Source organism: Papaver somniferum, chromosome 5 (assembly GCF_003573695.1).
Source record: "Papaver somniferum cultivar HN1 chromosome 5, ASM357369v1, whole genome shotgun sequence".
Classification (NCBI taxonomy): domain Eukaryota; kingdom Viridiplantae; phylum Streptophyta; class Magnoliopsida; order Ranunculales; family Papaveraceae; genus Papaver; species Papaver somniferum.
Window position 1 is genome coordinate 216,068,221 of NC_039362.1, and position 72,089 is coordinate 216,140,309.

The 72,089-nt window shown below is 38.9% G+C and overlaps 4 protein-coding genes across 4 annotated transcripts; all 4 read right to left on the minus strand.

Moving 5' to 3' along the window:
• Positions 1-1,531: 1,531 nt before the first annotated feature.
• LOC113280815 (putative disease resistance protein RGA3) lies at positions 1,532-3,990 on the minus strand. Its single transcript, XM_026529393.1, has 2 exons — positions 2,786-3,990; positions 1,532-2,540 (listed from the first exon to the last, which is right to left on the minus strand). Exons 1-2 carry the CDS (start codon positions 3,988-3,990, stop codon positions 1,532-1,534), a joined length of 2,214 nt encoding a protein of 737 aa, XP_026385178.1.
• An 11,200-nt stretch (positions 3,991-15,190) lies between these two features.
• On the minus strand, positions 15,191-16,711 carry LOC113280816 (putative disease resistance RPP13-like protein 1). The gene has a single exon (XM_026529394.1). It carries the CDS (start codon positions 16,709-16,711, stop codon positions 15,191-15,193), a length of 1,521 nt encoding a protein of 506 aa, XP_026385179.1.
• Positions 16,708-18,252, minus strand: LOC113280817 (putative disease resistance protein RGA3). Its single transcript, XM_026529396.1, has one exon. It carries the CDS (start codon positions 18,250-18,252, stop codon positions 16,708-16,710), a length of 1,545 nt encoding a protein of 514 aa, XP_026385181.1.
• A 10,570-nt stretch (positions 18,253-28,822) lies between these two features.
• On the minus strand, positions 28,823-31,878 carry LOC113280818 (putative disease resistance protein RGA3). The gene is made up of 3 exons (XM_026529397.1): positions 31,593-31,878; positions 29,657-31,489; positions 28,823-29,487 (listed from the first exon to the last, which is right to left on the minus strand). The coding sequence occupies exons 1-3, from the start codon at positions 31,876-31,878 to the stop codon at positions 28,823-28,825; spliced, it is 2,784 nt and encodes a 927-aa protein (XP_026385182.1).
• Between the last annotated feature and the right edge of the window lie 40,211 nt (positions 31,879-72,089).

The following is a 72,089-nucleotide window of genomic DNA, read 5'->3' on the forward strand; positions in this document are numbered from 1 at the left end:
ACCCGTAACTGGAATCAGTAGGGCCTCGAGGAAACATCTTCAGCGGGTCGGGCATGTGATCCCCTTTATTCTTCTTTGGACCACCATATTACCATCTTTATTACCTTTTTCATGAACATGCACTCCATGGAATTGTTCTTGAACTACTCCTCCTTCTTCATCAACTTCCTTCTCAATTTATTCTTCATCAACTTCCTTTTCACTTGCTTCTTCACCAACTTCCTCGCCACCACTTTCTTCTTCATCAACTTCCTCGCCACCACTTTCTTCTTCATGAACTTCTCTATCACCACTTTGTTTTTCATTACCTTCTTCTTCAGTAGGTGTAGCAGAATCGTATTCTTTATGTGCTGGTTTCTCTGCTTGAGGTGGTGGGTCATTGAAGCGCATCTCTTTGGGTTTACTCCTCGATCCCCTTCGCTAAGAAGCAGTCAATTTTTTACCGTTCTTTCGACGAGGTCCCAAACTCTGAGGAGAAGAAAGGTCATTTTTGTTCTTATATTTATTTTCAGTTTGCTTTTGTTGCTCGCCCTTGTTGTCCCTGGAGAATACGGAGATAAGAGACAAACAACAATGAAATTCAATGTATATTTTTGAATTTGAGGTGTACAATTAGTTTACATGATACACGTATAAAAACCGATTCCATCCATTGATAATCAACAATCTGTTTATATAAGTGCTCATGTAATCTAATTCTAACAAAATAAATATACAAAAATATTGAGCATTTTTTCTTACAAGAATCGATTTACACGATACACATACAAAGAACGATTCCTAACATATTGCATAACAAAAATCGGTTTTTATAAGTGCTCATATAATCCGATTATGGGCTAAGTAGTTATGAAATCATAGGATACACAAGCGGTTTTTGTCGACAGAAATGTAATCCGATTCTAACAATAAAAACTGACAGAAAAACGGTTATCGCTACAGTAACTGAATCGGGCTATGTGAGCATGAACATGGAACGATTCTGGTTCAAATTTCTCGAACCAGAAAATACAATCAGAATAATCGGTCTTTGTGGGCATGAACAAAAACTGTTTTTATATGCAATTGGTTCACAAGTACATTGACGTAAACCGATTCTGGCAAACCTAGAAAAAAATGATTTCAAAATTTTCAATTTTTGACTGATTGCATGTTATTCAAACCTAATGTAGAGGATTGGATTGATAGAAAAGTACCTGATTCGAGCCATTTCCTCCTTTTGTATTGTGATCAAAGACGGTTTGTCTTCCTCAACCGTTTTCTTCTTCGGTTTATTTCTAATTGCTTGAATAATTCCGGGATTACTCTCACTAGGATAATTCCTGTTAGTAGCATGCTTCACTCGTTTCGACATTTTATAGAAGAAAAGAAATGATTAATCGTTTCTTGATCGTCAATAATCGACGATGTTTTCGTTTCAAAAAAAAAAGGAGGTAAGAGAAGAAGAATCAGTTGAAGTGGAGATGGAAGTGAACTAAACTTAAGTTTTTTTGTTTTTATTATTAGATATGATGGGGGTAAATTGGTAGTATTAATATTTAATAGAGGGTAAATTGGTAGTTTCAGCAAATTTAGACACCCCTTGCCCTTTTTTACTGGGTATATGAAGTAATCTATAGGCCCAAATAAACCTAGAAGTGGAAATCTTAAGTACATGCCTTTGCTCCTTGTCATCCTCCTCCTCAAGCTCTTGGTCCGGAATAAAGCCTTGAAACATTTCGCAATTAGACACCTCAAGACTTTGAAGCATATTATTTCCTCTAAGCAATCCGCGAGGAAGAAACACAAGCTCCTTACAGAACGCAATGTCCACGGACATCAGGGATGTTAAATTGCTTTCTACCAATGAGCTTACTGGTTCGCCATTGCAATGTTCAAGCTTCAGTACTTTGAGAGATGCAAACCGGTTTGGCATGACCGTTAATTTATGGCACGCCTTGATCTCCAGCCGCTCTAGGCGAGGAAAACATGAAGGAAATGAAGAAGTAGAAGATGGTGATGACGAAATGTGATCTGACCATTCTAGCAAATTTGGCATACCAATTAGAGAGAGTTTTTCCAGAGATGGGAAAGAAGACGCCTTGCCCTTGTTGTTACCGTAGAACTCACTGCCAATAGTTTGCACACCAACAAGTCCTACTATTTTGAGAACCTTAAGAAAAGGAAGTGACCCGAGCGAAGGAAGATATTCGCACTTACTGCAATTTAGAAGAACAACGAAAACCAAATTAGGAAGCACATTATCTGGCCTCATCATCCATGTGGGGAATTTTGAACCAACATAGTAGTGGATTCCCAATATTCTAAGGTTTGGATGAGGTTGGAGGCCTTCTATCACGTCAAAATCATCTCGAACGGCATCATTACATGTTTCGTTTTCGATCCAATATAGGTCCAGCCTAACAATATGTTGTTTGTCTTTTAAACAGGCACCGTGGGCATCATTTCCATCTCTTACATTCTCCAAATTATGAATTTGTAATTTACCAGCAAGAGATTTAGGTCTCTCAATTCTTCGATACGAAATCCACTGTCTTTCCCTACAACAAATACCGGCAAATATCGGAGGCAACTTAAATTTCTTACCTCCCTTGGCATTGGAGGTATCCATGCATTAGCTTGACTTTTACAGATAATAAGATGTCTCAAGTTGATAAGCTTTTTCATGCCCCGAGGAAGATCTTTCAGCTCAAAACAATTCTTCAGAATCAAACTTTGCAGATGGTAGAGAGTAGTAATAGAGTTAGGTAATTTAGATAACCGAGAGTTTGAGAGATTGAGGTACCGTAAGTGTTTTAACTTTGCAATTGATGGAGGTAACTCGGTGATCGCGTTGCAGCTCATGTCCAGAACACGTATGTGACTAAAGTTCATGAAAATCTGCATGGCATAAGTATGATCAATGAATTCCGGTGTAGTAGAAATGAACGTCCGCAATTTCTTCACCTTGGACAACTCCATAGCCACAAATGAGAACTCATCTTCAAAGAACAAACTTACACGCCGAAGACTGTTAATTTCCACTTCTGGTATCTTGTTAAGATTTATCATCGAGCATTCAGTTCTAGAAACGGATTGTGCAAGGTCATGCACAAGATCATGCATCTTACACGACTTGACACCTCCCAACTCATTTTTCTGCTCATCTTGGAAGAATGAATATCTCAGCAAAGTGTTAAAATATTCATTACCGATCTTCTCCATTTCTGCGCTTTCTTTACTGGGACTAAGGAGGAACCCTTCGGCCATCCACAGCTGAATTACTTTCTTTCTTTTGAAAATGTGATCTTTCGGGAATAGAGAACAGTGTGCAAAACATTGTTTTAAATGTGGCTCCAGGTGATCATACCTTAGCTTCAGTATCTTTATAATCTTTTCTTCGCCTTCGGGATGATTCCATATGTTGTTATTTTCAACTGACAGCCACTCATTCTCACCCCTTTTGGAGTACATCATACCCCCAAGAAGCTTTGTTGCTAATGGCAATCCTCCACACTTTTTCGCAATGTTCTTTCCGATCTTGATTAATTTTTCCGTCTTCTCTACTCCTCCAGACCCAAAAGCAATTTTCTCGAAGAGCCTCCAACATTCTTGGTCGGACAACCGGTTAAAACTATATCTGTATACAGACCTTGTCACTAAAGCAACTTCATTACTTCGTGTTGTCACGATTACCTTGCTTCCATGAGCCCCAATGGGCAACAAAGTTTTCAGCATATCGTCCCACTCATTGTGCTTGTTGTTCCACATCTCCTCAAGAACTATCAGATATCTCTTATTTTGAAGGTTTTCTTTGAGGCTATTCACCATGACATCCAAGTTTGAAATATCTTTCTTCGTTCCGGTAATGGATTCTAATAACTGTCCAAAAATCTGCTTCAGATTAGAATTTTGAGATATGCATACCCACAGTCTTTTCTCGAAATGACGTATGACAACGTTATCACCATAGACACTTTGAACAAGTTTGGTCTTGCCAATTCCCCCCATGCCAACGATGAGAAGTATACGGTAAATCTGTTCACTGTTAGAGATATTGGTTAATACATCTATTATCTTTGACTTATCGTTTTCCCTTCCGATAAGATTTGAGTCACCTACAAGGGATGAAGTTCCTCCGATTCTGATAACATTATCATTACTTGTAGTATTTCTCCGAGTGCTGACATCGAAACAGAACATGTCTTTTTCTTTGCCACTTTATCCAACATTTGGTTAAGATCTTTAACTTTACGAGCCATTTTGACACGAAATGCAAGTGTATTCGAGGGAGAGAAGAAGTTCTTTACCCTGTTCCGTTTGCTACCTTGAATAAGCATTCTACGCCTCACAGTTTCATAAGCGAATCCATCCAATATGTCTTCAGCTTCATAGATTATGTCTTTAAGTTCTCGAAGCCAAATCTTCACTGCATCTTTCTCTACTTGTTTTTTCTCTGCATCACTTAATACACCTTGAATACCGAGTAAAGTTCCTTGGAGTTTTAGCATTTCATCTTTGACACTCCCAACAAGATATATCCCATCGGAGGTAATAGAAACCAACCTGTTCATTAAGGACTCACTCGCAGCAATAATAAGAACTTCAGCCATATTTGTTATCCTTCGTAACAAATAGAATAATTTTTCTGACGGAAATGAAGAAATAATTTCTTGGGGATTGTTGAAGAAGAGTTAACAACAGTAGAAGAAACTTAATTAAAGACGTAAAGAAGATCAACTCTTCGCCTTTTTCTTATTTTGTATGTACCCGCTGCTTTGTTTTCAGTATCGTCTAATATGATCAAGTTGAAGCTTGGTTCCAACTCCCTCCATAGTCCATATCAACAAGTTGTTGGTTAAACTTCAACATAGAAGTCACTAACAAGCTGGTTAGGACAAGATTAGGAAATTGATGTAATCCTAAGGAATTAGAAGTCATCTAGTTCTAAGAAAAGGAAAGACATGTAATAAGGTAATAGGACTAGGAAAAGGAATTCATAGTTCTATATATATATGATCACCAAAGTTGTGGTTGATCATATGAGCAAGATTAGAGCTTGTGTTTAGTTTTGAGAGATTTTCTAAACATCAATAAAGAGAGTTGTCTTTATATAAGCTAAGTTTCATCTTGCAGTTGCCATTAATTGGTATCAGAGCTTGTTTCTGAGCCATGGAAAACGAAACCACCATTGTGGGTGCAAAACAGTTCACGCCACCATCAATACAAGTTCCAATCCTCAACGCCACAAACTACACAGTATGGGCCATGAGAATGAAGGTACTGATGAAAATCTACAAAGTTTGGGAAACAATTGATCCTGGTACATTGGACCCAGACAAAAACAATGTTGCCATTGGATTACTCTTTCAAGCAATACCAGAATGTCTTGTTCTACAAGTTGGTGAACAGGAAACTTCAAAGAAAATTTGGGATGCAATAAAGGCACGTAATCTCGGAGCTGATCGAGTTAAAGAAGCCCGTCTGCAAACCTTAATGTCTGAATTTGAAAGAGTGAAGATGAAAGACACTGATACTATTGATAGCTTTGCAGGAAAGCTATCAGAGATAGCCTCAAAAGCTGCGTCACTTGGACAATCCATTGATGAAGATAAACTGGTAAAGAAGTTTCTCAATAGTTTACCAAGATCCAAGTATATTCATATCATAGCTTCTCTCGAACAAGTCTTAGATTTAAAGAAGACTAGCTATGAAGATATAATTGGAAGATTGAAAGCATATGAAGAGAGAATCCTTGATGAAGAAAACAATGGAGAAACTCAAGGAAAACTCTTGTACACAAACTCTTACCAACAAAACTCTGCGACAAGAGGAAGAGGTCGTGGAAGAGGTGGTAGAGAGAAACAGAGGCCGAGGAAGGGGAGGAAGGTTTAACTCACAAGATAGAACAACAAGTCAGAATGATCAAAACCAAGGGAAAGAAAAGAAGGATAGATCAAACATTATTTGTTACAGATGTGATAAACCAGGACACTTCTCCTCTTGTATGCCCTGAAAGAATACAAAAGATGGAAGAAGCAAACAAGAATGAAACAAGGGAAGCAGATACAACTCTTTTCATGCACGAAGTTGTATTCTTAAACGAAGGGAAACTAATACCAAAGAACTACGAATCAAAGGATGGAGAAGAAGGAATCTGGTATTTAGATAATGGAGCCAGCAATCACATGACTGGTAAGAGACACTACTTGTCTGAGCTCAATGAGAAAATCAAAGGACAAGTGAAGTTTGGGGATGGATGTTATGTAGAAATTGAAGGGAAAGGATCAATTTTATTTCACAGCAACCGGAGAACAGAAGCTTGTCACAAACATCTACTTCATCCCAAACTTACAAAGCAACATTCTAAGTTTAGGACAAGCTACAGAAGTTGGATGTGATGTTAGAATGCGACAAGATTATCTAACAGTTCATGACCCAAGTGGAAGACTTTTAGTTAGAGTCTCACGCTCACAGAATAGACTCTATAAGATAAATCTCATGATTGGAAGGCCATTGTGTCTGAATATGAGACTGGAAGATCAGACATGGAAGTGGCATGCAAGATTAGGACACATAAGCTTTAGAACTTTAAAGGAAATGTCTCAGAACAAGATGGTTCGAGGGCTACCACAGATAAACGATGAATCAAGGATCTGTAAATAATGTTTAGTTGGGAAACAAACGCGTCGAGGTTTTCCAAAAGCAACAACATTCAGAGCCTCAAAGCCATTAAAGCTTCTTCATGATGATTTATGTGGTCCTATTACACCACAAACCCTTGCAAATAACAAATACATATTCTTTATTATAGATGATTTCTCAAGATATATGTGGTCTATTCTTATGAAAGAAAAGAGTGAAGCATTTGACAGATTCAAAGCTTTCAGAAATCTGATAGAAAAAGAGTTAAAAGAGGAGGTCAAAATGCTTAGAACTGATAGAGGAGGAGAGTTCACTTCCTTAGAGTTCAACAAGTTCTGTGAGTCAAATGGAATCAAAAGGCAACTCACAACACCATATACACCACAACAAAACGGAGTGGTGGAGAGGAGAAACATGACTCTAATGGAGATGACAAGAAGTTCTTTAAAGGCTATGCAGGTACCTAATTATCTATGGGGAGAAGATGTACGACACTCCACATACCTAATAAACAGGATACCTACGAAAGCTCTGAAAGACATGACTCCATATGAAAGTTTGCGAAAGAGAAAACCAAACATAGATCATTTAAGAGTGTTTGGTTGCAAAGAATACACAAAAGTTGATTCGGCAACTCTTAAGAAACTGGATGATCGATCTCAGACTCTTGTGCATCTAGGAATTGAGCCTGGATCTAAAGCTTACAGATTATTCAATCCAACAACGAAAAGAGTAATAGTGAGTCGAGATGTGGTATTCGATGAAAAAGCAAACTGGAACTGGAAAGAAACTAATGATGGACCAAGTAGGGATCCAGGAATGTTTCACATGAGATGGGGTCAAGTAATTGATGAAGGCGAAGGACCCATAATCATCAATACCAATGGAAACAATGATGTTAATCAAGAAGAAGAAGAGAATAATGAAGAAGTAGAAGAAGAAGAAAAAGAAGAAGAAGAGGAGATCGATGAAATAACTCAACCCATTCCACTGCGAAAATCAACAAGACAAATATAAAAGCCACATCTGGAGGATTATGTTCTTCAAGCTGCAGAAAAATGTGAGATTATGCTACTTTCTGTTAATGATGAACCAAGGAATTTTCAGGAAGCAAAGGTCTCAACTAAATGGACACAAGCATGTAGAGAAGAAATTATTTCAATCAACAGAAACAAGACTTGGTTTCTAGTTGATAAGCCAGGTGGGGTAAAAGTGATTGGTCTCAAGTGGATCTTCAAGGTTAAAAGAAATGCTGATGGAACTATTAACAAATATAAGGAAAGACTTGTAGCTAAGGGATACGTTCAAGAATCAGGCATAGACTTTGATGAAGTTTTCGCACCAGTTGCTAGACTAGAGACAATTCGTCTCTTAATAGCAGAAGCTGCATCAAACTCATGGGAAATTCACCACTTAGACGTTAAGACAGCATTCTTACATGGTGAATTGCGAGAAGATGTGTATGTTGAACAACCAGAAGGTTTTGAAGTAAAAAGACAAGAGCATAAGGTTTATAAGTTATCAAAAGCTTTATATGGTCTAAGACAAGCTCCTCGAGCCTGGAATACAAAGTTAGATCAAATCTTAAGAGAAATCAGATGTTGTTAAGTGCTCTAAAGAAACATCAGTATACAGAAGAGAAGAAAAGGGAACGCTTCTTGTGATTGCAGTCTATGTAGATGATCTATTTTTGACTGGAAACTCCCTTAAAGTGATCAATGAGTTCAAGAGAGAAATGTCATCAAAGTTTGAGATGTCATACCTCGGAAAACTCACTTATTACCTTGGCATAGAAGTCCATCAAGGAGTAGATGAGATTCAGATTAAACAAGAAGCTTATGCAAGGAGAATTCTGAAAGAAGCAGGACTTGAAACTTGTAATCCAACTAAGATACCAATGGAGTTTGGACTTAAAGTTTCAAAGGCAAAAGAAGAAGCAGAGATTGATTCAACGTGTTATAGAAGAAATGTTGGGTGTCTTAGGTACTTGTTACACACAATACCATATTTGGCTTTCTCTGTGGGAGTAGCAATCCGTTATATGCAGAGTCCACGCATGTCTCATGGTGATGTAATAAAGCAGATATTGAGATATCTAAGAGGAACAATCAGCTGTGGATTGAAGTATGGTCGAGGAGGATCAAAAGGAATTGTTGGGTATAGTGACAGCAGTCATAATATTGACCAAGATGATGGAAAAGGTACAACTGGTCATATATTTTATCTAGGTGAAGCACCTATTACATGGTGTTCACAGAAGCAAGACATTGTAGCCCTCTCATCCTGTGAAACTGAGTTTATGGCTGCAACAAAAGCAGCTAAACAATCAATATGGCTTCAAGAACTGTTGGGTGAAATCAAAGGAAGAGAACCCGAAAAAGTTCTCATCAAGATTGATAATAAGTCTGCAATTGTACTCATTAAAAATCCAGTGTTTCATGGGAAGACGAAACACATTCACAAAAGGTATCATTTCATACGAGAATGTATCGAGAAGGAGATCATCAACGTTGAATACATACCAGGAACTGAGAAGAAAGCAGATATATTGACAAAGGCATTAGCTCCGATCAAGTTTGAAGAAATGAGACAATTGATTGGAGTACAAGATATGTCACGGGTAAGGTTGAAGCTTAACGGGGAGAATGTTGGTTAAACTTCAACATAGTAGTCACTAACAAGCTGGTTAGGACAAGATTAGGAAATTGATGTAATCCAAAGGGAATTAGAAGTCATTTAGTTCTAAGAAAAGGAAAGACATGTTGTGGACACAAGAACTACGCGGGAGTCCGAATGCCCACAATCAATCGTTAACGTCTAAAGAGATTACGATGATGATACCCTGACGTGGATTCATTGGCTCAAAACCTTCGGGTTTATCATAGCCTCCTCCTACTTCCCCGTGCGTGGCGATCATGCATGGGATACAAGTATTAAAGGAAAACAAAACATATAAGCAAATACGTGCGGAGCTAAATGAATGTAAAGTGCTGAAATGTAAATAAGACCAAGGTTTACGTGGTTCAGCACTAAGGCCTACATCCACGGGGTTTGTTGTTCTACTATATTATTCCCGGTTACATGAATAGTTGAATGACTTTGGGTTTACATATTTCTCTCCACTATGGGATTAACTTACCCTTACTATCCTCTCTCTCTCTCTCTCTCCTTCTCTCCTGATGTTTTTTCCTCCTCCTTCTTCTTTGTGGAGATTGGGTATTTATAAGGTTGGAACGTGGGACCCATCTCTGAAGACCGTTGGAACCTTATCTTCTCGTGTCCTTGCGTCCATCACGCGGAGGTCTGCGTTTCCCCCTCGATCCCGCGGAGGCATCTTCGCTCGTTCCACAGGTTGGTCGACATATCAAATTTCAGCCATCATATCAAATTTTGTGATTTTTGTGATCCGTGTGATTTTTGTGAGCGCTGAACCATTCAGCGTTGGGAGCACTTTTTGAGCGCTGAATCATTCAGTGTTTCAATAGTTGAACTGCGAGCACTTGCTAGGAGAGAGAAGTAGACAGAAATAGTGTTAACTTTTCTCCAACACTTTTTTCTTGATTTGCAACACTTTTTGGTCGATCTAGCAGCTCAATCTTGCCCATAAGGGTTAGCCTTATCCAATTATTTTATTTAATGAATAAATTATCTTTGATTAATTAGTGCTGATTTGGAAGATTAAGTTATATTTAATCAAATTAACTCTTAAATCAACTACCGCTAATTCATCATCAAGACTTGAAATTTTTTTGATTTTCTTTTTTGAAACTTGAGCAGAATCAGTTGATGTTAATGCAGTTGTAAACCGATTCTGGGTTGAGTTTTGTCAATTAACGAAGTAAATCCGTAATCAGTTTTTGTTAATATTCACATAAACCGATTGTAAGAATCGGGTTTTAAGAGCGTCCACATAACCCGATTATGCCATACTTTCAGAAACAAAATATTCATTACATAGTTTAGGAAATTAGCATATTACATATATAAGACAATTCATTATGTGAATTCTTGAATGTGGCACATCAATACATCGTCAATGAATCTCAGAGCACGACGGTGCAACACCGCATATTCCATGTGATGAATAAAATTATTTTCCCCATTGCGAATTCTCCATAGGCCGTTGAATCGTTCCAGATGCAACTAAATCAATTATTCCATATTGCATGCAGTGATGAGATACGTATTAAAATATCATCAAATTACTCAAATTTTCAAGACGAGGATCTTGTGGATGATGGTCGTTCACCATTTTGTTAACTTTAACATCCTCTAGCATTGAGCTTTTTATGTATTGGAATCGAAAAGCTAAGTCTCTCTTTACGGTTTTTTGGATTAGTGGTATGCTCATAACAGAGCTCTTTGACTATCTTCCAAAACATTGAATATAGTTCGTTGGGACGTTCGTGGAAGACGGGGACGAACGATTTCATGGGTTGCATATCTTCTTCTAGAAACCATTCCATTTTCCAGGCTTAGTGTGTGATGTGGGAGTGGCTCAAACAAGTTGTCCTTATATATATAGATAAAGACTCAACAACTCTTTTTCTTTTCGAAATCGATTCACACAATCGGTTTTTAGGAATGTCCACATAGACCGATTTTTTCCTTAAAAAATCATATAAAATTTGCCTAGCCACAATCTGTTTTTAATATTACACAGGTAATCCGATTCTTGGCAAAAAAAAGATACAGAAAAATTGCAATTTTTCCTTACTAGAATCGAATTACACGGAATGCCCATATTGACCAATTCTGAAGGTTGTCAATTTTTGTTTTTTTGTTTTTCCTTTTCCGGAATCGGTCATTAAAAGTTTCCATATAAACCGATTCTAAACACCTACAAAACAAGTGATTGAAAATCTCAGAATCGGACTATGTGGTGCACTCCTAAAATACGATTCTGAAATTGCGCCCCTGGAGAAATAATAGAATCGGATTTTATGTTGGTAAACACAAACCGATTCTGACTGAGAAAAATGGACAGAATCCTGCATCTTTTGCACACACATTGTAGTTGGTACTTGTCGCGTCTTAGGAAAACACAAATTTTCAAAACAAACCAGATTCAGTCATTCATAAACTAGAGAGCGTAACCAAACATAATTCAACAATAAGTTTAAGACATAAGTTTTAACTCCATAATTAAATACATAAGTTCCGAAAAAAAAAACCATTCATTCATCAACATCCCCTACACGACCACGTCCACGTCCAGTACCACGACCACCTCATCCTCGTTTAGTAGGCCTTTTTTACCGGCATCATGTTGGGCGTTGATCGATTCACCTTGAGAGTACATTTTCGCAGTGTTTTTCCTCCTATTTTTCTTTGTGTTCTCCATCACCGCTTCCCCAAAGTTTTCACCCACATCTACATCTTCGAGACTGTTCAATTTGTCAATTAATTTTTCATTGGCCTCAACATCTTTTGCTTCCCTAATACATAGCATTGCTTCGGTTATCAAATGCCCGATTCGTGTTCTCTACTTCTATTTTAAACAACAAACATTCATCAAATCATGCTAAAAACATTAACAAAGTTGTAACTGAGAAACATACCACCAGGTATTAGAGAGCTATATCTTTGTCCTTGATTTGGGGCCTCTCATCTACTCGTATCACTTGAGTATGCGAAACGTTGAGGTATACCATGGCATGTAACCCGAAATTTCCTCAGCATCCGTTTTCGAACAACCGTCCATATCATGTTTGTTGTATCTTCTTTTTTCCAAGTATTCAGATGCTGGTAAAGGTTTGTGAACAACCTAGATATAATTATCAACAGACTCGATTTCTATCTCATTGATTTTAAACTTCTTGTGTTAATCCTCTAGGATTTTTTGTACATATCTTCATTATTTTGGGACTCTCGTCGGGTTGTACAGATTACATATACTTTTGGGTGAAACAAAGACCCAAAAACGTTCTATCTCTACGCACCCAACCATCTTTCCTTTAGCCAAAACTTCCTTGTAAGTGTGAAAGAAAACATCTTTTGTCGTCAAGTTGTCCAACTGGCGTCACAACTCCAGATGTTCCTCATTACTTACCGTTGAATCTGTACTTGTCTCCATAGTATTTATTGTCCCATCGCTTGTTCTCAAAATCCCTTTCAGAAAATATTGGGAAGTTCAAATATATCCATGCCTGCTAAAGAGCCATATCCCTCCAATTTGGTTCCTTCGATCCATAAAATACTTTCTCTTGAACGAGTGTGCAAGGATGGAAAATCCCCGAGAGTATTCGTGAATCTTGTCAAATGGTTACAACAGCTGAATAAAGTTGGCGCTCACACGGGCAACGTAAACATAGGGGAAGATAACGCTCCCAGGATGTAGAGGACATACTAGCCTATAGCCGAAATACATTCCTTGATCACCTCTTTTCCCTGTGCACGAAGCTTCTTTGTTCACATGAAGTGGTACCTCAAGCCCGCAAGATGGAATGTCCTCTGCTTTTCTTTACCTACTAGCATCTCTAACTTGGTCGTCTCCTCATCCTATCGGAATACATTCTTGCTGAACTCGTAAATCTTGTCCTAGTCAAGCTCTTGCGCGTAGTTTTTTTGTTTCACAGCTTTACCTTCTACGCTTAGCCAGTAATCAACTTCGTATCATTTGGAGTTATCGTCATTTAGCCAATCGGAAGATGGAAAGTATCTATTTCCCCAAAAAATCTGTCGACAATGGCGGAAACAAGAGATTTGTCGTAACCAACAACCAAATTGTCGATTGCAGACAACAACCCTGTAGATTTGTCTAGATCGATTACTTCCTCAACTTCTCCTACGGTTGATTCTATTGCTTCCAGTGGATAATCCTTCATCATACTCACTGACGTTCCTGCTTCATACGACGAACGTACGACATCCTTGTGATCCTATAAAACAAAAAAAAAAAGATAGACAATGATCAAAACACTAAACGGATAATAATTTTTTTTTCTCTTACATAACATAAGGTTTAGGTAGTTGCTATGATATGGCAGATGGCAGCGGCCCAACTCTCTTTGTTCCCCCGTAACAACTTTCCTTCATCACCGAGTAACCCGTAACTGGAATCAGTAGGGCCTCGAGGAAACATCTTCAGCGGGTCGGGCATGTGATCCCCTTTATTATTCTTTGGACCACCATATTACCATCTTTATTACCTTTTTCATGAACATGCACTCCATGGAATTGTTCTTGAACTACTCCTCCTTCTTCATCAACTTCCTTCTCAATTTATTCTTCATCAACTTCCTTTTCACTTGCTTCTTCACCAACTTCCTCGCCACCACTTTCTTCTTCATCAACTTCCTCGCCACCACTTTCTTCTTCATGAACTTCTCTATCACCACTTTGTTTTCATTACCTTCTTCTTCAGTAGGTGTAGCAGAATCGTATTCTTTATGTGCTGGTTTCTCTGCTTGAGGTGGTGGGTCATTGAAGCGCATCTCTTTGGGTTTACTCCTCGATCCCCTTCGCTAAGAAGCAGTCAATTTTTTACCGTTCTTTCGACGAGGTCCCAAACTCTGAGGAGAAGAAAGGTCATTTTTGTTCTTATATTTATTTTCAGTTTGCTTTTGTTGCTCGCCCTTGTTGTCCCTGGAGAATACGGAGATAAGAGACAAACAACAATGAAATTCAATGTATATTTTTGAATTTGAGGTGTACAATTAGTTTACATGATACACGTATAAAAACCGATTCCATCCATTGATAATCAACAATCTGTTTATATAAGTGCTCATGTAATCTAATTCTAACAAAAAATATACAAAAATATTGAGCATTTTTTCTTACAAGAATCGATTTACACGATACACATACAAAGAACGATTCCTAACATATTGCATAACAAAAATCGGTTTTTATAAGTGCTCATATAATCCGATTATGGGCTAAGTAGTTATGAAATCATAGGATACACAAGCGGTTTTCGACAGAAATAATCCGATTCTAACAATAAAACTGACAGAAAAACGGTTATCGCTACAGTAACTGAATCGGGCTATGTGAGCATGAACATGGAACGATTCTGGTTCAAATTTCTCGAACCAGAAAATACAATCAGAATAATCGGTCTTTGTGGGCATGAACAAAAACTGTTTTTATATGCAATTGGTTCACAAGTACATTGACGTAAACCGATTCTGGCAAACCTAGAAAAAAATGATTTCAAAATTTTCAATTTTGACTGATTGCATGTTATTCAAACCTAATGTAGAGGATTGGATTGATAGAAAAGTACCTGATTCGAGCCATTTCCTCCTTTTGTATTGTGATCAAAGACGGTTTGTCTTCCTCAACCGTTTTCTTCTTCGGTTTATTTCTAATTGCTTGAATAATTCCGGGATTACTCTCACTAGGATAATTCCTGTTAGTAGCATGCTTCACTCGTTTCGACATTTTATAGAAGAAAAGAAATGATTAATCGTTTCTTGATCGTCAATAATCGACGATGTTTTCGTTTCAAAAAAAAAGGAGGTAAGAGAAGAAGAATCAGTTGAAGTGGAGATGGAAGTGAACTAAACTTAAGTTTTTTTGTTTTTATTATAGATATGATGGGGGTAAATTGGTAGTATTAATATTTAATAGAGGGTAAATTGGTAGTTTCAGCAAATTTAGACACCCCTTGCCCTTTTTTACTGGGTATATGAAGTAATCTATAGGCCCAAATAAACCTAGAAGTGGAAATCTTAAGTACATGCCTTTGCTCCTTGTCATCCTCCTCCTCAAGCTCTTGGTCCGGAATAAAGCCTTGAAACATTTCGCAATTAGACACCTCAAGACTTTGAAGCATATTATTTCCTCTAAGCAATCCGCGAGGAAGAAACACAAGCTCCTTACAGAACGCAATGTCCACGGACATCAGGGATGTTAAATTGCTTTCTACCAATGAGCTTACTGGTTCGCCATTGCAATGTTCAAGCTTCAGTACTTTGAGAGATGCAAACCGGTTTGGCATGACCGTTAATTTATGGCACGCCTTGATCTCCAGCCGCTCTAGGCGAGGAAAACATGAAGGAAATGAAGAAGTAGAAGATGGTGATGACGAAATGTGATCTGACCATTCTAGCAAATTTGGCATACCAATTAGAGAGAGTTTTTCCAGAGATGGGAAAGAAGACGCCTTGCCCTTGTTGTTACCGTAGAACTCACTGCCAATAGTTTGCACACCAACAAGTCCTACTATTTTGAGAACCTTAAGAAAAGGAAGTGACCCGAGCGAAGGAAGATATTCGCACTTACTGCAATTTAGAAGAACAACGAAAACCAAATTAGGAAGCACATTATCTGGCCTCATCATCCATGTGGGGAATTTTGAACCAACATAGTAGTGGATTCCCAATATTCTAAGGTTTGGATGAGGTTGGAGGCCTTCTATCACGTCAAAATCATCTCGAACGGCATCATTACATGTTTCGTTTTCGATCCAATATAGGTCCAGCCTAACAATATGTTGTTTGTCTTTTAAACAGGCACCGTGGGCATCATTTCCATCTCTTACATTCTCCAAATTATGAATTTGTAATTTACCAGCAAGAAGATTTAGGTCTCTCAATTCTTCGATACGAAATCCACTGTCTTTCCCTACAACAAATACCGGCAAATATCGGAGGCAACTTAAATTTCTTACCTCCCTTGGCATTGGAGGTATCCATGCATTAGCTTGACTTTTACAGATAATAAGATGTCTCAAGTTGATAAGCTTTTTCATGCCCCGAGGAAGATCTTTCAGCTCAAAACAATTCTTCAGAATCAAACTTTGCAGATGGTAGAGAGTAGTAATAGAGTTAGGTAATTTAGATAACCGAGAGTTTGAGAGATTGAGGTACCGTAAGTGTTTTAACTTTGCAATTGATGGAGGTAACTCGGTGATCGCGTTGCAGCTCATGTCCAGAACACGTATGTGACTAAAGTTCATGAAAATCTGCATGGCATAAGTATGATCAATGAATTCCGGTGTAGTAGAAATGAACGTCCGCAATTTCTTCACCTTGGACAACTCCATAGCCACAAATGAGAACTCATCTTCAAAGAACAAACTTACACGCCGAAGACTGTTAATTTCCACTTCTGGTATCTTGTTAAGATTTATCATCGAGCATTCAGTTCTAGAACGGATTGTGCAAGGTCATGCACAAGATCATGCATCTTACACGACTTGACACCTCCCAACTCATTTTTCTGCTCATCTTGGAAGAATGAATATCTCAGCAAAGTGTTAAAATATTCATTACCGATCTTCTCCATTTCTGCGCTTTCTTTACTGGGACTAAGGAGGAACCCTTCGGCCATCCACAGCTGAATTACTTTCTTTCTTTTGAAAATGTGATCTTTCGGGAATAGAGAACAGTGTGCAAAACATTGTTTTAAATGTGGCTCCAGGTGATCATACCTTAGCTTCAGTATCTTTATAATCTTTTCTTCGCCTTCGGGATGATTCCATATGTTGTTATTTTCAACTGACAGCCACTCATTCTCACCCCTTTTGGAGTACATCATACCCCCAAGAAGCTTTGTTGCTAATGGCAATCCTCCACACTTTTTCGCAATGTTCTTTCCGATCTTGATTAATTTTTCCGTCTTCTCTACTCCTCCAGACCCAAAAGCAATTTTCTCGAAGAGCCTCCAACATTCTTGGTCGGACAACCGGTTAAAACTATATCTGTATACAGACCTTGTCACTAAAGCAACTTCATTACTTCGTGTTGTCACGATTACCTTGCTTCCATGAGCCCCAATGGGCAACAAAGTTTTCAGCATATCGTCCCACTCATTGTGCTTGTTGTTCCACATCTCCTCAAGAACTATCAGATATCTCTTATTTTGAAGGTTTTCTTTGAGGCTATTCACCATGACATCCAAGTTTGAAATATCTTTCTTCGTTCCGGTAATGGATTCTAATAACTGTCCAAAAATCTGCTTCAGATTAGAATTTTGAGATATGCATACCCACAGTCTTTTCTCGAAATGACGTATGACAACGTTATCACCATAGACACTTTGAACAAGTTTGGTCTTGCCAATTCCCCCCATGCCAACGATGAGAAGTATACGGTAAATCTGTTCACTGTTAGAGATATTGGTTAATACATCTATTATCTTTGACTTATCGTTTTCCCTTCCGATAAGATTTGAGTCACCTACAAGGGATGAAGTTCCTCCGATTCTGATAACATTATCATTACTTGTAGTATTTCTCCGAGTGCTGACATCGAAACAGAACATGTCTTTTTCTTTTGCCACTTTATCCAACATTTGGTTAAGATCTTTAACTTTACGAGCCATTTTGACACGAAATGCAAGTGTATTCGAGGGAGAGAAGAAGTTCTTTACCCTGTTCCGTTTGCTACCTTGAATAAGCATTCTACGCCTCACAGTTTCATAAGCGAATCCATCCAATATGTCTTCAGCTTCATAGATTATGTCTTTAAGTTCTCGAAGCCAAATCTTCACTGCATCTTTCTCTACTTGTTTTTTCTCTGCATCACTTAATACACCTTGAATACCGAGTAAAGTTCCTTGGAGTTTTAGCATTTCATCTTTGACACTCCCAACAAGATATATCCCATCGGAGGTAATAGAAACCAACCTGTTCATTAAGGACTCACTCGCAGCAATAATAAGAACTTCAGCCATATTTGTTATCCTTCGTAACAAATAGAATAATTTTTCTGACGGAAATGAAGAAATAATTTCTTGGGGATTGTTGAAGAAGAGTTAACAACAGTAGAAGAAACTTAATTAAAGACGTAAAGAAGATCAACTCTTCGCCTTTTTCTTATTTTGTATGTACCCGCTGCTTTGTTTTCAGTATCGTCTAATATGATCAAGTTGAAGCTTGGTTCCAACTCCCTCCATAGTCCATATCAACAAGTTGTTGGTTAAACTTCAACATAGAAGTCACTAACAAGCTAGTTACAACAAGATTAGAAAATTGATGTAATCCTAAGAGAATTAGAAGTCATCTAGTTCTAAGAAAAGGAAAGACATGTAATAAGGTAATAGGATTAGGAAAAGGAATTCATAGTTCTATATATATATGATCACCAAAGTTGTGGTTGATCATATGAGCAAGATTAGAGCTTGTGTTTAGTTTTGAGAGATTTTCTAAACATCAATAAAGAGAGTTGTCTTTATATAAGCTAAGTTTCATCTTGCAGTTGCCATTAATTGGTATCAGAGCTTGTTTCTGAGCCATGGAAAACGAAACCACCATTGTGGGTGTAAAACAGTTCACGTCACCATCAATACAAGTTCCAATCCTCAACGCCACAAATTACACAGTATGGGCCATGAGAATGAAGGTACTGGTGAAAATATACAAAGTTTGGGAAACAATTGATCCTGGTACATTGGACCCAGACAAAAAAAATGTTGCCGTTGGATTACTCTTTCAAGCAATACCAGAATGTCTTTTTCTACAAGTTGGTGAACAGTAAACTTCAAAGAAAATTTGGGATGCAATAAAGGCACGTAATCTCGGAGCTGATCGACTTAAAGAAGCCCGTCTGCAAACCTTAATGTCTGAATTTGAAAGAATGAAGATGAAAGACACTGATACTATTGATAGCTTTGCAGGGAAGCTATCAGAGATAGCCTCAAAAGATGCGTCACTTGGACAATCCATTGATGAAGATAAACTGGTAAAGAAGTTTCTCAATAGTTTACCAAGATCCAAGTATATTCATATCATAGCTTCTCTCGAACAAATCTTAGATTTAAAGAAGACTAGCTATGAAGATATAATTGGAAGATTGAAAGCATATGAAGAGAGAATCCTTGATGAAGAAAACAATGGAGAAACTCAAGGAAAACTCTTGTACACAAACTCTTACCAACAAAACTCTGCGACAAGAGGAAGAGGTCGTGGAAGAGGTGGTAGAGTAAACAGAGGCCGAGGAATGGGAGGAAGGTTTAACTCACAAGATAGAAAAACAAGTCAGAATGATCAAAACCAAGGGTAAGAAAAGAAGGATAGATCAAACATTATTTGTTACAGATGTGATAAACCAGGATACTTCTCCTCTATGTGCCCTGAAAGAATACAAAAGATGGAAGAAGCAAACAAGAATGAAACAAGGGAAGCAGATACAACTCTTTTCATGCACGAAGTTGTATTCTTAAACGAAGGGAAACTAATACCAAAGAACTACGAATCAAAGGATGGATAAGAAGGAATCTGGTATTTAGATAATGGAGCCAGCAATCACATGACTGGTAAGAGACACTACTTGTCTGAGCTCAATGAGAAAATCAAAGGACAAGTGAAGTTTGGGGATGGATGTTATGTAGAAATTGAAGGGAAAGGATCAATTTTATTTCACAGCAACCGGAGAACAGAAGCTTGTCACAAACATCTACTTCATCCCAAACTTACAAAGCAACATTCTAAGTTTAGGACAAGCTACAGAAGTTGGATGTGATGTTAGAATGCGACAAGATTATCTAACAGTTCATGACCCAAGTGGAAGACTTTTAGTTAGAGTCTCACGCTCACAGAATAGACTCTACAAGATAAGTCTCATGATTGGAAGGCCATTGTGTCTGAATATGAGACTGGAAGATCAGACATGGAAGTGGCATGCAAGATTAGGACACATAAGCTTTAGAACTTTAAAGGAATGTCTCAGAACAAGATGGTTCGAGGGCTACCACAGATAAACGATGAATCAGGATCTGTAATATGTTTAAGGAAAGTTGGGAAACAAACGCGTCAAGGTTTTCCAAAAGCAACAACATTCAGAGCCTCAAAGCCATTAGAGCTTCTTCATGCTGATTTATGTGGTCCTATTACACCACAAACCCTTGCAAATAACAAATACATATTGTTATTATAGATGACTTCTCAAGATATATGTGGTCTATTCTTATGAAAGAAAAGAGTGAAGCATTTGACAGATTCAAAGCTTTCAGAAATCTGATAGAAAAAGAGTTAAAAGAGGAGGTCAAAATGCTTAGAACTGATAGAGGAGGAGAGTTCACTTCCTTAGAGTTCAACAAGTTCTGTGAGTCAAATGGAATCAAAAGGCTCACACACCATATACACCACAACAAAACGGAGTGGTGGAGAGGAGAAACAGGACTCTAATGGAGATGACAAGAAGTTCTTTAAAGGCTATGCAGGTACCTAATTATCTATGGGGAGAAGCTGTACGACACTCCACATACCTAATAAACAGGATACCTACGAAAGCTCTGAAAGACATGACTCCATATGAAAGTTTGCGAAAGAGAAAACCAAACATAGATCATTTAAGAGTGTTTGGTTGCAAAGCATACGCAAAAGTTGATTCTGCAACTCTTAAGAAACTGGATGATCGATCTCAGACTCTTGTGCATCTAGGAATTGAGCCTGGATCCAAAGCTTACAGATTATTCAATCCAACAACGAAAAGAGTAATAGTGAGTCGAGATGTGGTATTCGATGAAAAAGCAAACTGGAACTGGAAAGAAACTAATGATGGACCAAGTAGGGATCCAGGAATGTTTCACATGAGATGGGGTCAAGTAATTGATGAAGGCGAAGGACCCATAATCATCAATACCAATGGAAACAATGATGTTAATCAAGAAGAAGAAGAGAATAATGAAAAGTAGAAGAAGAAGAAAGAAGAAGAAGAAGAGAGAAGAAGAAAGATCGATGAAACTCAACCCATTCCACTGCGAAAATCAACAAGACAAACAAAAGCCACATCTGGAGGATTATGTTCTTCAAGCTGCAGAAGAATGTGAGATTATGCTACTTTCTGTTAATGATGAACCAAGGAATTTTCAGGAAGCAAAGGTCTCGACTAAATGGACACAAGCATGTAGAGAAGAAATTATTTCAATCAACAGAAACAAGACTTGGTTTCTAGTTGATAAGCCAGGTGGGGTAAAAGTGATTGGTCTTAAGTGGATCTTCAAAATTAAAAGAATGCTGATGGACTATTAACAAATATAAGGAAGACTTGTAGCTAAGGGATACGTTCAAGAATCAGGCATAGACTTTGATGAAGTTTTCGCACCAGTTGCTAGACTAGAGACAATTCGTCTCTTAATAGCAGAAGCTGCATCAAACTCATGGGAAATTCACCACTTAGACGTTAAGACAGCATTCTTACATGGTGAATTGCGAGAAGATGTGTATGTTGAACAACCAGAAGGTTTTGAAGTAAAAGGACAAGAGCATAAGGTTTATAAGTTATCAAAAGCTTATATGGTCTAAGACAAGCTCCTCGAGCCTGGAATACAAAGTTAGATCAAATCTTAAGAGAAATCAGATTTGTTAAGTGCTCTAAAGAAACATCAGTATACAGAAGAGAAGAAAAGGGAACGCTTCTTGTGATTGCAGTCTATGTAGATGATCTATTTTTGACTGGCAACTCCCTTAAGTGATCAATGAGTTCAAGAGAGAAATGTCATCAAAGTTTGAGATGTCAGACCTCGGAAAACTCACTTATTACCTTGGCATAGAAGTCCATCAAGGAGTAGATGATTCAGATTAAACAAGAAGCTTATGCAAGGAGAATTCTGAAAGAAGCAGGACTTGAAACTTGTAATCCAACTAAGATACCAATGGAGTTTGGACTTAAAGTTTCAAAGGCAAAGAAGAAGCAGAGATTGATTCAACGTGTTATAGAAGAAATGTTGGGTGTCTTAGGTACTTGTTACACACAATACCATATATGGCTTTCTCTGTGGAGTAGCAATCCGTTATATGCAGAGTCCACGCATGTCTCATGGTGATTGATAAAGCAGATATTGAGATATCTAAGAGGAACAATCAGCTGGTGGAGAAGTATGGTCGAGGAGGATCAAAGGAATGTTGGGTATAGTGACAGCAGTCATAATATTGACCAAGATGATGGAAAAGGTACAACTGGTCATATATTTTATCTAGGTGAAGCACCTATTACATGGTGTTCACAGAAGCAAGACATTGTAGCCCTCTCATCCTGTGAAACTGAGTTTATGGCTGCAACAAAGCAGCTAAACAATCAATATGGCTTCAAGAACTGTTGGGTGAAATCAAAGGAAGAGAACCCGAAAAAGTTCTCATCAAGATTGATAATAAGTCTGCAATTGTACTCATTAAAAATCCAGTGTTTCATGGGAAGACGAAACACATTCACAAAAGGTATCATTTCATACGAGAATGTATCGAGAAGGAGATCATCAACGTTGAATACATACCAGGAACTGAGAAGAAAGCAGATATATTGACAAAGGCATTAGCTCCGATCAAGTTTGAAGAAATGAGACAATTGATTGGAGTACAAGATATGTCACGGGTAAGGTTGAAGCTTAACGGGGAGAATGTTGGTTAAACTTCAACATAGTAGTCACTAACAAGCTGGTTAGGACAAGATTAGGAAATTGATGTAACCAAAGGAATTAGAAGTCATTTAGTTCTAAGAAAAGGAAAGACATGTTGTGGACACAAAACTACGCGGGAGTCCGAATGCCCACAATCAATCGTTAACGTCTAAAGAGATTACGATGATGATACCCTGACGTGGATTCATTGGCTCAAAACCTTCGGGTTTTATCATAGCCTCCTCCTACTTCCCCGTGCGTGGCGATCATGCATGGGATACAAGTATTAAAGGAAACAAAACATATAAGCAAATACGTGCGGAGCTAAATGAATGTAAAGTGCTGAAATGTAAATAAGACCAAGTTTACGTGGTTCAGCACTAAGGCCTACATCCACGGGGTTTGTTGTTCTACTATATTATTCCCGGTTACATGAATAGTTGAATGACTTTGGGTTTACATATTTCTCTCCACTATGGGATTAACTTACCCTTACTATCCTCTCTCTCTCTCTCCCTTCTCTCCTGATGTTTTTTCCTCCTCCTTCTTCTTTGTGGAGATTGGGTATTTATAAGGTTGGAACGTGGGACCCATCTCTGAAGACCGTTGGAACCTTATCTTCTCGTGTCCTTGCGTCCATCACGCGGAGGTCTGCGTTTCCCCCTCGATCCCGCGGAGGCATCTTCGCTCGTTCCACAGGTTGGTCGACATATCAAATTTCAGCCATCATATCAAATTTTGTGATTTTTGTGATCCGTGTGATTTTTGTGAGCGCTGAACCATTCAGCGTTGGGAGCACTTTTTGAGCGCTGAATCATTCAGTGTTTCAATAGTTGAACTGCGAGCACTTGCTAGGAGAGAGAAGTAGACAGAAATAGTGTTAACTTTTCTCCAACACTTTTTCTTGATTTGCAACACTTTTTGGTCGATCTAGCAGCTCAATCTTGCCCATAAGGGTTAGCCTTATCCAATTATTTTTATGAATAAATTATCTTTGATTAATTAGTGCTGATTTGGAAGATTAAGTTATATTTAATCAAATTAACTCTTAAATCAACTACCGCTAATTATCATCAAGACTTGAAATTTTTTTGATTTTCTTTTTTGAAACTTGAGCCAGAATCAGTTGATGTTAATGCAGTTGTAAACCGATTCTGGGTTGAGTTTTGTCAATTAACGAAGTAAATCCGTAATCAGTTTTTGTTAATATTCACATAAACCGATTGTAAGAATCGGGTTTTAAGAGCGTCCCACATAACCCGATTATGCCATACTTTCAGAAACAAAATATTCATTACATAGTTTAGGAAATTAGCATATTACATATATAAGACAATTCATTATGTGAATTCTTGAATGTGGCACATCAATACATCGTCAATGAATCTCAGAGCACGACGGTGCAACACCGCATATTCCATGTGATGAATAAAATTATTTTCCCCATTGCGAATTCTCCATAGGCCGTTGAATCGTTCCAGATGCAACTAAATCAATTATTCCATATTGCATGCAGTGATGAGATACGTATTAAAATATCATCAAATTACTCAAATTTTCAAGACGAGGATCTTGTGGATGGTCGTTCACCATTTTGTTAACTTTAACATCCTCTAGCATTGAGCTTTTTATGTATTGGAATCGAAAAGCTAAGTCTCTCAATTTACGGTTTTTTGGATTAGTGGTATGCTCATAACAGAGCTCTTTGACTATCTTCCAAAACATTGAATATAGTTCGTTGGGACGTTCGTGGAAGACGGGGACGAACGATTCATGGTTGCATATCTTCTTCTAGAAACCATTCCATTTTCCAGGCTTAGTGTGTGATGTGGGAGTGGCTCAAACAAGTTGTCCTTATATATATAGATAAAGACTCAACAACTCTTTTTCTTTTCGAAATCGATTCACACAATCGGTTTTTAGGAATGTCCACATAGACCGATTTTTTCCTTAAAAATCATATAAAATTTGCCTAGCCACAATCTGTTTTTAATATTACACAGGTAATCCGATTCTTGGCAAAAAAAGATACAGAAAAATTGCAATTTTCCTTACTAGAATCGAATTACACGGAATGCCCATATTGACCAATTCTGAAGGTTGTCAATTTTTTGTTTTTTTGTTTTTCCTTTTCCGGAATCGGTCATTAAAAGTTTCCATATAAACCGATTCTAAACACCTACAAAACAAGTGATTGAAAATCTCAGAATCGGACTATGTGGTGCACTCCTAAAATACGATTCTGAAATTGCGCCCCTGGAGAAATAATAGAATCGGATTTTATGTTGGTAAACACAAACCGATTCTGACTGAGAAAAATGGACAGAATCCTGCATCTTTTGCACACACATTGTAGTTGGTACTTGTCGCGTCTTAGGAAAACAAATTTTCAAAACAAACCAGATTCAGTCATTCATAAACTAGAGAGCGTAACCAAACATAATTCAACAATAAGTTTAAGACATAAGTTTTAACTCCATAATTAAATACATAAGTTCCGAAAACAAATAAACCATTCATTCATCAACATCCCCTACACGACCACGTCCACGTCCAGTACCACGACCACCTCATCCTCGTTTAGTAGGCCTTTTTTACCGGCATCATGTTGGGCGTTGATCGATTCACCTTGAGAGTACATTTTCGCAGTGTTTTTCCTCCTATTTTTCTTGTGTTCTCCATCACCGCTTCCCCAAAGTTTTCACCCACATCTACATCTTCGAGACTGTTCAATTTGTCAATTAATTTTTCATTGGCCTCAACATCTTTTGCTTCCCTAATACATAGCATTGCTTCGGTTATCAAATGCCCGATTCGTGTTCTCTACTTCTATTTTAAACAACAAACATTCATCAAATCATGCTAAAAACATTAACAAAGTTGTAACTGAGAAACAATACACACCAGGTATTAGAGCTATATCTTTGTCCTTGATTTGGGGCCTCTCATCTACTCGTATCACTTGAGTATGCGAAACGTTGAGGTATACCATGGCATGTAACCCGAAATTTCCTCAGCATCCGTTTCGAACAACCGTCCATATCATGTTTGTTGTATCTTCTTTTTTCCAAGTATTCAGATGCTGGTAAAGGTTTGTGAACAACCTAGATAAATTATCAACAGACTCGATTTCTATCTCATTGATTTTAAACTTCTTGTGTTAATCCTCTAGGATTTTTTGTACATATCTTCATTATTTTGGGACTCTCGTCGGGTTGTACAGATTACATATACTTTTGGGTGAAACAAAGACCCAAAATAACGTTCTATCTCTACGCACCCAACCATCTTTCCTTTAGCCAAAACTTCCTTGTAAGTGTGAAAGAAAACATCTTTGTCGTCAAGTTGTCCAACTGGCGTCACAACTCCAGATGTTCCTCATTACTACCGTTGAATCTGTACTTGTCTCCATAGTATTTATTGTCCCATCGCTTGTTCTCAAAATCCCTTTCAGAAAATATTGGGAAGTTCAAATATATCCATGCCTGCTAAAGAGCCATATCCCTCCAATTTGGTTCCTTCGATCCATAAAATACTTTCTCTTGAACGAGTGTGCAAGGATGGAAAATCCCCGAGAGTATTCGTGAATCTTGTCAAATGGTTACAACAGCTGAATAAAGTTGGCGCTCACACGGGCAACGTAAACATAGGGGAAGATAACGCTCCCAGGATGTAGAGGACATATTCACTAGCCGTAGCCGAAATACATTCCTTGATCACCTCTTTTCCCTGTGCACGAAGCTTCTTTGTTCACATGAAGTGGTACCTCAAGCCCGCAAGATGGAATGTCCTCTGCTTTCTTTACCTACTAGCATCTCTAACTTGGTCGTCTCCTCATCCTATCGGAATACATTCTTGCTGAACTCGTAAATCTTGTCCTAGTCAAGCTCTTGCGCGTAGTTTTTTTTTTTCACAGCTTTACCTTCTACGCTTAGCCAGTAATCAACTTCGTATCATTTGGAGTTATCGTCATTTAGCCAATCGGAAGATGGAAAGTATCTATTTCCCCAAAAAATCTGTCGACATGGCGGAAACAAGAGATTTGTCGTAACCAACAACCAAATTGTCGATTGCAGACAACAACCCTGTAGATTTGTCTAGATCGATTACTTCCTCAACTTCTCCTACGGTTGATTCTATTGCTTCCAGTGGATAATCCTTCATCATACTCACTGACGTTCCTGCTTCATACGACGAACGTACGACATCCTTGTGATCCTATAAAACAAAAAAAAAAAGATAGACAATGATCAAAACACTAAACGGATAATAATTTTTTTTTCTCTTAAATAAACATAAGGTTTAGGTAGTTGCTATGATATGGCAGATGGCAGCGGCCCAACTCTCTTTGTTCCCCCGTAACAACTTCCTTCATCACCGAGTAACCCGTAACTGGAATCAGTAGGGCCTCGAGGAAACATCTTCAGCGGGTCGGGCATGTGATCCCCTTTATTATTCTTTGGACCACCATATTACCATCTTTATTACCTTTTTCATGAACATGCACTCCATGGAATTGTTCTTGAACTACTCCTCCTTCTTCATCAACTTCCTTCTCAATTTATTCTTCATCAACTTCCTTTTCACTTGCTTCTTCACCAACTTCCTCGCCACCACTTTCTTCTTCATCAACTTCCTCGCCACCACTTTCTTCTTGAACTTCTCTATCACCACTTTGTTTTTCATTACCTTCTTCTTCAGTAGGTGTAGCAGAATCGTATTCTTTATGTGCTGGTTTCTCTGCTTGAGGTGGTGGGTCATTGAAGCGCATCTCTTTGGGTTTACTCCTCGATCCCCTTCGCTAAGAAGCAGTCAATTTTTTACCGTTCTTTCGACGAGGTCCCAAACTCTGAGGAGAAGAAAGGTCATTTTTGTTCTTATATTTATTTTCAGTTTGCTTTTGTTGCTCGCCCTTGTTGTCCCTGGAGAATACGGAGATAAGAGACAAACAACAATGAAATTCAATGTATATTTTTGAATTTGAGGTGTACAATTAGTTTACATGATACACGTATAAAAACCGATTCCATCCATTGATAATCAACAATCTGTTTATATAAGTGCTCATGTAATCTAATTCTAACAAAATAATATACAAAAATATTGAGCATTTTTTCTTACAAGAATCGATTTACACGATACACATACAAAGAACGATTCCTAACATATTGCATAACAAAAATCGGTTTTTATAAGTGCTCATATAATCCGATTATGGGCTAAGTAGTTATGAAATCATAGGATACACAAGCGGTTTTTGTCGACAGAAATGTAATCCGATTCTAACAATAAAAACTGACAGAAAAACGGTTATCGCTACAGTAACTGAATCGGGCTATGTGAGCATGAACATGGAACGATTCTGGTTCAAATTTCTCGAACCAGAAAATACAATCAGAATAATCGGTCTTTGTGGGCATGAACAAAAACTGTTTTTATATGCAATTGGTTCACAAGTACATTGACGTAAACCGATTCTGGCAAACCTAGAAAAAAATGATTTCAAAATTTTCAATTTTTGACTGATTGCATGTTATTCAAACCTAATGTAGAGGATTGGATTGATAGAAAAGTACCTGATTCGAGCCATTTCCTCCTTTTGTATTGTGATCAAAGACGGTTTGTCTTCCTCAACCGTTTTCTTCTTCGGTTTATTTCTAATTGCTTGAATAATTCCGGGATTACTCTCACTAGGATAATTCCTGTTAGTAGCATGCTTCACTCGTTTCGACATTTTATAGAAAAAGAAATGATTAATCGTTTCTTGATCGTCAATAATCGACGATGTTTTCGTTTCAAAAAAAAAGGAGGTAAGAGAAGAAGAATCAATTGAAGTGGAGATGGAAGTGAACTAAACTTAAGTTTTTTTGTTTTTATTATTAGATATGATGGGGGTAAATTGGTAGTATTAATATTTAATAGAGGGTAAATTGGTAGTTTCAGCAAATTTAGACACCCCTTGCCCTTTTTTACTGGGTATATGAAGTAATCTATAGGCCCAAATAAACCTAGAAGTGGAAATCTTAAGTACATGCCTTTGCTCCTTGTCATCCTCCTCCTCAAGCTCTTGGTCCGGAATAAAGCCTTGAAACATTTCGCAATTAGACACCTCAAGACTTTGAAGCATATTATTTCCTCTAAGCAATCCGCGAGGAAGAAACACAAGCTCCTTACAGAACGCAATGTCCACGGACATCAGGGATGTTAAATTGCTTTCTACCAATGAGCTTACTGGTTCGCCATTGCAATGTTCAAGCTTCAGTACTTTGAGAGATGCAAACCGGTTTGGCATGACCGTTAATTTATGGCACGCCTTGATCTCCAGCCGCTCTAGGCGAGGAAAACATGAAGGAAATGAAGAAGTAGAAGATGGTGATGACGAAATGTGATCTGACCATTCTAGCAAATTTGGCATACCAATTAGAGAGAGTTTTTCCAGAGATGGGAAAGAAGACGCCTTGCCCTTGTTGTTACCGTAGAACTCACTGCCAATAGTTTGCACACCAACAAGTCCTACTATTTTGAGAACCTTAAGAAAAGGAAGTGACCCGAGCGAAGGAATATTCGCACTTACTGCAATTTAGAAGAACAACGAAAACCAAATTAGGAAGCACATTATCTGGCCTCATCATCCATGTGGGGAATTTTGAACCAACATAGTAGTGGATTCCCAATATTCTAAGGTTTGGATGAGGTTGGAGGCCTTCTATCACGTCAAAATCATCTCGAACGGCATCATTACATGTTTCGTTTTCGATCCAATATAGGTCCAGCCTAACAATATGTTGTTTGTCTTTTAAACAGGCACCGTGGGCATCATTTCCATCTCTTACATTCTCCAAATTATGAATTTGTAATTTACCAGCAAGAAGATTTAGGTCTCTCAATTCTTCGATACGAAATCCACTGTCTTTCCCTACAACAAATACCGGCAAATATCGGAGGCAACTTAAATTTCTTACCTCCCTTGGCATTGGAGGTATCCATGCATTAGCTTGACTTTTACAGATAATAAGATGTCTCAAGTTGATAAGCTTTTTCATGCCCCGAGGAAGATCTTTCAGCTCAAAACAATTCTTCAGAATCAAACTTTGCAGATGGTAGAGAGTAGTAATAGAGTTAGGTAATTTAGATAACCGAGAGTTTGAGAGATTGAGGTACCGTAAGTGTTTTAACTTTGCAATTGATGGAGGTAACTCGGTGATCGCGTTGCAGCTCATGTCCAGAACACGTATGTGACTAAAGTTCATGAAAATCTGCATGGCATAAGTATGATCAATGAATTCCGGTGTAGTAGAAATGAACGTCCGCAATTTCTTCACCTTGGACAACTCCATAGCCACAAATGAGAACTCATCTTCAAAGAACAAACTTACACGCCGAAGACTGTTAATTTCCACTTCTGGTATCTTGTTAAGATTTATCATCGAGCATTCAGTTCTAGCAACGGATTGTGCAAGGTCATGCACAAGATCATGCATCTTACACGACTTGACACCTCCCAACTCATTTTTCTGCTCATCTTGGAAGAATGAATATCTCAGCAAAGTGTTAAAATATTCATTACCGATCTTCTCCATTTCTGCGCTTTCTTTACTGGGACTAAGGAGGAACCCTTCGGCCATCCACAGCTGAATTACTTTCTTTCTTTTGAAAATGTGATCTTTCGGGAATAGAGAACAGTGTGCAAAACATTGTTTTAAATGTGGCTCCAGGTGATCATACCTTAGCTTCAGTATCTTTATAATCTTTTCTTCGCCTTCGGGATGATTCCATATGTTGTTATTTTCAACTGACAGCCACTCATTCTCACCCCTTTTGGAGTACATCATACCCCCAAGAAGCTTTGTTGCTAATGGCAATCCTCCACACTTTTTCGCAATGTTCTTTCCGATCTTGATTAATTTTTCCGTCTTCTCTACTCCTCCAGACCCAAAAGCAATTTTCTCGAAGAGCCTCCAACATTCTTGGTCGGACAACCGGTTAAAACTATATCTGTATACAGACCTTGTCACTAAAGCAACTTCATTACTTCGTGTTGTCACGATTACCTTGCTTCCATGAGCCCCAATGGGCAACAAAGTTTTCAGCATATCGTCCCACTCATTGTGCTTGTTGTTCCACATCTCCTCAAGAACTATCAGATATCTCTTATTTTGAAGGTTTTCTTTGAGGCTATTCACCATGACATCCAAGTTTGAAATATCTTTCTTCGTTCCGGTAATGGATTCTAATAACTGTCCAAAAATCTGCTTCAGATTAGAATTTTGAGATATGCATACCCACAGTCTTTTCTCGAAATGACGTATGACAACGTTATCACCATAGACACTTTGAACAAGTTTGGTCTTGCCAATTCCCCCCATGCCAACGATGAGAAGTATACGGTAAATCTGTTCACTGTTAGAGATATTGGTTAATACATCTATTATCTTTGACTTATCGTTTTCCCTTCCGATAAGATTTGAGTCACCTACAAGGGATGAAGTTCCTCCGATTCTGATAACATTATCATTACTTGTAGTATTTCTCCGAGTGCTGACATCGAAACAGAACATGTCTTTTTCTTTTGCCACTTTATCCAACATTTGGTTAAGATCTTTAACTTTACGAGCCATTTTGACACGAAATGCAAGTGTAGGGAGAGAAGAAGTTCTTTACCCTGTTCCGTTTGCTACCTTGAATAAGCATTCTACGCCTCACAGTTTCATAAGCGAATCCATCCAATATGTCTTCAGCTTCATAGATTATGTCTTTAAGTTCTCGAAGCCAAATCTTCACTGCATCTTTCTCTACTTGTTTTTTCTCTGCATCACTTAATACACCTTGAATACCGAGTAAAGTTCCTTGGAGTTTTAGCATTTCATCTTTGACACTCCCAACAAGATATATCCCATCGGAGGTAATAGAAACCAACCTGTTCATTAAGGACTCACTCGCAGCAATAATAAGAACTTCAGCCATATTTGTTATCCTTCGTAACAAATAGAATAATTTTTCTGACGGAAATGAAGAAATAATTTCTTGGGGATTGTTGAAGAAGAGTTAACAACAGTAGAAGAAACTTAATTAAAGACGTAAAGAAGATCAACTCTTCGCCTTTTTCTTATTTTGTATGTACCCGCTGCTTTGTTTTCAGTATCGTCTAATATGATCAAGTTGAAGCTTGGTTCCAACTCCCTCCATAGTCCATATCAACAAGTTGTTGGTTAAACTTCAACATAGAAGTCACTAACAAGCTAGTTACAACAAGATTAGAAAATTGATGTAATCCTAAGAGAATTAGAAGTCATCTAGTTCTAAGAAAAGGAAAGACATGTAATAAGGTAATAGGATTAGGAAAAGGAATTCATAGTTCTATATATATGATCACCAAAGTTGTGGTTGATCATATGAGCAAGATTAGAGCTTGTGTTTAGTTTTGAGAGATTTTCTAAACATCAATAAAGAGAGTTGTCTTTATTAAGCTAAGTTTCATCTTGCAGTTGCCATTAATTGGTATCAGAGCTTGTTTCTGAGCCATGGAAAACGAAACCACCATTGTGGGTGCAAAACAGTTCACGCACCATCAATACAAGTTCCAATCCTCAACGCCACAAATACACAGTATGGGCCATGAGAATGAAGGTACTGATGAAAATCTACAAAGTTTGGGAAACAATTGATCCTGGTACATTGGACCCAGACAAAAAAATGTTGCCATTGGATTACTCTTTCAAGCAATACCAGAATGTCTTTTCTACAAGTTGGTGAACAGGAAACTTCAAAGAAAATTTGGGATGCAATAAAGGCACGTAATCTCGGAGCTGATCGAGTTAAAGAAGCCCGTCTGCAAACCTTAATGTCTGAATTTGAAAGAGTGAAGATGAAAGACACTGATACTATTGATAGCTTTGCAGGAAAGCTATCAGAGATAGCCTCAAAAGATGCGTCACTTGGACAATCCATTGATGAAGATAAACTGGTAAAGAAGTTTCTCAATAGTTTACCAAGATCCAAGTATATTCATATCATAGCTTCTCTCGAACAAGTCTTAGATTTAAAGAAGACTAGCTATGAAGATATAATTGGAAGATTGAAAGCATATGAAGAGAGAATCCTTGATGAAGAAAACAATGGAGAAACTCAAGGAAAACTCTTGTACACAAACTCTTACCAACAAAACTCTGCGACAAGAGGAAGAGGTCGTGGAAGAGGTGGTAGAGTAAACAGAGGCCGAGGAAGGGAGGAAGGTTTAACTCACAAGATAGAAAACAAGTCAGAATGATCAAAACCAAGGGAAAGAAAAGAAGGATAGATCAAACATTATTTGTTACAGATGTGATAAACCAGGACACTTCTCCTCTATGTGCCCTGAAAGAATACAAAAGATGGAAGAAGCAAACAAGAATGAAACAAGGGAAGCAGATACAACTCTTTTCATGCACGAAGTTGTATTCTTAAACGAAGGGAAACTAATACCAAAGAACTACGAATCAAAGGATGGATAAGAAGGAATCTGGTATTTAGATAATGGAGCCAGCAATCACATGACTGGTAAGAGACACTACTTTCTGAACTCAATGAGAAAATCAAAGGACAAGTGAAGTTTGGGGATGGATCTTCTGTAGAAATTGAAGGGAAAGGATCAATTCTATTTCAGAGCAACCGGAGAACAGAAGCTTGTCACAAACATCTACTTCATCCCAAACTTACAAAGCAACATTCTAAGTTTAGGACAAGCTACAGAAGTTGGATGTGATGTTAGAATGCGACAAGATTATCTAACAGTTCATGACCCAAGTGGAAGACTTTTAGTTAGAGTCTCACGCTCACAGAATAGACTCTACAAGATAAGTCTCATGATTGGAAGGCCATTGTGTCTGAATATGAGACTGGAAGATCAGACATGGAAGTGGCATGCAAGGTTAGGACACATAAGCTTTAGAACTTTAAAGGAATGTCTCAGAACAAGATGGTTCGAGGGCTACCACAGATAAACGATGAATCAAGGATCTGTGAATCATGTTTAGTTGGGAAACAAACGCGTCAAGGTTTTCCAAAAGCAACAACATTCAGAGCCTCAAAGCCATTAGCTTCTTCATGCTGATTTATGTGGTCCTATTACACCACAAACCCTTGCAAATAACAAATACATATTTTTATTATAGATGACTTCTCGATATATGTGGTCTATTCTTATGAAAGAAAAGAGTGAAGCATTTGACAGATTCAAAGCTTTCAGAAATCTGATAGAAAAAGAGTTAAAAGAGGAGGTCAAAATGCTTAGAACTGATAGAGGAGGAGAGTTCACTTCCTTAGAGTTCAACAAGTTCTGTGAGTCAAATGGAATCAAAAGGCAACTCACAACACCATATACACCACAACAAAACGGAGTGGTGGAGAGGAGAAACAGACTCTAATGGAGATGACAAGAAGTTCTTTAAAGGCTATGCAGGTACCTAATTATCTATGGGGAGAAGCTGTACGACACTCCACATACCTAATAAACAGGATACCTACGAAAGCTCTGAAAGACATGACTCCATATGAAAGTTTGCGAAAGAGAAAACCAAACATAGATCATTTAAGAGTGTTTGGTTGCAAAGCATACACAAAAGTTGATTCTGCAACTCTTAAGAAACTGGATGATCGATCTCAGACTCTTGTGCATCTAGGAATTGAGCCTGGATCCAAAGCTTACAGATTATTCAATCCAACAACGAAAAGAGTAATAGTGAGTCGAGATGTGGTATTCGATGAAAAAGCAAACTGGAACTGGAAAGAAACTAATGATGGACCAAGTAGGGATCCAGGAATGTTTCACATGAGATGGGGTCAAGTAATTGATGAAGGCGAAGGACCCATAATCATCAATACCAATGGAAACAATGATGTTAATCAAGAAGAAGAAGAGAATAATGAAGAATAGAAGAAGAAGAAAAAGAAGAAAGAAGAGGAGATCGATGAAATAACTCAACCCATTCCACTGCGAAAATCAACAAGACAGATACAAAGCCACATCTGGAGGATTATGTTCTTCAAGCTGCAGAAAATGTGAGATTATGCTACTTTCTGTTAATGATGAACCAAGGAATTTTCAGGAAGCAAAGGTCTCGACTAAATGGACACAAGCATGTAGAGAAGAAATTATTTCAATCAACAGAAACAAGACTTGGTTTCTAGTTGATAAGCCAGGTGGGGTAAAAGTGATTGGTCTTAAGTGGATCTTCAAAATAAAAGAATGCTGATGGACTGTTAACAAATATAAGGAAACTTGTAGCTAAGGGATACGTTCAAGAATCAGGCATAGACTTTGATGAAGTTTTCGCACCAGTTGCTAGACTAGAGACAATTCGTCTCTTAATAGCAGAAGCAGCATCAAACTCATGGGAAATTCACCACTTAGACGTTAAGACAGCATTCTTACATGGTGAATTGCGAGAAGATGTGTATGTTGAACAACCAGAAGGTTTTGAAGTAAAAGGACAAGAGCATAAGGTTTATAAGTTATCAAAAGCTTTATGGTCTAAGACAAGCTCCTCGAGCCTGGAATACAAAGTTAGATCAAATCTTAAGAGAAATCAGATTTGTTAAGTGCTCTAAAGAAACATCAGTATACAGAAGAGAAGAAAAGGGAACGCTTCTTGTGATTGCAGTCTATGTAGATGATCTATTTTTGACTGGAAACTCCCTTAAGGTGATCAATGAGTTCAAGAGAGAAATGTCATCAAAGTTTGAGATGTCAGACCTCGGAAAACTCACTTATTACCTTGGCATAGAAGTCCATCAAGGAGTAGATGGGATTCAGATTAAACAAGAAGCTTATGCAAGGAGAATTCTGAAAGAAGCAGGACTTGAAACTTGTAATCCAACTAAGATACCAATGGAGTTTGGACTTAAAGTTTCAAAGGCAAAGAAGAAGCAGAGATTGATTCAACGAGTTTAGAAGAAATGTTGGATGTCTTAGATACTTGTTACACACAAGACCAGATTGGCTTTCTCTGTGGGAGTAGCAAGCCGTTATATGCAGAGTCCACGCAAGTCTCATGGTGATGTAATAAAGCAGATATTGAGATATCTAAGAGGAACAATCAGCTGTGGATTGAAGTATGGTCGAGGAGGATCAAAAGGAATTGTTGGGTATAGTGACAGCAGTCATAATATTGACCAAGATGATGGAAAAGGTACAACTGGTCATATATTTTATCTAGGTGAAGCACCTATTACATGGTGTTCACAGAAGCAAGACATTGTAGCCCTCTCATTGTGAAACTGAGTTTATGGCGCAACAAAAGCAGCTAAACAATCAATATGGCTTCAAGAACTGTTGGGTTGAAATCAAAGAAGAGAAAACCCGAAAAAGTTCTCATCAAGATTGATAATTAAGTCTGCAATTGTACTCATTAAAATCCAGTGTTTCATGGGGAAGACGAAACACATTCACAAAAGGTATCATTTCATACGAGAATGTATCGAGAAGGAGATCATCAACGTTGAATACATACCAGGAACTGAGAAGAAAGCAGATATATTGACAAAGGCATTAGCTCCGATCAAGTTTGAAGAAATGAGACAATTGATTGGAGTACAAGATATGTCCACGGGTAAGGTTGAAGCTTAACGGGGAGAATGTTGGTTAAAACTTCAACATAGTAGTCACTAAAAAGCTGGTTAGGACAAGATTAGGAATTGATGTAATCCAAAGGGAATTAGAAGTCATTTAATTCTAAAGAAGGAAAGACATGTTGTGGACACAAGAACTACGCGGGAGTCCGAATGCCCACAATCAATCGTTAACGTCTAAAGAGATTACGATGATGATACCCTGACGTGGATTCATTGGCTCAAAACCTTCGGGTTTATCATAGCCTCCTCCTACTTCCCCGTGCGTGGCGATCATGCATGGGATACAAGTATTAAAGGAAAACAAAACATATAAGCAAATACGTGCGGAGCTAAATGAATGTAAAGTGCTGAAATGTAAATAAGACCAAGGTTTACGTGGTTCAGCACTAAGGCCTACATCCACGGGGTTTGTTGTTCTACTATATTATTCCGGTTACATGAATAGTTGAATGACTTTGGGTTTACATATTTCTCTCCACTAAGGGATTAACTTACCCTTACTATCCTTCTCTCTCTCTCTCTCCTTCTCCCTGATTTTTTTCCCCCCTTCCTCTTTGTGGAGATTGGGTATTTATAAGGTTGGAACGTGGGACCCATCTCTGAAGACCGTTGGAACCTTATCTTCTCGTGTCCTTGCGTCCATCACGCGGAGGTCTGCGTTTCCCCCTCGATCCCGCGGAGGCATCTTCGCTCGTTCCACAGGTTGGTCGACACGTGCACTGCTCAGAGTGTTTAATGCGGGTAGTTGAGGGGTCTGCTCGTGTCAGACAAGTGTCTTCTGCCCCTGTCAGTCCGTGTCAGCTAACTTTCTCTCCACCGTTGATCTTGGCCCCTCTTCTGGGGATGAGATAAAGCAACTCCTAGGGGTTTATTTGGTGCTTCGTGACGCATCATGTTTTGATGTTTTGGCTTGCATGCTTTCCACGTACCTTTCTGTATCACGTGTCCGATAGTGAGATATATGTGTACACAATTTGCCCCTTTTCTTCGGGCTTAAATGGCTAATGGGTGCCTTGAAGAAAAACTATCGTCGCACATTCTTCTCACTCCTAATAACTTCTCCTAGATACTTGGGCACGTCTTTTATTCGTGCATTAACTGCTTATGTAACGGGCACGTTTTCCTATTTCTCCCTTAATTTCCTCTTTTCTTTCGGGTATTTTAAGGATAGAGAGGAAATTTAATTTCATTCTTCCTAACACTCTCTCAGTTCATTCTTCCTTTAAATTTCCTCTGCCTGCCTTCATTGAACCTGTGACCTTAAATTCTTTGTCAGTCTTCATTGCACCTGTGATCTTAAATTCTGTCAGTCTTTATTGCACCTGTGATCTTAAATTCTCCCTTCGTTGCACCTGTGATCTTCAATTCTCCCTTCATTGCACCTGCTTCCCCTGTTCGTTTCTTCTACTTGCTGTTTTTGCCGGTGATTTTTTCTTTTCTTTATTTCACTGTTTTATGCCGTGTTGATTTGTGAATTTTCTGCTACTGTTGTTCCTTGTTTGTGATGAAGAACTTTTTCTGATGCTTGCATACTAGTTTGCCCCTGTTCTTCATCTTAAATTAAGGAAGCCATTACTTCGAGGGTGAAATATTGAGCATGTATCCTAATTTTAGGGTTGCTATGTTATCGTTTTGTATTGCTATGGATGTGTTTTTTGATTTTTGGTTATCGTGTGTAACTTGTTCTTGATTTTATTCTTTCCGCAGCCATGTCTGACCGTCCGCGGCCTACTTGAGACTCCTGATTCTAGGTTGTCGAGATCTCCTCAGCGTCGAGAGTCTCAAGATGATGTTCGTCGGAGTCGAGTTTCTTCTGGAGCGAAAGCCTCGTCCTCTCGGGAAGAGATTCCTTCGATAATTCCGTCTGGTTCACGAAGAGTCTTTAATCACTCAATGGTGCGTCCTCGTGAAGATACTAGGAGTACGCAGGCTCCCCCCGCTGTTGCTTTTGACGTTCCTCCTTTACGTTCGTTAGTGCCCGAGCATCATCTACGGTCTTCTCCAACTTTTAAAGGGAAGAATACAAAGGGCGTAGCTCCTAGGGTTGAATCTTCAAAGAATCCCCCCGTGAAGAGAAAAGCGTCTGAAGCGTTTGTTAGTTCGTCCGGCCCCGCCGAGGAGGATGAGGCTGCTCCCTTGATACGCAGTGTCTCTGTTAGCAGGAAAAAAGTAACCTTCAAGCATATCGATCTTGAAATATTCAAGGAAAAGCATGAGCTTCAAGCCTTCGGTTCGTTTCTATGCCCCCGAGGATGATATTACGTATGAGCTTATCTCCAAGTACGAATTCGATGAATTTCATTTGTTAACGACGGTTGGGGCCTTCGAGGCTGGTCTGATGCTGCCTTTGTACAAATCGGGTGATTCCTTTTACTACGACGTGCTCGCTAGTCGTGAGGGTTCTTCCACCAATACTCATAGCCGTTCCGTATCCCAACTATCGGGAAATTATCTTCGCGCCCTGAAGGAATGCTATCTGCGGAGTAAGGGGGAGACGTCGATGACTTGCTACGTCCCCAATCCCTTGGAGAAGGAATGGTATACTCCTGAGAATTTCAATAACTCCTTCGGTGATTACGTCAATAGTAGGAATCGCAAGCCGTGGAGTGTCAGCCTTCGGAATCTCCCTGCTCCTCGAGGCGAGATTCGTCTGTTAAATGAGGTCAGCGATGCCAAGCTGAAGTATGTTCCTGGCACGGAGGCGTCCAGTCGTCGGAAACTCTTCCCCCACGAGAAAGGATCAAGCGCGATCATGACTACGAGTGGCACGCCACTGTTATTGAGATAGTTGGTCCGTGGGCTTACGGTTGGATTCCTGGTCCCCGCGGATGGCGGCCCACCGAGAATAGTAAGCCGCGCGAATCTCCTCCTGTTCGCTATGGAGATTTCTGCCCCTGGCGTCTGAACTTTGCGGGCATGAATTTTCCTTATGCCCTGGATGTCGTAGAGGGAGACGAGGAGGATGGTTCCGGTGCTATACCCCCACCGAAGAATATTTCAGCTGCTCAGGTACGCAGATTCTAGCTGCGCTTCGTTTTTAAACTTCCATCAGACGGGAAGAATAATTCCTTTTGTGGTGTCGGTTTCAGGTATTGAAGAAGAAAAAGATTAGGCCGAAGCAGTCTTCTACTACGGTGATGGGCGAGGTCGAGGCCCAAGAAGAAGTTACCAGTCCAGTGAATGAAGAGTTTGCTGAGGACGAGATTACAGATGGGGAGGAACGTACTGGTACCTCCCCTATCAATGTCGAAGAAGAGGTCTTCGGTCACGCTGGTGATGAAGGAAGGAACAAAGATGTGGTGGCGGATGATGTTGTCATCGGGGATGTTTCCGTCCCTGCTGGTGATGTCGCGGATACCCTTCCCACTTCTCAAGAATTTTCTTTCGATCGGATGTATTCCACGGGGGAGTTCTTTGACGAAGCCCTCGATTTTCCCGAGGACTTCTCTTTGCTTTCCCCTAATGATAATTGGGATGTTCTTGGTGGTGATGGTAATGGGGATGCTACTGTAGGAGGTGTTGGTGCGGAGGAGCCTGCTGTGCATGTAGGCGCGGAGGAGCATGCCAACATTCATGCTGAGGGGGTCGAGTCAGAGAAAGGAAAATCTGTTGTTGACGCGCCCGCCGATAGTCTTCCCCAGTCGCCGATGTCTGAGGGTGAGGACGCCATCATGAGTTGGTTTAAGGAGAAGAATCTTCTGTTTGTTTCTCATCCCGCTCCTGTGGTTGTTGGGGAAAAGGAATCAACCGCGTATACCCGTCGCATGATGGAGATGTCTTCGAAGGCGCAGGTGTCTGAAGCCTGGGGAAAAAGGTTGACTGTTCCCGAAGCTACCCTCGTACCGGAGCCTCCTACTTCTGTTGCCGATATGATGGCTATTGCCGACGGGTATCAATATGGCTTCCCGCAGCAGTGTGTGCTGGAGGTAAATTTTCGTACATGCTTGTACGTGAGAATCGGACGCTTCGGTTGAATAATGTTTTGTCATCTTGATGTGTAGATGATGAGGAGCGAGCATTGCAACCACGTGCTGTATCAGTTCTTTAAAGCGAAATCTCTGAAGCTCGAGGCTAAGCTTCGTCACCGGGAAAAGGAATTATCTGCGGCTGAGGTGGAGATAGAAGAGCTGAAGAAAAGCCTTAAGGAGAAAGAAAAGCTGGGTGAAGCAGAGGCTGATCTTCGTTCAGAACTTATTGCAGTGCGCGCTGAGTTAGAGCAAACTCGTAGCCAAGTTTCCACTTCACAGGTTTGGTTCTTTTCCCTCGCCGTATGTCGTCATTCTTTTATCTCTTAGTTGTTCTGTCTGAGTCTCCCCACCCTATGTCCAGTGGGTGGCATCCCCGAGCTGATATGGCTTCGAAACGAAAGAGCTCGGCAAAAATCTCGTATTAGAGATTTGGTTGAGAAGATTAAGAGTGAGGCTAAGAAATGGGATGCTCGGGCTGAGGTATGGCGCGCGCGGCATGTTCAGATGGTCGACATGCAAAATCTGTACAACCATGATCGTGCTTTATTTAATGGCACACTGCTGTGGACCAGTGATAATCTGCGGGAAGCCCGTGAGCGTACTTCCTTGTTGGAATCTAGGATTCAGCTATTGGAAGAAGAATTACAGACGGCGCAATCCATTCTCTTTCAGGGGTCCAAGATAATATGCTCGGTCTTGCCAGGGAACGAGATGATGCTCGTGCTGAAGTCTACGCTCTCAGCAATGCTCTTTCCGCGTCTCGTGCCGATGTAGCTCGTCTTGCTGAGTCTGAGAGGAATCTTGAAGTGTGCATGTACAGACTCAGCAAAGGGGTCTCAGAGATAAATAAAGAGGTCGACCACCTTCGTCATATGGACTCGATGAAGCAGGTAGAATTAGATGCCTGTCAATTTACTCTCACCAACCTTCAAGTAGACTATAAGAAATTATCCGCGGAATATGATCATCTTGATGAAGCGCGAGATGCGGTTGTTAATGAGTATGAAGAGGCTTCGGCTTGTGTCGAAGGTATAATCCCAATTCATCGAGTGTGATCTTGTTTTTTTTCTACGCTAACTCCGTGGTGTTGTCTTTTTCAGAGCTCGAGGGACGCCTTCGCGTCACAAATGAAGAACTTGAAAAGGCTCAATCTTCCTTAGCACAGCAAGAGGAACAAACCAATCACTTCAAGAATTTAGCAGCCACCCGCGAGGAGGCCGTTGGTGCTGCTTCCAGAGAAGTGAATCGGCTATCTTCGTTATTATCCCAAGCCCAACAGCGGACAGTTATTAAACATAAGGCTCGTTGTCAATTGGCTGAGGAGACGAACAAGATGCTGGAGAGGATAGAACTTGGCCTAAGGAATGAACATGGTCTCGTGAAGAACTATCCTCGTCGTCCCGTTCCTGCTGCATTGCCCAGCTCCTCGGGCCCCTCTTCTGGTGGGAGCGTCCCATCAAGTCTTCGGAATAATCCTGACGACGGGACCGCCACTAGGTAGAGATCGCAGCGTTTGTAGGGTCCGCGGCATAATTATATTTTTTGTAACCATGTAACAAGGATGTTTTTTTGATGTGTATCCTTGGCTTTGGCCGTTCACTTCTTGTAATCACCCTTTATGAAATGAATCCTCTTCTTGATATACCTACAATGTTGTTTTTAAGTGTTTGTATTTTAAGTTTGTGAAAAATCAAAACAAAAGTTGTTAAGTGTTTTTGAGTGCGATACTGAAGGAAGGTACCTTCGTGATCGTCTTGAGACCTGTCACCCCCGCTGGCAAATCCTGGGCCAGAGGATTCCCAGACGGTGGGGGCCGGGGCAACGTTCTAGGATATAGGTGTAAAATATGTACGCACCCATTCCGTCGACCCGTTGCCTTAAGATTGGTTGGGTATCTCTTTCTGCTGGGTGCCTTCCCCCTGGTCCTACACTTATGGACACTGATGGGGGAGCCCTGAGAGATTGTAGATTAACTACTTTCCCCAATATTGTAGGTAGATTCCACTGACTTGATAATTTGAAAGCTTGTTTGATTGATAAGTTGAGGTCTGCAATTCCTCTTCCAGAGATAGAAACATGTGGGGCGGTTAGGCTCCTTTTCTTCTGGTACACTCCCAGCAGATTCAAATCTGCGTTGCTTCTATGGGAAGTATGGTTTGAGCCATTTAGCATTCCAAGGATGCCGGAGGACCTCACCTTTTAGGTTACGAAGGTAGTAGGAACCATTACCCGCAATGTCGTGGATCATAAACGGTCCTCCCCATGTAGGTGCTAACTTTCCCCATTTCTTTTCTTGCTGATATCGTGGGATTGTTCTCAACACATACTGTCCCTCTACAAAATTTCGTAGCTTTACCTTTTTGTTGTACTCCCTTGCTAGTCTTCGTTGATAATTTTCCATCTTTTGCAATGCTACTTCCCTTCTTCCTTCCAAGTCGTCCAACCTTTCTAACATCATATCTGTTGTGAGGTTTTTCTCCCAGGCTTCGGTCTTCGTGGTTGGCATGAGGATTTCCGTAGGTATGACTGCTTCAGCTCCATAAGTAAGAAAACGGGGATTCCCCGGTAGCGGACCTTCGTGTTGTCCTGTATGCCCATAAGACATTGTGCAGTTGTTCGCACCATCTTCCCTTATGCTCGTCTAATTGTTTTTTGAGTATAAGGGCGAGGGTCTTGTTGGTAGCTTCCGCTTGTCCGTTGCTTTGAGGGTATAAGGGGGTGGACTTGTTTTTCTTATTTTGAAGGTGTCGAAGAGCATGTCTATATTTTTTCCCTGTAATTGCTTGCCGTTATCAGATACAATTTCAGCAGGTATACCAAATCTGCAAATGATGTTCTGGAATATGAAAGTGAAGACATCCGCGTCTCTGATCCTGGCCAAGGCCTTAGCCTCCACCCATTTACTGAAGTAGTCCGTGGCTACTATCAAAAATCGTCTCTTCCTTGATCCTTCGATGAAAGGCCCGACGATGTCTACTCCCCATTTTGCAAATGGCCACGGGCTATCGACAGAGTTTAACATTGTTGCCGGCGCGTGGATTTTTTCGCGAAGCGCTGACATTCTTCGCATCGTCGGGACATCCTCGCAGCATCTTGTATCATGGTCGGCCAGTAATATCCTTGCGTTTTTGCCTTGTCAGCTAGTGATCTCATACCGCTATGATTCCCTGCGTCACCATAATGGATATCATTTAGAATTCGATGCCCTTCTTTCCGGGACAAGCAGCGTAGTAATGGTCCGAAAGGATTTTTATACAGGACCCCCTCCCGAAGATCGTATCTTCCCACTTTGGAGAGCATCTTCCTAGCTTGCTTCCGATCCGCAGGTAGGCTTCCTTTGTCGAGGAAGGCATGTATTGTCACCCTCCAGTCATCTTCGTTGCTGAAATCTTCGTCTTGATTTGCTTTTGACAAGATGTCTTCTTCATCAAAGTCGTTATGGATGTCTTCTCCTACCTGGTCTTCGATATATTCTTCCATCGTATCTTGATTGGTAGCGAAGGAGAATTGAGATGCAATCGAAGGCTCGTATACCCTTGCTATTTTAATACCTTCGGCATTTTTATCCCTCAGCATGGATGATATGTATGCTAGGGCATCCGCGTGCCTGAGGTCCCTTCTGCATAAGTGCCGGAACTTAATGTTCGGGATTTGTGATGCCAATGTTTGGACCAATGCCATGTAAGCTGAAAGGGTGTCATCGTACACATTATATTCGAGCCCAATTTGCCGTATGACCAGCTGCGAATCACTTGTCAGCCTTACATCGGTTACCCCCATCTCTATTATTATACGTAGGGCATGTACGACCGCTTCGTATTCAACAATGTTATTGGTATGCTCTTTGAATTCCAATCTAAGTGCCTGTATGATCCTTTCTCCAGTTGGGGTGATAATGACAATACCTATTCCTGCTCCTTCCTTATTTTTAGATCCGTCGACGAAGACTTCCCATTGTCTATGACTCGCAGGTTCGAGGATATCCATTGGATCCTTGATTGCTTCCTCGGCTTCCGGTATTCCCTTAATCTCTTCGTCGTTGTCTAGAGGGAGGTCTGCTAAGAAATCTGCCAGAACTTGGGACTTCTGAGAATGTTGAATTTCATGAATGATGTTGAATTGGTCCAGATGGGTGTTCCATTTGGCTATTCGGCCCACTTTTCCCGTGCTTTTGAGGACTGCTTCCAATGGTGCTTTGCATGGTACCCTGACGAAGTGAGTTAGGAAGTAGGTTCTCAGTTTTTGGGTAGCCCATACCAGTGCGAGGATGAGTTGTTCAATCTTAGTATAATTTCTTTCCGCGGAATTGAGTGTCTTGCTGACGTAATAGATAGGCTGTTCTATCTTTGTATTGGTTTTGACTAATACCGCGCTGCTGCGTCCTCCGTCGCTGCTATGTACAGTGCCAAAACTTCATCAGGGTCTGGCTTCTGCAGGATGGGGATTGAAGCCAGATGTTCTTTGATCCTTTGGAATGCTTCCTCGCATTCGGCGGTCCATTCGAACCTGCTCCCTTTTTTAAGAATATTGAAGAAATGTTTGCACTTGTCCGAAGACCGTGCAATAAATCTGCCCAACGCTGCTATGGACCCATTGAGCTTCTGCACTTCCTTCAGATTCTTTGGTGACGGCATCTACTATGGCTTGAATCTTAGCTGGGTCTACCTCGATGCCCCTTTTCGTCACCAGATAACCGAGGAACTTCCCCGAGGTGACACCGAAAGTACATTTCTCCGGATTTACTTTCATGTGATGCTGTCTCATTGCATTGAAGATATTCCTCAGGTCCTGGTGGTGATTTTTACGCAGCTTGCTTTTGACGAGCATGTCGTCCACGTAGACTTCTAGGGTTCCTCCGATCCATGGTTTGAAGATAGCATCGACCATCCTTTGGTATGTTGCCCCTGCGTTTCGGAGCCCGAAAGGCATTCTGGTATAGCAATAAAGGCCATGTGGTGTATAGAATGCTGTGTGTGGCTGATCTTCTTCTGCCAGGGCTACTTGGTTGTAACCAGAGTATCCGTCCATAAGACAGCTCCTCGTATCCTTCAACTGCTTCAACCAGTTGATCTATGCTCGGCAGGGGATAACTGTCCTTTGGACATGCCTTGTTGAGATTAGTAAAGTCGATGCATATTCTAACCCCTCCATTTTTCTTAGGAACAATGACCATGTTGGATATCCAGTAGGGTACTTGACTTCCTTGATAAATCCTGCATCTAGTAGCTTCCGAAGTTCCGTTTCTACCGCCTCATGATATTCTGGAGCCACTTTTCGTATTTTCTGCCTGAACGGGGGCGTGCCCTGTTTGATGCGTAGTTCATGTTGGATTACTTTTGGGTCAATCCCCGGCATATCTCCTAACTTCCAGGCGAACACATCCGCATATTCCTTAAGTAATTTGGTTAAGGACTGTTCTCTCCCTTCGCCCATGATGGTCCCAATTTTGACCATCTTCGGGTCTTCTTCCGTTCCTATGTTGATTTCCTTTGTGGGTTCCACTGGTGTGAACATAGGCTTTGGGTTTCCGAGGACTGGGGCGCTCTTTAATTGCTATTTGGCGTGTTTCTGCTCTTTGTTGATTGTTGAGGTACTTGTTTCCGAGCCTCGGACATTACCCTCTTTCGTCAAGCCTTTTCCTGTAGTTTCCTTAAGGAATAGGTCTACGGCTTTCTCTTTCGTGGTTTCTTGATTTCTTACTCTTCGGATTTTTCGCTGTTCTTCTTGCTCATTGTTGATATGATCCTGAGTGGCCTGGCATTCTCGTGTAGCGATTCGATCTCCCTTGATCTCCATGATTCCCTCAGGTGTTGGAAATCTGAGGTACTGGTGGTATGTTGCCGCAACTCCTTTGAGCTTGTGTACCCATTGTCGTCCAATAATGGCATTGTAGGGGGAAGGGGTATCCACCACACTGAATCGGGTATCCAGCTTCATGGGCCCTGCGTTAACCTGTAACACAATGTCTCCCAAGGGCTTCGTGGCCGCTCCATTGAATCCGTAGATGGTGTGATAAGAGGTCATCAATTGTTCATCATGGAGCTTCATCCGCTTGAATGCATCATAGAATAGGACATTCACAGAGCTTCCCCCGTCTATGAGGATCTTTTTGAGGTTACATCCAGCTATTGGTAATGTTAGGACCAAGGGATCGTTATGGTCTTCCATATCTTCTTCGATATCCTCGGCATCGAAGATGACAGGAAATTCCATCCATTTTTCATGCTCGTCCACTGTTATCCCATCGACCTTATATAACTCGCAGCGATCTTCGAATTGCTTCCGTAACCTTTTTCCAATCTGTGCTGTGAGTGAGGGTCCTGTGGCTTCGGAACACGAGATGGAGTTGATTGTTCGGTTTTCTTCCGGAAGTTGGACTGGTTTGGTTCGTTTGGATCTGTCCTCGGTGACCTCCTTCCGTATGTAATGTTTGAGCTCTCCCGCATCAATTAATTTTTGGATCATTATTTTAAGGTTCTTGCATTTTTCGGTCTGGTGTCCGTTGAAACACTGATACTCACAGTAATCTTTAGACTTCTCGGATCTCGGGGGTTGCTTTCCCTTAGACCATGGCCATTCTAAGTTTTCCCTCCCTTTGATCTCTCGTAGGATACGAGCATAGCTAGCGTTGAGTTTCGTGTAAACTTGATCTTCGAATTTTCGGTCGCCTGTTCTTCGTTCATCCCTCCGTTCCTTTCTATCTTCGTGAGGTCTCTCATCTGAGCAACCCCTTTTGGCCCCATTGGTTTGTTCTGCTGAATTGGTGCGATGAGACCTCTGCGGATATGCCCTCGGGTTTTCCCGTTGAATTTCTTCAAGTCGAGCGTGCTTCTCGATAATTATTCGGAGATCGCCTTCTGTCTTGGGCACGTTCCCGTGAATTTCAACAAATAGGGGACTCATTCGGTCTAAGCCCCATTTATAGCAATTGATGCTTACCACTGGGTCCACGCTTCCTATGGCTTGGCAGATCCTATGCCATCTGTTCGTGTATTCCCTCGTGGATTCCTTGTAGCCGATTGCTAATGAAAAGAGCTTATCCATCCCGGTGTTTACAGTCTTGTTGTACATGTATGTTCTTAAGAATTTCTCCGCAAGTTGGTCGTATGAGTGTATGGAGTTTGGTGGCAGATTATCAAACCATGATAACGCCGATCCCTTCAAGCTTGACGGGAAGTATCTACAGAGTACGGCGTCGTTCTGTCCCCATCTAGATAAGACACGGTTGTAGTACCGAACATGTGCAGCAGGGTCGCTGTACCCATCATAGCATTCGAACGTCGGGACAGGGCATTTCAGGGGAATAGGGGTGTTGGCCAAGCGATGCGTTAGGGGCGTGGAGTTAGCTTCTCTCATGACCTCTTCTAACCTTCCCCCACCTTGTTTATTTTTCAATTGCCTGATCTCTGCCATCATCTCATCCCGCAGTTCCTCCATTGCGCGTTGGTGCTCTAAATTCTTCAGCTCATTTCCGTCTGACTCTCCATCGTCATAATCCGGGTCGGATACGCTACGTCTCCTTGTCGCGTCCTCATTAGTCGCTAGGACGACTCTACAGTCTTGGTTTGGCTCTGGTGCTTTGGAGCTTGCTTCATCAAGTTGTTGGCTGGTCTTTGTGCTTAGAGCAATCCGCTCCTTTAAATCTTGATTTTCTCTGGCCAACAGAGCTACAGCTTCTGCGTAAACCTGTTGGTTCCTCCTCAGTTCCTCGAGCTCAGCCATTAGTTGGTGTGATTGGTTGGACCCCTGATTGGGAGTCCCCGCGCGTGCCGCTACAGCCGTGGCGCCGCCCTCCTCCATGGTCTGCACTAAAGGTGGCAGGGGTTCAGCTTCTGTTGCTGGTGTTTCCAAATTGGAGTGAGCGCCCCTCTGCGGTGCCAGAGCCGCCGGTATGGTTTGATTCTGGTTATTTGTTAGCGGCATTCCAAAGGTTAGCAGATGCGCGGGTTGGAATGTTCTGGATTCATCCACCCTTTCCCTTGGTTGGTTAAGTTGACTCATGGCGAAGGTATTGCTAGCCTCCGCAGCCTTCGGGACTACCACAGCTTCCCCGTATTTTATCGTTGCTGCTCTGAGAGCCGCCACTGCAACAGAATTAGCGTTCATGGGTGAAGTGATTTCTGCGGTATCCTGCCTTCGATTGGTCATTTTAGTTTTATCTCCTTTCTGTTTGCTTCGGGTGATGATCGGGGTTGTCCGGGGTGTTTCTTTTGACAAAGCTTTGGACTTTCCTGCTTCCTGCGTCTTCTCCATCACGTGCCCTTTTGTTGATGACGAAATTTCGCGTAAACTTGCCTTCTTTACTCACAACACGTTCTCTGTATAAATTATTTCAAACAGAAACGGGAATATCCGCGTGAAGCGGGTTAGTTGGCGAAATACAACTTTTCAAGAGGGAATTAATACCCGCAGACTATAAAATATGGGACATGCGATCCTTAGTATATAAAAAAAACTATAGTAAATCCGACGGATATAAAATATGGGTTAAAGTTTTATTAAAGGCGATCCTTAGTATAAAAAAGACTACGAAAATTGTAAATCCGACGGATTAGGACAATAACCCTTGCTTGGAACAATAACTCTTATCGAAGGCAAAAGGTGGGTTTTTGAACATAATACAGTTGACGAATGATCTATACAGTCCGAGCTGATAAAATCGGAGCAATCACAGGACAAGATAAATCTTTTACCGGGTCGAAGTCCCTGTTTCTAGCGCCAAATTGTGGACACAAGAACTACGCGGGAGTCCGAATGCCCACAATCAATCGTTAACGTCTAAAGAGATTACGATGATGATACCCTGACGTGGATTCATTGGCTCAAAACCTTCGGGTTTATCATAGCCTCCTCCTACTTCCCCGTGCGTGGCGATCATGCATGGGATACAAGTATTAAAGGAAAACAAAACATATAAGCAAATACGTGCGGAGCTAAATGAATGTAAAGTGCTGAAATGTAAATAAGACCAAGGTTTACGTGGTTCAGCACTAAGGCCTACATCCACGGGGTTTGTTGTTCTACTATATTATTCCCGGTTACATGAATAGTTGAATGACTTTGGGTTTACATATTTCTCTCCACTATGGGATTAACTTACCCTTACTATCCTCTCTCTCTCTCTCTCCTTCTCTCCTGATGTTTTTTCCTCCTCCTTCTTCTTTGTGGAGATTGGGTATTTATAAGGTTGGAACGTGGGACCCATCTCTGAAGACCGTTGGAACCTTATCTTCTCGTGTCCTTGCGTCCATCACGCGGAGGTCTGCGTTTCCCCCTCGATCCCGCGGAGGCATCTTCGCTCGTTCCACAGGTTGATCGACACGTGCACTGCTCAGAGTGTTTAATGCGGGTAGTTGAGGGGTCTGCTCGTGTCAGACAAGTGTCTTCTGCCCCTGTCAGTCCGTGTCAGCTAACTTCCTCTCCACCGTTGATCTTGGCCCCTCTTCTGGGGATGAGATAAAGCAACTCCTAGGGGTTTATTTGGTGCTTCGTGACGCATCATGTTTTGATGTTTTGGCTTGCATGCTTTCCACGTACCCTTCTGTATGCACGTGTCCGATAGTGAGATATATGTGTACACACATGTAATAAGGTAATAGGATTAGGAAAAGGAATTCATAATTCTATATATATATGATCACCAAAGATGGTTGATCATATGAGCAAGATTAGAACTTGTGTTTAGTTTTGAGAGATTTTCTAAACATCAATAAAGAGAGTTGTCTTTATATAAGCTAAGTTTCATCTTGCAGTTGCCATTGCAAGCAAAAACAAAACTAACTCTTGAACACTCAATTCACTCACATCACTAGTAAGAACATAGACCATGATTTTCATCCTCCGTAAACCGAATAAAGAAATAAAATTCACGCTCTCTATAAAAAAAAAAAACGAAACTCAATGATGAAAATAAGATTTAAAGTAAAAGCTTGTTCCGACCCACAATTCCACAATTCCACTAAGCTCAACTATAGCAATGATGAAAGCAAAAATAACTATATCAAGTTATCAACCTTTTACAAAGTTGATAATGATCAGTTCCACAAAGCAATGTCTGCTGACTAGGAGGGAAAGTTGAAAGATGAAAAGCTGAAATTGGGTATGTAATTTTCTTCCATATGCTGTTTGTATGTCCAGGAATTGGTTAAGTGTCTCAGTGGATGGTCCTGCTCTATATGGGTGTCAACTGTAAAGATAGATACATGTCTTTGGCTGTGAATGTAGAGAGAGATTTTCCTGGAAGGACCTATGTTAGGTCAAGATCACTATCTACAAGCAATATTGGTAAGTATTTACAGCCTTGGAAGTATGCTCCATCAATGGCAGTACTTGGTATCTACAATCGGTGATATTCAATGTTATCTAGTGAACAAGTTGATTTCTAGCTTGTGGAACTCTGTTTATCCAGACCCTTCTCCATGTTATAGGTTTTTGTCACTGTATGACATCTTCCAAAAAATCTAGGAATAATGTAAATTCTTATCACGCATTTAGTAAGCGCATGCAGGCTAAATTTTGCCTATAATAGTTTTTGTTTTTGTATTTCCTGATAAGATCATGATTGAAATGGGTTAGATATGTATCTATGGCTAGATTTCATGTATATAGTGTTAAAGCTTTATCCTAAAAGACATTTTATGTATTGTAGGTTTCACAGTGCTGGAGTAGAGAGGACCACAAGGTATTTTTGTTTCGATATGGAGGTCGATGTAGGAAAGACAGAATGCATGATCTAGTCAAGTTAAAAGAGGAAAAACATACGTATTGTATATACTACTCTCTATAGACACATACATGACATTAAAACTTCTTTTCGATTCAGCTTGTAAATAGGTTTTAGTAAATCAAATGACAAAAGAAAAATGTTGGAGCCCTGCTTGGTATGGGAGTTATTATTTGAAATTATTTTTGTTTGTGCGTGCCATACTGATTAAACTAGTGTCCAAGAACGTTCTTACCCATTTTTAACGATTTTACGCAGGGCAACTGCAAATTTGCTCGCATATACACACCAAAGCACTAGCACATTCCGACAAAGATCTTACAAAAATCATACAAATTACAAAGCATGGCATTCCAGTATTACTTGTCTGCGGCACATATTAGAGGAAGGAACTGACACACAACACTACAGAAAACCAACAACCGGACAAGAGAAATGACGAAAAGCAGTAGCAATTACAAAAAGAAGAAACTGACCTTTGCGTAACAGCTGGCTATATACGAAAACGCAGCAGGGCAAGGGATGGCGAAGTATGTATCCATGACAAATTCACAGTGGAGTCTACAATCCATCCTTTAAATGAGAAACTATGACTCATAAAGGAGATTATAGGCACGTAGAACTATCTAGTAAACCGCAGATGGAAAAGAAAATTGAAGTAGCATGATATCTACAGAAGTTGTTGCACCAAACAAAATTGAAGTAACGACACTAAGTCCATTGACTGGCTTAGTTCAAATTTAGTTTTTTACATAAGACCCACCACAAAATTAAATACTTGAAAAGTAAGAAAATCAACCTTGTTCCGTTTGGAATTAGAATAGCCATCAGCTGAGACTAACCAACTTCTAACCCTCAATTCAATGACCAGCCAAATCTCCAGCCCCATGATAATAAACTTAGGATCAGCGCCCACTTGTTTCCCAGAATGTAAAATATACCAGATGGTATCAAGTTGTACATTCATATTTAATAATTCTTATCAAACAAGAATTCTCCCATGATTGTTCCTTTAAATATTTAATCTTACCATTTGGAGAAGTAAATTTGGAGAAATGAAGAGGGTTGCATAGCCAAAAAAGACTGCACCTTGCGTCGCAGGTGGCAATATATTCACGACAAATTCACAGTGGAGTTCTCAATGGCGGAATCAGGATTCAAGACTGGGAGACACATGAAAATAGCTAGCGAAACAGTTTGCGGAACTTAGACAAGCAATTTGGGCTTCAGATTACATTTATATGGGCTTGGAATATTTGTACCTCAGCTTGAGGAGCCTAAAATGGGCCATGCCTAACATTAAACTCTAGGGATTAGCAAAACCATCCGAATCGGCGGATTTCATCTGACCGAACCCGGAAGGAATATGGCAGTGAACATCGATCTGCCTATTGGTGAAGAATCTTGTTTCCAGGCATACTTCTTTTTTTTTTAGGCATAGCTAATGATGCCAAAATAGGATCACTTGGTAAAAAAATCCCATCATCCCTCAACCACCTTTTTTTTTTGATAGTAACTCCCCTTACATGATTGGTGTTATATTTATAGTTTAGATTTAGTGATAATGATTCAAGTAATGTTAATGATTGATTAAACTTAAATTTTTAGTGGTAAATTAGTAGAGAATTATATTTATATGAACGAATTGGGATTTTTGAGAGGAAAAAAAAAGGAAGAAGTGAAAAGAAAGTTTTGGGATTTTAATGATTAGAAGTGTCCAAAATGTGTGATTTAAATCAGATTCACAGGTATAGTTGTAGGCGACGTTTAATCCTCATTTCTTTCACAAACCTTTTTGGATGTTCAATGCTGGGTTCAGCTATAAAATTACTCGCCGAATCTTATTGGGAAGAACCGTTCGGCTGATATTTCTAAAGGCATACCTAAGCGTATCAAAAAAAAAAAACTTGATGTTCGGCTTATTCGAACTTCAGTCATCGTTGGCCGGACTTGTACTCCACTGTTTGGTTTTTTATAAGTTGTGGCTTACGGAGCCATGTTCGGCTTACTATGATAAGACCGAACTTGGTAGTGTAAAAACACAAGTTAAAGGTTCGGATATACAACTGCATTTCCAATATGAGCTGAACCCTGTGTTGGTGCAACATTTTTATAGGTTTTTCTTGTAATCTAACTTTTCGAACTACCCGAACAAGGATTTTTTCCAAATAAAGAAGGTTCGACTGAAAATAATATATATAATAATAAGCCGAACCTAAAATTCTTCTTCGTTATAAACTTGATTTGGCTGAAAACATGCTATTTCAATGTTCGCCGAACTGTTCTTCTGAAACATAAAAAAAAAAAAAACGAAGAACAAAGATCTGGGTTCCAATATGCGGATCTGGAGCTAAACATCTTGCGCAACGATTCACATGACTCATTTTATAATTATGGTTTTAATCGATAATCAATCATTTATGAATCGACGACGAAAAATAAAATCAAAACGGTTTGATAATGATTAGACTGGGTTAGGAATGAAAATAATTTTTTATTTTGAAAATGATTTTGGATTTTGATTAGTTTAGGCTTATGTTTTAAATTAAGGTGAAGGATAATCTCAAATAATTTAGAATAATTAAGGACAACTTAGTAATCAACTGTTAGGACACACCTCATAAACCCATCCTAGATAGGACAATAATTTGATATCCCTTGAAACAAGATTCTTGGTGAATAAGATGTGACTGGACTTTTCTAACAGGTCATTTTGGTAAACTTGACTTGGGCGGCACCTTTAAGATCCCTAGCATCAGCTCACCCGTGAATGTCGAATATATATTGTTTATGGTCGGCGAGTTAAAACATAAGGTTTCACTATCCATAAGGTATCACTATGCACGAATAAAAACTTCAACAAAATAAATTGTTCATAAAAATCTCACTTAACATAAATTGTTTATATTACCCTTCTAATTTAAATCACCCCAACAAAAACAAAAATCATCCCCATTTTTAATTTTAATTATATTATCACCAACAACCCACCACCATCAACTAGCAACATCACCAACCACCATCCGCCGCCCACCGCCACCGCCAACCACCACCGCGCAACCGCCATCGCCACCCACCACCACCACCGCGCCACCACCACCGTCGTTGCCACCACTGTCTCCGACCACCACCGCCGCCAACCACCGCCGTTGCCACCACTGTCGTCGACTACCACCGCCACCACCTCCGTCGCCACCACCACCACCAACCAGTACCCAACACCGCCGACCACCACCAGCACCACCACCAACCAGCACTGCCGACCACCTACACCACCACCAACCAGCACCGCCGACCACCACCGACGTCGCCACCACCGCCACCAACCAGCACACATACCACCGCCACCACCAACCAGCACCCAGAGCCACTACCACAACCAGCAACTTAAAGTAGCATCAGCCACAACCTACCACCACCAAATATTCATGAAACCACCACCACCTCCGCCTCCAACAAATCCAACCACCACTAGCCGCCACCACCGCCAACCAGCACCCAGAGCCACTACCACAACCAGCAACTTAAAGTAGCATCAGCCACAACCTACCACCACCAAATATTCATGAAACCACCACCACCTCCGCCTCCAACAAATCCAACCACCACTAGCCGCCACCACCGCCAACCACCACCGCCATTACCACCCCTAGTAGCACCATATCCACCAATACCAATACCTTCGTAATTAAAAATTGATGAAACTAAAACTGGTTTCATCAAAAAACTGTTTAGTTTCATCATAACAACAATCAATCTCTATATCACTATTTTTTTTTTCGATGAAACCAAAACTAAAAAACTGTTTGGTTTTATCAAAAAACAATCCATCTCTCTATCACTAAAAAAATTTGATGAAACTAAAACTGGTTTAGCTGCTTTTGATTTCGTCTAAGTTTAGTTTCGTCAATAAAAACTCAAACAATATTGATCAAATGCAGATTAAACCAATACTTGTTTCAACAGAATACTATTTATCAACAACAACGTTGGTTTCACCGAAAATTTTCAAAAAAATTATGGCCCAATTAGATGAAACGAAAATTGGTTTCATCATAAATTTCCTTTGACTGCTTTAATGTTCCTTTTCCAACACTTTCTGGGCTCAAAATGTTTTCTAAAAACTACTCTGATGGTGTATATATTTCCATCCGAGGCTGATAATATTCTTACTCAACAAGAATATACGCACGTGCTTATGCACATGCTCCGATCAATGGCTTGCAAAACATCTGAAGTTCGAGTATGTTAGTTAGGTCACACTTTAATATACTCGATCACACCATGACCTCACATGCATGTTCAACAGGTGGAATGATATTTGTCATTTAGGTCAATTAATTGACTTATTTGCATAACTAAGCCCTATCATCTTCTTCCTCCTCCATCGTTGTTTCTGGATTTTCTCCTCCCTCAAAATCTTTTTTCTTTTCCCTAATTGGCAATGTTTTTAGTTTATAAATTGATGTTATCTCCTTGTTTGATGGTGATTGAATAAATTAATAGAAGAATGGTCCGTTCAACACTAAGTTTACAGTGAAGATAGATTTCAATTTCATTTCTTTGTTAATGTAATTTACATAACTCGACGGAATTGGTGGAATTTCCCCAAAAGATGATTATTCTTGGCTTTAATTTTTTCAATTTCACTGAGGATGGTATAGTTCTTGGTTTTATATTTGATTTTGAATATGGAGATCATGGTTGTTTGATGGGGTAATAATATGGAAATTTTACCACAATCACAGTAGATCTAATAGACTTTAATTGGGGTAAGAGGGTTTTTTTTTTTTTTGGCTTAGAAGTTGTTTGATGATCAAAAGATTTCTGATGGATATGATTTTGAACTCCCTTAAATTATTTTTGTAGCCCCATTTATTTATAAAATGGTAAAAAGAAAAAAATAAAATCGAGGGCAAATTCGGAAAACAATTTTTGCAGCTTCATTGCTACAGTGCCTAAGGGGTCTTCCCTTTATATAATAGAATAGATAGTAAATTAAGATTACCACCTCCGCCAACGACCACCAGCGCCGCCGTCGCCGACCACCACCTATTTCAATAAAAAAATTTATCATACGACCAACAAAATTGGTTTCATTGACATAAACTAAAAAAAGTTACCAAAAATTAGATAAAACCAAAATTGGTTTCAACAAAGATTAGATGAAACCAAAATTGATTTCAGTAAAACGAAGGAAAAAACATATGAAACCAAAATTGGTTAAGTTAAACAAATGAAACATGTGCTACATTACCTCGACACGACAGAATATCTAACAAGACTTAAATGCTTTTAGTTATCCATACAGTCAAATAACATGTGAAAATTTAGATATACTCTGTATTAATATATTTCTGACATGATCATAAATAATAAAAGTAGAATTGTCTTTTAGGTCTAACCTCTCTTATTGCAGTAACCTCAACATGGGTAGTAAGATCAGTATGCTTCGAGACCATGTTGTGACAGCTCACAACTACTTGATTATTGCGAAAAACGACTACAACAAAAGGGACTTCATCTCCATTATCCCCTCTTTTGTATGCTTTTTTCACTGCTTTTGTTACGAATTACTAGTCCTTGTCTTGTATAACTCTATTAAAAGTTCAAAGATTTCAAACCACATACATGAGTACCAACCAAAAGGAAAACATCTGCCTTTTCAAGACCACTTATGATGTTGTTCATAAGGTATCATGAACGTAAATCAGCTTGAGGGTTCATGTCATTTCCTTCACACCACACATTGTTTGAACCCATCTTGTTCAACAAATCTTTCAGAACCATCATGTATTCTGCATCAGACAGCTTCCCTGCAAATACCGACAATTTCTTTGGGTAATACTTGATGAGCAGCTTCTGCAACCACGGCAAGGGCATCACGCCAGCTCACAGACTTGAAGCATCCACTAGGACCAAGAATCATGGGATCATTCAACCTATCACTTTTCAGTCCATCATAACAGAAACATGTTTTGTCGGATATCCATTCCTCATTAATGTCCTGCAACATCAACATATATCCAATGTTAAATAAGACTATCTCCGTATGTCTGAAGTATCTTGGGAACTATCCACAACCACAAAGCGCAAACTTGTGTCCCATAAAAAATCTGTAATATTATTACATAATTCAGTCAGTTCAACTCATCCAGAATGGCTCAAATAAAACTATATGCACATTCAACAGGATAAAATACCAGTTAATGCAGGACACCTAAGACACTAAGCTTACTATCTTATCTAACGACCATAATGGTGCTGCAGCAGGAAATCCAGACTAGAACCCTCAAAATAGATTTCCAAGCCGGTTCTGCCATCAAAGCCGTTGATGATTAATCTATCACTTCCCAATTCTGACAATACTTCTAAGAAGACTTTACACACTAAGATATCTACCTGGCCTAAATGCAATTATATTAAAGAGTTAAAATACACTGAAAGGGATAGACTAGAACCCTCAAATCTATACTTTTGTGGAAATGTGCAAGTAAGGTCCTTCTAGAAATATAGATGATGACATAAAACTCTATTATTACTTTAACCAGCACAAAGGTGGCTAAATGATGCCAACAATTAAACGCCTACCAGCAGTTTTATTCCCTTTGCTCGTAAAACATAATCAGAACTCTGATTTAAAATGTTGCACACATAAGAATCTACACAATAAGAAGTAAATCGCTAATACGTCTCCAGTAGAAAGCTAATTAAATAGTAGAGCTTAGTAATTTCATATTTAGACCATTGACAGGATGAACTCTTATACTCAAGTCACATAAAGAAGAAAGGTATTATAAATTATTATTATTTTCTCAACTAATGTAAGTTACACCTTCCCTGCTTCAACTGTTAATTACGTCTGTTAACCATTGCATTAAGAGAACAAATGTATAAGCAGTATGTAATCAACCATCGTACTTATCTGATCAAGTACATCAATATGCTGATTGTCCTAGTGAAACAGTTGCTGGGCACATGCACTGAATCACCGCATATGCCCCTACTATTTTCATTTTCACCTATATTCAAACACAGTTTCCCACACAAACACAAATGCGAGTTTTTTGTAAATAGTGATTGCGTACAAACAATACTAGGACCACTCGAGCTCATTTCTTTGTGAGGATAATGGTGTTTTATTATTGTTTATTCATTATACCGTGTATCACTACAAATTTTTGAACAAACTGAACTTTTAATGTTAGCTTGCAGAATCTTGTAACTGTTTTTACAATGATGAGGTAGTAATTGTTGTAGTGATAATGGTGCTTCCAATTCTTAATGACTTGGAATAACAAGAAGACAGGTCTACTATTAATTACAACTAAATTCATAGTTTCAAACAGGACTAGGTTTGTGGAATAAAGACTTCGATCTTGTGATTTACAACTAAGATTATATATGTGATCGACTATTTGGGATAATGATGATGGAACATCAAATTTTCCTTCAAAATCAAAACTTAAAACTCCCTCGGTATCTTCTCTTGTTGATTTATGCACATAAATCATAATTATTAGAGTTTTTCCTCCGGAATCTGTGGACGTACTTGCATTTTTTCCGTCGGGTGGTGATACAAGATCCGCATCCACTAATTCAGTGTTCACCCTTATACAAAAAAAATTCCAGGATTTTGGGTGCCAAACTGCTGGAACCCGTGGAAGTCTTGCATCATATAAAAGATAATTACTGTTAAGCAAAAAACTGTCTTTTGGGGATTGCGAATGTTCTATGAAGCTTCAGGATAAGATGAAAAAGTATTACCACGGAGTAGTTCCAACAACCATTTTGCAAAATATTTTCTATAATGGTAGAGATGTTCTTATGGGCTAATGAACTAGTTAATATAACAAAATAGAGTGTTATAGTTATATTAGATTATTGAGACTAAAATTCTAGAGTAGAGTTGTAGATTGTAATGTGTGATAAGTTATTTCATGTTTTTTTTTGGGCTTTTTATAAAAATAGGCCTGATTTTTTTATGGTTTACAAAACTATGCCAGTTTTTTTATTTCTTACAAAACTAGGCTAGTTTTGACCAAAAACGATGGATGGAAAGTTAGCCCAGTTAAGTGGACCTAAAAAGACCTAATAGTCCTTTGAATTGTTGATTTAAGTCTGTGTCACTATTTCTTTTCATATCATACCGAGTTAGCTAGCCTGACTCTGCTCGTTGGTCCGAGTTGCAAGTGTGTAAGAGTCATGACCTGTAATTCTTCAAACCCATAACTAGCGGCAACACCCATCTCTTGACCTAGCAATTATTCATCAAGCACAACATATACTCTAACTATATCTCTCTTGCTCCTCTGTGTTGGATGTGGTGATAGCAGTCGTAAAAGGGATGTTAGAGTTCTCTTTCTTCGGCTGTGTTCTTCTTGTATAACTCAATTCCCTTGCTGAAAGTTCGAATCAGATAGAGACCTTGTTTCCTAGTCTTGTATAAACTGGATCACCTTTATATCTTTTCTGTTCATCAGCAATATCGATGGCAACATCAGACTCATTTTAACTGAATTTTAGCCAAAAAAAATCTTGCCCAAAACTGTGACTAACTCTAACCCCTGACTCATTTTCTTTCTGCCTTTGAATACTCTCGGGCCTTACGCAGTTATCTGTTAGAAGCAGTATCTAACTGACCATCAGTTGAGGCTGAAACAAGAGCTGTGCGGTTCAGGCATTCTAACAAGCAACTCGTGCGCGTTTTGCTGATGCTTCATTGATGAAACCTCTATTGATTTCTAAGGCCGGATTCTATCTCCTTCCCTGCAATGTAATTCAATTCCACAATAACCATCATTTCTAATTCATTCAAACCTATAAAATACACATTAGTCTCTTCAAACATCAATGGAAGGAATAAATCTTCTTCCCTCGGCAATAGGTTCAGTTTTTCACATGGTTTCCATATTCAAAACTCTTACCTAGACATTCTCAAATTCGAATCAAGTCATAACCCAACTTCCTTGTTTCTCTGAACTTCAAAAACTTCATTTAACCCCATCCTTCACTTGATGTTCTTCACTGTTTTTTTCCGGCTGGAAAATCATGACAATTCCGTAACCAAAACCACCACTAGTTTAACCCATTTCTTCCTTGTTCTTTCCTAACTTAATTCATATATTAAAAGTAATCTAAGCTCGTCCATTCTCAGCACCATTTTCTTAATCACGGTCTCAGGCCACTTCTCGGCAAAACTCAACTCAAAACCACCTTCAGATACTGATCACAGTCTCAGACCACTTCCGGTATGTTCTTGATAACCATTCGAGCCATAGCTAGCTGGCCAATAGTTCAATTTCTTCATGTTTGGCAGCCACGCAATCAGTCCAAGACTCATTCATTCACCACTGCGTCGAGCCATGACAAGACTAACAAATTTTGATAGTGAATAAACCATTCAGGCATTTGAACAACCATATGATGTGCATTTTTTTGTTCAAACAGATAACATAGTTGTTGTTTCTCTCAAAACCGGTTAATCTCCTTCCCTGCATTGCAATCATACAAACCATTCAATAATTCTTTTTTTGTTTGAAACAACTCAGCATCAGCTTCTTTTCCAATGAATCACCATCTTCAACAGAAACCTCTCCTGTCTTCCCTGTTTGATCACCACAAAATCACTAGCCAAACTCCAACCCTGCATATAGTTACCTTCTCTGAACCAATTTTCCTTAATTTTCATCATCTTCACGCGAAACAGCATCACTATCTATCTGTTCTTGTTTCCAACCAAACTTCAATCCACTAGCAAAACCCTTTATTCTTATTTTACTAATAAATTCACTGACAGAACATATCCGAATACATCCCAATTCCATTGCTACTGCTCAATCGATTCCCTCCCTTTTTCCGACGGCTTCAAAATCTCTGTCAAAAACTCCATGGCCAAAACCCATCTTTTGTTAGTGATGCAGAAAGGGTATTTTCGTAGTATCAGCCCCTCCACGATATATCATCGTACGAGATTTTGAAGAGATATTGACCAGTCTCCACGAGATATTGACTGAGATAACTAATTTGGATGGAATCCGTTTAACTGGACTAGATTTGTAAGAAATAAAAAAAGTGGCCTAGATTTGAAAATAAGGTCCCAGAATAGACCTAGATTTGTATATAATCCTTTTTTTTTATTGAAAGTCGTCTAGGAATTTGAATAATATCTAGTTGATTTGGGGAAAATTCGAATAACTAGACCTAAATCGATAAGGAAAAGGAAGAACATCCGGTTAATTTTGAAAATAAAACTTGATGCAATTTAATCTTGACAATTGTGGATAGTGTTTTTCAGTTTCAACCTACCCCATTTTGATGGTGTTCTATATGCCCAAAAGATCATCACAATTATCTAACTAAGTTTTGATTAAAAACTGATGGTTTATGGTGTTGTTCATATGTGACGAACATAGTCATAATCGGCTAGGTTTTTGATTTTATACCTAGTCGAATCTGGGTAAAGATTTGGAATGGAGCTCCGCCCTGCACATGGCTAGGAACCTTTGCCGCTATCTCCCCTTCATAATGGAAAACAGTATGTTCAAAACAAAAATGATTTAGTAATTTTGAAGTAGAATTAGACGGGTAGAGTAGCTGAGAGCATCGCAGTGTTGGAGAATAGAACTAGTTGGTTTAGTAGCATCGTCTTGGATAATTATTGTTCGAGCATAACTCGGTTGAACCCACCAAGTGTTGGTATGTCAATTTTGGTTGTCATATTTTAGTATCAAAACTCATCTATAGTCGCTTGATCAAATACTATGGTCAACTTCATTTAGGTTAGACTAGAAAGTCTAGGAATGTTGAGACGTACAAGTATTACTCCGAAGACCTGCAGAATAAGAAGAAGTAACGACTACAACGAAGACATCACCCTTCCACGTGGGGTTAGTAATATTGACTTGATATTGTTTTCATTTCTAATGTATCTTTCAAGTCGGATTATATTGAAAACATAACATGCGAAGCTGTATATATATAATACTTTAGTGGTTAGAATTGGTCATATCATTATGATCAAAATGTCAAGGAATTTATTGAAATACGAAGTATAAACTGTTAGTGCACTGCTCGGTCGAACTCGCAGGAGTTGCTATATCAAGCATGTTTGTCAATGTTAGTGATCAAAACTATAATTCTTAATTTCTAGTCTAGTATAGCTAAGTCTCGGACTAGGATAGTAAGTGTAGTTGAGCTCAAGGACTTCATGGCGATTCATCATACAAGTGGAAGAACTACTCAAGGAACCGGTGGAACTTCTCGACAAAAAGGTATGTGAAGACTTGAACTTATCTGTCACTCAAAAGTCTATCTATTCTATCTCCTACATCTTGAGACAAAAGTCGTATGCTATATATATAGACTTAGATTATACACATTTGGTATTTCGAGCCGAGTATACCTCTCCTATCTATATCTCGAAATAAGTGTTGGTAAGCATTTAACTTTGACCAGGTTTTTCTTTACCTAGTGACACAAGTCATGATCTGTTTCAATCATCTTGAAAATTACTTTGACGAGAAATAGTGTAACAACTATATAACGTTATCTAAGAATGTTTCAATGATTGGAATGAAAGTTTAGATTACCTAACCAATGATGGACATAAGTATGTTGTGGAAACACATATGTGCATAAATCCTATACTGGAAGAATGGATAGTATCCAAGTCCGCGAACTGCCGAAGTTCTCAAACCCGAGAATTTCTGTTGTAGTTAACAAACTGCTTGCGCGAGCCAAGTCCGCGAACTGGTAAAGTTCTCAAACCCGAGAATTTCTGCTGGAGTTTGTAAACTCTATCCAGTACCTTAAGTCCGCGAACCTAGTCCGCAAACTTGAGAAGGTTATATATCTGAAGATGATTTCTGAACTTAAACATATAAAGACTAAGGAATGCTTTTGAAAACTGTGGCTATAAAGTTCATGAACCGATTCATGTGAATCAAATCATCTTTGCTTCAATTGTGTCTTGTGTAGTACATGACATTTCCTTGCAATTGAACAACTCTCTAACTAGTTCATATGAGTCATTTGAACTAGTTATGGTGAAGAAGAAAATGGTTGGTATGAAATGCTCAAATGGCTAACCTTTTGGTTGACTATTGTTGAACCAACAATGCACACGTTTGGGTACGATTAACCAACCTAGAAGTGTGCACTTCATTTGTGTATAACAAGCTAAGATTTCGATCTAACGGTTGAGATATATTAGCTTGAATCTAAATCAGGTTTTCATATAACGGTGGATAGTGTTTTCTTTTTGAGCAAGGCGAAACCCTGATTTGAAAGACTATATAAAGGAGACATCTAGCCTTGTGCAAAACTAATCCCACACCTTACGTGTGATGCTAGTTTGTGTGCTAGAGTCGGTTCTCCTTTAAACTTTGGTTTTCTTCTTCTACAACCAGGTTAACGACTTAAAGACTTCATTGGGATTGTGAAGCCAGACCGATACTACTTTTATCGTAGTTGTGTGTTCTGATCTTGCATCTTCTATCGTACCAGTACAAATATTGATTGGATCGAGATTAACCTCTCCGATAGGAAAGATATAAAAAGTAATCACAAACATCTTCGTTTCATCGTTTGTGATTCCATGACATCTTGTTTCGCTACCATACGATTAAGATTGTTGTGAGGTGATTGATTAATCTAGGCTGTTCTTTTGGAATATAAAACCGGATTATCAATTAGTTTCTGTTCACCTCGATTTTATATCAAAATGCGAAACAAAAACTTTAGGTTTTTTTTTTGGGAGACAAATTGATCCTTTGATAGACTTGTCTGTGTGAGACAGATTTGTTTATTTTCAAAGCCTGCGATTTTGGGTCGTAGCAATTCTTAGTTGTGGGTGAGATCATCTAAGGGAATGAAGTGCGCAGTATCCTGCTGGGATCAGAGGCGTAGGGGTGCAACTGTACCTTGGATCAGTGGGAGACTGATTGGGGTTCAACTACAGTCCAGTCCGAAGTTAGCTTGGAGTAGGCTAGTGTCTATAGCGGTTTAATAAAGTGTGTATTCAATATGGACTAGGTCCCGGGGTTTTTCTGCATTTGCGGTTTCCTCGTTAACAAAACTTCTGGTGTCTGTGTTATTTCTTTTCCGCATTATATTTGTTATATAATTGAAATAATACAGGTTGTGCGTTTAGATAAATCAATTGGAGAGTCCGACCTAACGGTTGTTGATTGATCATTGGTTATTGGTTTTTGCTACCATCCAAGTTTATCTCTCTTTAATCGATACTCGCAGTTTGCTTGAGTAAGGTTAAATCGAGAGATTGAGATATAAACTCTTTGATATATCTTTTTATTGATTGAGTCCAACTGTCTAGTAGATTATCATAAAAATTATATTGGAGTTTGTCCATACAGATTGATAACCGAATTGTTGGGTGTGGTTGTTAGACCCCCGCTTTTTCATAAACGCTTATCTTTTGGAACTTCGTAAATACGACATTAACATAATCTTTGTATTTAGTTACTTGATTATGTGTAAGATATAGGTGCGATTTCATCCTAGAAAACTACGCATTATTACATTAGTTTAAAGAAGTAGATGTATGAACTTGTTTCATAATCGAAAGGGAAATCATGGTTGGCCTGCTTCTTTATTGAATATATTTTGGATGACCAATGCAAGATGACAAGGTAGAACCTATCTTAACTCATTATGAGAATTGAGGTATAACCGGTCACATCCTATACTGTGTAGCATGTTGTAATTGGTCACAAGCTACGAAGCTAGTTTGGGAAACTAGTTGTAATCAGTCACAAGCTACTTTGGGAACCAAGGTGTAACCGAACACAAGCTAACTTGGGAAGTAAGGTGTAACCGATCACAAGCTACCTCTGGGAAGCATGGTGTAACCGGTCACAACCTAGTTTGGGAAGTATGGTATAACCGGTCACAACTTACATTGTGAGTCATGGTAGAACCGATCCCAAGTAGAAAAACCAAGTTTCAATCATTCACATATCTCTTTATGTTTTGTGTGAATCTTGGAATTAGGGTTTGCTGAGTGTTAGAGCATTGCTCAGTTGAACCCACCAAGCGTTGGTATGTCAAGTTTGGTTGTCATATTTTAGTGAATCAAAACTCATGTTAAGAGTCGCTTGATTATGTACTAGAGTTAAACTTCGTATAGGTTAGCTTGAAAGCATTAGGATATGAGACATTACAAGTATTGCGAAGTCTTAAAGATCTTAAGTAGCAAGGAGCTACAACAACAACAATCATCATTCCACTTGAGGTTAGTGATATTTGACTTGAACTGTTTCATTCCCTAACGTATCTTTCAAGTCGTGCATATTGAAAATATAACTGCGAAGCATATATGAACTCTAGATAGACATAGTATTAAGGAATACAATACGAGGCTTATTGCTTAACCATTAAACTTTGTAGATAAGACATTGCCATAATCATTTGAATGCTATTATGATTATGCATGGGTATGAGGTGAGGATTTCATCCTAGGGAACAATGTTTACATGTGTTCTAAGGAAATAAGTTCATAAACTTGTTTGTGGACCGAAAAGGAAATTTCTAGGAGTTATTGGTTTTGTATTAATTTCATATATTATGAACAACCAATATGTCTGATAGAGTATAACCGCTCACAACTTGGTGTGTTCTTGGTAGAACTATTCACAAAGTCCTGAATTTGGTATTGGTATATCTTTTATTAGTAAAACCAATCTTAAGTAATCACCTGTGGTATGTTCGGATTATGTCTGCCTTGGGGAAAGAGAACCGATCCTAGTAAGGAAAAGGGAACCGATCCTTGTAAGGGAAGGGAACCGATCCTATGGAAAAGTGAAACACATATAATTTAGATACCATATATATATGTGGAACCGATCCTAGTACCTAGTCAACCGAATCTTTGGGAATCTAGTGTGACTATGCGTAGTACTCACATAGAGGAAGAACCGAAACTTGTTTTGGTAGTACCATAAACCCATGATTGTGATTGAATGTTGGTTTGATCAATCACACAGTTATTGAAAGTCATATGAACCAATTATAAACTTGTTTGGAAGTGTGGCAAATCGGTTTCAAAGTTGTAAGTGTGAAAGAGAACTTACAAAGTAAAGATGTCGACAAACTTTGAACACGTGATGTGAATGTTTATTTCTATAATTGTTCAAAGATATTCCTTAACGGCTAAGGGAAGAGATCCCAGGATCGAAACATAAGTAAGTTAAGAATCTTTTAATTAAGGTTATTAATTTCACTTTATAGGGAAATTACAGAATTATTAATATGCATTTACTAATTAGATTTTCCGAGAGATTTCGGTTTTTATTTTTGGATAGAGCATTTCCAGGAATTATGAAAACCGAATATGTTCTTTTATGAATATCTTGAGAATATTTTCGGTTTTGTAAATTCCTTGGTGTCCAAACTTCCTTGTCTATAAATACACGAAGTTTGCCTTTCTAGCAAACTAATCCTTCGTAACAACAGACTTCCTCTTTTGTTTTTGCTACGGGTGTAGCCGCCTATCGGAGAGGAGAGTAATCTAATTAGGTGAAATCTCTTACGGCCACTTGTTTTAAAGTCTTCTTTGGGATTGAGAAGCTCTAGCGCGACCCGTTGGTGGGAAACTAGATAATTGCGGTTTATCTTTGTTTTCGATTGATTTGATTGACTAACGGTGGTTGAAATATGATTGCACCTAGTTTGTTTATTCTTGAGAATATTCTCTTTTGTTATAAGATTCACTCAAACTAGTTCATAGTTTCGACAGGGATCTTTAGACTGTTGTTAGTTCTAAAGGCGATCTTATGATAATCCATTTTTAACAGAGTCTGTTCTGTGCGTGATTGATCACAGCAGATTCAAGTGATTGTGTGCAGGTTTTTATTGAAGATTTAAGAAGATTTGAATACAAAGAAGATATTGAAGATCTGACTTGGGTTTTACAATCTTTGGAGTGCACAATACTTGTTTGGGTAAAGAAGATCCAATTAATAATCGGTTGATCCTTGTGGTAGATTAGATTGATTAATTGAGTAGATCGGAATCAACATGGTTCTCCGGATTAAAGGTGTTGTTGGCTTAATCTTAATCGATTACCTTTGGATGATTGAACATAAGATAGATCTATACCCGATGAAGGATTTTATGTTAAGATAAATGGAAGAGCCTTTGTCCGACTCATATCACTTGGTTGAATAGATTTGATACCAAACAGATTTCTTGTTCCTTTACTGTTTGGAATTCGAACCAAAGGGATTGTTCCAAGTACATGACTTATTCATAAGTCGGAGGCGTGGGAATACAGATGGAACTAGGTGAACTATTACTGGGTCTCAACTATACGAAGTTAAGTGTAATTTTTTGTAGCGGCTTAATCCTGAGAGTATTCAATTCTGGACCAGGTCCCGTGGTTTATCTGCATTTGCGGTTTCCTCGTTAACAAAATCTTGGTGTGTCATTTACTTTTATTTTCCGTATTATAATTGTTTTATTATAATTAAAGTAAATTACACAAACGTTAATTCCTATTTACTTGATAAGCAATCCTATTGTGTTTGGTTAAGTCCGAACCTTTATATCAAGTAAACATACTTCGTTGTTGTATTGTCTCTATCTCGTATCCATAGACGATCACACAAAGTGTGAACCGATTAGTTGTATTGTCTCGACTCAGTCCATAGACAATCACTTTCGGAGAAAGGACTTATATGTAGGAAAAGTTTTAGCTTGAGATATATTTGGGTACCCTCGCCTTTTCAATTGGTACCAGAGCAGGAAAACACGAAAAGATCTAACAATCTGTGTTTGATGCGATCCAACCTATAAGAATGAACTCGAGTTATCATGAATCGACTTCAATAAACGTACCGACAAGATTTGACGGAACACACTATCTATGGTGGAAATCTGCTATGAGATCTTTTCTTAAATCACGAGACTTTGATACTTGGCTATTAGTCGTCGATGGTTATACTCTTCCAAAGAGAGTAAATTCAGAAACTGAACTCAAACGGTTAACAGAGTTTTCGAACGAAGAAAAGGAACTTGCAAAGCATAATTCAGATGGTTTGAATACTATTATTCATGTTGTAAGTCGTGACTTACAACATCATGTGTCTACATGTCAAACTTCGAAAAAAGCTTAGGATAATCTTCAGGTCGTATTCGAAGGAAACTCATCAGAGAAAGAAACTAGACTTAAAACCCTCACTTCCGAGCGGGAAAACCTTCGAATGGATGACAACGACAATTTTGAGGAGTTTCACATTAAGATCTCTGAGATAATTAATGCTTCTTTCTCGTTAGGAAAGACTATTTCTGAAAAAAGATATAGTAAGCAAGATTCTCAGATCGTTGCCATCTAGATACGATTATAAGAAACATGCAATCATGGAAGCAAATGATCATTCAACTCTCACACGAAGCACACTTGTTGGTAAGCTAAAATTTTTTGATCATTAATCACAGTCTATTCAAAGTAAAGGAATCGCTTTTAAAGCAAAAATTCCAAATGCTCAAATGGAGAACAATACACAGTTGGATGATTCAAATGAACTGATTGCAGAAAATTCTGATGATGAAATTGAACAATCATTATCATTAATTACTAGACAGTTTCGAGATCTCTTGAAGAAAAGAAACAAGAGATTCGTTAAGGATACTTATCGATCTTCTCGACCGCACGACCGGGTTCCTGTCAAAAGGGATCAGGAAGAAGATGATGAATATCAGCCGCAGTGCTTCAAGTGTAAATGGTTTGGTCATATTGCTAAAGACTGTCCCAATCTTAAGAAATACACTGGAAGCATGGCATTGGCTGTAACTCTAGATGATTCCTCTGAGTCATACGATTCTGAAGATGAGGAAACAACTGATGTTGCATCAGTTGTCAATCTTATTCCTTCCTCCACCATTAGTGATTTACCCATTTTAAGAATGGACATGCCTTCCGATGTTATTAAATCATCCAATGTTAAAGGGAGAAATAAGACGAGATGCAAAAACTGTCTTAATAGAATTACTAAAAGTTGCATGTGAAATTTCAGTATATCCCAAATACTTCGTTGGTTCAGGGTAATAGAAAGAGATCTTTTCATACTATACTAGATCAAGAACACTCTGGTTGTTCAAAATTCCATAATGAGAGAACATCTCATACTAATACCACTTGATCGATATTATAATTCTTTCTTCATCTAGTGTGCCAATTTTTGAGTGAGGAAGAAGAAAAATCAAGGCACTTTTGTGTAGATTATGAAAATAATATATAGTATTTGAAGATATTTAATATATTCATATCTTTGGGAATATTATATTTTCGGAAGTATGAAAAATATAAAAAGTATCTTCTCCTATTTTGATCATTCCTTGTCCAAACTATGGGTCTGGATCAAATGGCTTCTCTGGAGAAGATGCAAGATCAGAAATATCATCTTAAAACTAAGTCTTGATTATCTCTTGACATTAAGGGTAACATCAGAAAGGGAGATTGTCTTAGCAAGAAGAAAAGAGAGAATACTCTGAAGAAAGATCAGTGTATTGAGGCATTGCCACATTTTTGTGTTCCATCAAAGACAGAATTACATGCTCTTGCAGAATCCTTCACGAAAATTTCTCATCTGCAATAGATTCTGGTCAAGCAACAAGGGTTTATACTTGAAGAAATTCAAAAGCTGAAAAGTAGTAATCCACCTTCATTCAAGTCGGACATGAAGGATTAGGTTGCAAGGAATAATAGACATCAATTTTTGTTTTCTTTCATTGATTGTACTTGTCTATTATGAATAAAATTATTTTATTAGTAATTTTTCCTGTGATAGTTTTTTTTTGGTTTACGTAGCCTGTGCTTAATTGCTTTTATCTTATTGCTATGTATGTTTATGGGATGTTTGATTTCGGTTTTACTACCTTAATATTCGATCTCATATATGGTGAACCCTCATGGTTTGGGTGACTTTTTGATTTAGCGGGATTAAGTTCTATCCCTAGTAGGTAGGCTTTATCAAAGGATTATGAGGGGTTCTAATATAAACAGTATGTGAAAAGTCACAATATGTTGAATCGGTTTTGGTTTAGCATAAAAGCACATGTGTTTCGACGGTTTTCAACTTTTTCTTGCAATTTTTAAAACCGGTTTTCAACCTTTCTCTGGTAAAGGTTGAGGTGTGTTGTTATTCTTTTGTTTATGCATAATGATGACAACGTGGTGATATTTCAATATCAATTGTCCCTGGATGAAGACGCTATCATATTGGAGAAGTGGATGCGAAATTTGAGGTAACAATCTTGTTAGTTAATTGTTTTCCTGTTTAAGAAAAGCCTGAGTTTATATATATATTTGTTGCTTTTGCTTAACAAAATTTAGGTTCAATTGATATTTATTCCATGATGTGTGTGTGGATGTGTGTTTCAATTGGTTCATGTTAATAAAAACTATCGTTATCTTGCTTTATTGTGTGCTATCAATCGTTTAGGCTTACAAAATTTCGGTACAATTGATGTGTGTATGTGATTCAATTGGTTCTGGTTAAGAAAAACTATTGTTATCTTGCTTTTGTATAGTTTCAATGGTTTAGGATTACAAAATTACGGTGCAATTGCGGTGCTTTTAATGTCTATGTTGTTTCAATTTCTTCCGGTTGAGGTGAATCATTATGCAAGTTGATTTATGTTGGTTTTTATGAATTAGTTATGGCTTAACAAAATATTTTGTGTATGGGGTGAGTTTTTTAGTCCAATTCGATTCCGGATAAGAAACTAAGTTAATTCTGATCTTAGTTTGTCTTATCGAAGTGAGGTTTTCGGTTATTAAAGTCTAATCGAATGCCTAAACAAGGAAATGCTAGGTAACTAACCTGGTATTTGGTTTGTTTAAAATTGAAAGGTCTAAGTTTATGGATAATTAGAACCTGATGAGAAAAATGGAGTTATCTTTATTTTGGTCTTATCGAATTAAGCGGTTGTTTTTGAACAATCGGTTTAGCAAAGGAACTAATGTGATTAGTTCCTTTTCAATGGTTTGCTAAACTAAATGGGAAAAATTGTTTCGGGAAATTGTTTCCTTGGTAACATATCAAAATATGACTACTTATAGTTTCGTTTTTGATATTGGTTATCAAAACATGATTAGTGGAACCCTCGTGCCTAACTCTACAGGTTTGCAAGTCTATTATGAGATTTGTAAGATTCTTTTCGTGTTGTCCTTTATTTTTTCGTTTCTTTGTCATTTTTGTGACAAAAAGGGGGAGAAATATATGGAGTAAACAAGTGATACTGGCATTGATTTTATATTAATTGGTATCACTAAGGAAAATAATATTGGTGCTTGAATGTTTTATCTAACGAAAGAGTGAAAACACAGACTAAGGGGGAGTAACATGTCATATTGATTGGTATAACAAAAACCTGCGGATTGAATATCTACCTATCTTCCTTAGGGGGAGTATTAGCTTTTTATTATAATGTCAACAGCGGCATTTTCAAGGATTGAATGTAAGAATTTTAATGTGCTTTTGAGTCGGGAATTAAGCAGAGTGTAATGAATTCTTGTAATTTGTTTATCCATATTTGTCACTAAAATTGACAAAGGGGGAGATTGTTAGAGCATTTGTCGGTTTAACCCACCAAGCGTCGGTATGTCAAGTTTGGTTGTCATATTTTAGTGAATCAAAACTCATGTTAAGAGTCGCTTGATTATGTACTAGAGTTAAACTTCGTATAGGTTAGCTTGAAAGAATTAGGATATGAGACATTACAAGTATTGCGAAGTCTTGAAGATCTTAAGAAGAAAGGAGCTACAACGACAACAATCATCATTCCACTTGAGGTTAGTGATATTTGACTTGAACTGTTTCATTCCCTAACGTATCTTTCAAGTCGTGCATATT

Excerpts from the sequence above, each read along its gene's own strand:
- LOC113280818 (XM_026529397.1), bottom strand. The coding sequence starts at position 31,878 with ATGGCTGAAGTTCTTATTATTGCTGCGAGTGAGTCCTTAATGAACAGG. Across the intron at positions 31,490-31,592 it reads GCGTAGAATGCTTATTCAAG|TGGCAAAAGAAAAAGACATG; the intron begins GTAGCAAACGGA and ends TGTTGGATAAAG. Across the intron at positions 29,488-29,656 it reads TTGGATCGAAAACGAAACAT|TAAGTGCGAATATTCCTTCG; the intron begins GTAATGATGCCG and ends TCTAAATTGCAG.
- LOC113280815 (XM_026529393.1), bottom strand. The coding sequence starts at position 3,990 with ATGGGGGGAATTGGCAAGACCAAACTTGTTCAAAGTGTCTATGGTGAT. Across the intron at positions 2,541-2,785 it reads GCAAAGTTAAAACACTTACG|GGAAAGACAGTGGATTTCGT; the intron begins GTACCTCAATCT and ends TATTTGTTGTAG.
- LOC113280816 (XM_026529394.1), bottom strand. The coding sequence starts at position 16,711 with ATGATAAATCTTAACAAGATACCAGAAGTGGAAATTAACAGTCTTCGG.
- LOC113280817 (XM_026529396.1), bottom strand. The coding sequence starts at position 18,252 with ATGGCTGAAGTTCTTATTATTGCTGCGAGTGAGTCCTTAATGAACAGG.